General features: G+C 35.6%; 3 protein-coding genes across 7 annotated transcripts; 2 read left to right on the plus strand and 1 right to left on the minus strand.

The window, feature by feature from the left end:
- Positions 1-14,314: 14,314 nt before the first annotated feature.
- On the plus strand, positions 14,315-17,830 carry NMD3 (nonsense-mediated mRNA decay NMD3 family protein). Of its 4 annotated transcripts, none has more exons than XR_003632856.2 (3): positions 14,315-14,522; positions 15,818-17,410; positions 17,551-17,830. XR_003632856.2 is itself a non-coding variant. In XM_082887388.1 (3 exons), exon 2 carries the CDS (start codon positions 15,820-15,822, stop codon positions 17,353-17,355), a length of 1,536 nt encoding a protein of 511 aa, XP_082743514.1. In that variant the 5' UTR covers positions 14,321-14,567; positions 15,818-15,819; the 3' UTR covers positions 17,356-17,400; positions 17,551-17,830. The 4 variants fall into 4 exon arrangements, 2 of the variants coding, with proteins under 2 accessions (XP_082743514.1, XP_028070369.1); XR_003632857.2 differs by having other exon boundaries at positions 14,321-14,567; XM_082887388.1 differs by having other exon boundaries at positions 14,321-14,567; positions 15,818-17,400.
- Positions 17,831-21,157: 3,327 nt separating this feature from the next.
- RLF (reduced lateral root formation) lies at positions 21,158-32,736 on the minus strand. 2 transcript variants are annotated; one of them, XM_028214569.2, is made up of 7 exons: positions 32,530-32,736; positions 30,088-30,160; positions 29,768-29,938; positions 29,249-29,642; positions 22,432-22,566; positions 22,216-22,266; positions 21,158-21,507 (listed from the first exon to the last, which is right to left on the minus strand). In XM_028214569.2, the coding sequence occupies exons 2-7, from the start codon at positions 30,118-30,120 to the stop codon at positions 21,431-21,433; spliced, it is 861 nt and encodes a 286-aa protein (XP_028070370.2). In that variant the 5' UTR covers positions 30,121-30,160; positions 32,530-32,736; the 3' UTR covers positions 21,158-21,430. The 2 variants fall into 2 exon arrangements, with proteins under 2 accessions (XP_028070370.2, XP_028070371.2); XM_028214570.2 differs by having other exon boundaries at positions 29,249-29,603; positions 32,530-32,711.
- A 2,682-nt stretch (positions 32,737-35,418) lies between these two features.
- LOC145820372 (uncharacterized) lies at positions 35,419-37,165 on the plus strand. Its single transcript, XM_082915775.1, has 4 exons — positions 35,419-35,914; positions 36,132-36,460; positions 36,578-36,834; positions 36,934-37,165. Exons 1-4 carry the CDS (start codon positions 35,419-35,421, stop codon positions 37,163-37,165), a joined length of 1,314 nt encoding a protein of 437 aa, XP_082771901.1.
- The last annotated feature ends 34,924 nt before the right edge of the window (positions 37,166-72,089 follow it).

Here is a 72,089-nt window from a genome sequence, read left to right on the forward strand (position 1 = left end):
TTTTGAATGAAATTTGCATAAAACAAGACCTATATCAAAAGCCAGATCTGGTAACAATATGGTTAAAAAAGACTGAATATTTCATTGAAGCAAGTTTGACATTGTAACAACCAAGCATTGCAATATTCATTGAAGCAAAGTAAGGACCAAAATGATTATAATTTTTGTCCCAAATTATTCAAGCATTGTTGTCATTGTCTATTGTGTCCCAAAACTCCTTGTCATCAAGCACCTCTTCTATTGCCTCATTAATGATTTGTTGGGTGTCTGTCTGTTGGTTAGTCAACAAAGCATCTATGATATTTGCTCTGATTTGCTGGCACTGCTCCTTTGTTAAGTCGGGAAAGATGTCTTTGTTACAGACATATTTTCTCATGAGGTAACAAACTATGATGCCACAATCAAGTCTACGATGACGTTGGAAAAACAAAGTTAGTAGTCATCAATGATAATTTTGTCAATGTAATGTGTTTTGGATTTCAGAAACTTATGAAAGATTAACTTGTTAGGGACAATTCATTGCAATTTCTATTTCTTCATGAAACTTGTTACCTTCAATGAGTTTGGGATTGTGATGTTGAAGGTATTTTTCAATAACCTTTCTTTGCTAAATAAATTAATAATTAATTGGTATTTGACAAATAAATGCATAATAAAATTTGATATAGACAAGGGGAATGGATGATATCGTAATTAATTGGTGTTTTACCACTTTGTTTGCCTCATTTAAGTGGTTATCTGTTTCTGGGCTTGGTCTCATTGAATTGTAAAACTTCTATGAGCCATTTTCAGTATCAAGTACCAACAACGTCCAATGCTTTTCATTGAAAATTGGGAAAAGAAGATATCTTTCCTTGATAGCTTCTAACATCATTTTGTTCAACAATTGCTTTGTTTCTGCCTCATCCTTTGTGATGAACAAATACTGTGTTTTGCAAATATATTAGTTTTGATTACAATGTAATTCGTTAATGGTAATTTTATCACTATAACACTGGATGAATGAGAACTTATGCACTTGATATGGACAAGGGGAATGGATGATATCATAATGAAATATATATATGTATAATTTACTTACGTGGCATGATGTAGTAAATATATATGTTGTTCCTACTTGCGAGCTCAGGCTGAACTTTGGTTTCGGTTGCTCTTTTGTCATTAAGATTTCCTTGTAGGCATTTATTGCCTGTTTTAAAAACAAAAGCAAACAAGGTTAATGAGAGAATTATTATTTGGTATTACAATTGATATATGCACAAATAAGGATTTGATTTTACATTTCCAGAAAGTTCTTCGCATTTGACTATTTTGTCAATATCATCCAAGTACAAATAGCTGTCTACTTCCTTTCCTTGTAAGATTGGGTAACTACAAATGTGAAAACAAAATTTATCACTGTATACCAAAATTTATTGCTCAATTAATGAAAGAAAGGTTAGGGGCACAAATTGAGCATCAAATTTTACTTGATGTATCAAATCCCAACAATGAACTGAAATACAGAACATAAACTCAAATGTCTAAATAATTTGATACCATAGATGAGACAGCATGAAGATTAGCAAAATATATCACTCCACTAAACAAATTAAGTAAAATTTATCACTATATAGCAAATTTTATCACTATATATCAAAATTTATCAATGAATGAAGTAAACAAAGGTTATACATTGATAAATGCATGACTATATACTAAAATTTAGATTCCAAATTTGGAAATTTTAGGACCAAATCATGTTCTTACCTGCTGGTTTTTGTTGCCCAAAGACTAGTGAGTTTCATCCTTGATTTCTTTGGCAATTTGTGAAACGCTGGATAGGAAGTGTCAATTTCTTTTGTTCGATGTTGATGTTGTGTCTTCTCTTCTTTTCTGGTCTTTGCACTTTCTTCAACCATTGGTTCTACTTCATCAACTGTCTTGTTCTGCTTTGGTTGTCTTTTCATTATGTACCAAAAATCTAGATCTTTGTGCTCTTTTCTTGTTTCTCTATTTTTCACCCTTTTTATCATTGAGCTCACAACAGACGATTTTTTGGGAGTGGTGGCGTCAACTTCAACTGCGATTTGTTCTTCTTGACTGTCCAGGTAGACATTTGATTCAACCAACATTGCAATTCTCTCATTAAGTGACACTATTTCCACATCTTTCACTTCTATTTTTGTCTTTGCTTTCTTGCTCTGTTCTTCCATTTGTTTATTGAGCTTCATGAGTTGGTCCTTAAGCTCATCATTTTCTGCTTGGATTCTTACCTTCTCCATTTCTAGCCTTTGGATTATCAACACATTCTCTTCTAGTTTCTGAAAGGTATGTTCATTAATTTTGACATGGTAGAAATTTGTTTCATAGGCAAGTTTCCTTTTTGCTTTCCTCTTTTCAGCCGGTGTTTGATGCTTGAATCCCGGTGAAGTTGCTGGACCAACTTTCTGTTTGATCATTGTTTCTTCTTCATCATTTTGTAGCTTCTCAAAAGAAAGCTCATTTCTTTGCACATGAACCGGACCTCCTTCAGTTTCATGCTGAAAGTTGGATTTCCTTCTTGCATTCTTTTTTTATTGCAATGTTGTTGATTTTCTCTTTTTTCGACCACCTGCTTGATGCTTAGGATTCGGTGAATTTTTTCTTGGTCTGAGACTGAATATCTTTTTGATAATTGGTTCTTCTTCCTTTTCAGATAATTCAATCTGCTTTTGTTCCTCAAAGTTGCATTCTTCATCTTCATGCTCATCTTCTATTTGTGGTTGCAAATGTTTGTATATGTTCTGTTCTTCAATTGTGTCTTTCAAATTGCTCTCCTACATGAATGAATATTATTAAAAAGAATGATATGACACAAAGTTAAGTAATAATTTATCATTCGGTGATTCAAATTTATAATAAGACTAATGATTTGGTTCATGATAACAAGTTTTATCAGTGAATTAGCAAAATTAAGCAAAATTCATCACTCAATGAAGCTAACTAAGCAAATTTATAACTGTGAGCAAAAAGTTATTAGTCCATATCAAAATTTATCGCTGCATAGCAAAATTCATCACTCAATTAAAGAAATAAAGGCTATACACTGATAAAACTTGTTTCTTGAATAATTTGCTAGCACAGATGAAATGCCTAAATAATTCTCTACCAGAAATGTGACACCATGAAGATTAAGAAGAATTTATCATTTGAGCTAAAATTTATCACTACATAACAAAATCTAATATTCATTTAAACAAAACAAAGGATATCAATGGATACCTCAATATGTTTCAGATCATGCAAGAATGACTTTGCCAATTGTTCACCCAGATGTGTGATGTTCCATTTTGCAAATCTTGGGATTGTGTTCTTGTCATTTGGTTTGATGATCTTTGTATACTCACATATCCAATACTGTTGAGGACAAAAAAAATGTTATAAATTAGTATTTAGTAAATGTAAATATTATAGTTTATAAGTTGTAAGTGAGGTATTTACTTACCAATAAGATGATCACACATCCACACACTCTATCAATTTGGTTGATGTTGCGTGCTATTGATCTTGTAAGATGTTGTTTTGCTGTGCCACACCAATCACAAGACTTCATTTCATCAATATCCTCGATGTATTTCATGAACCCCCAACCGATTGTTGTCCCAGTACCTGGATACAACAAAAGCAAACAAACCAGAAGGCACACAAGCCTAACAATATCTTCTACATCTTCATTGTTGTTACTTCTCAAAAGTTTCGTTATCAACTTTTGGATTGAAGCACTTGTCATTCTGCTCTCGGTTATTTTCCTTCTTTGCACCATAGCTACCTCATTTTTTCTTCTGTATACAAGATTCATCTTCTTTTGTCCACATGCAATCCCAAAAATTAACTTAAAGTCATTTCTTTTCAACTTCAGCTTCTTCCCACCAATTTCAAATGTGGTTCCATCCATTTGGTAAGTTTGCAAATTTTTTTCAACCACATCATCATATTTTATTGAATCTCTTCGTTTAACCTTGTTTTCACTCAATGTATTAATTAGAAGTGAAAAAGGTGTCTTTCTCAATAGTGTCAAATGCTCCTCTCTAAGTTTTGTTGTCTTGAAAAATTTGATAAGAGATTGAATGTTAGAACGGTAGACATACTTTGCTTTATTATCATGTATCTGTTCAGTCCTAGCTTTTCTTCCATTAATCTTTTTCTTCCCTCTTGCTTTGTGGAGCTCTGTAGCTTGTTTCAGTTGTTGCCTGTTTGGGCTCCTCATTGTCAATGTTAGATTCAGGTTTAACTTCTAGTTGATTTTCACTTTCATGTGTTGTTGGCTCTATAACAAACTCAATTTTTTCAATCTTTTTCTTCATTGAGAAACTTGTTTCTCGACGACATAATCTTTTACGATGACTAGGAACATCTGTACAAAAACATTGAGCATGAACATTGAAAATTAAGAAGAATTTTATCACTGAACTAGGCAAACTAAGATGAGTTTATCACTCTATTATGCAAATTAAGCAAATATATAAGTGTATAGCAAAGTTTAGATTCCAAATTGCAAAAGAACATGAAGTATCATGATGAAGATGAAAACAACTGATAATTTATCACTCAATGAGGTAAAGTAAGTAAATTTTATCACTCGATTAGGCAAATTAAGCAAATCTATCATTGTTATAACAAATTTTATCACTGAATTAGACAAAATAAGGAAATTCATCATTGTATAGCAAATTTTATCACTCAATTAGGCAAAGTAAGCAAATCTGTCATTATATAGCAAATTTTATCACTGAATTAGCAAAAGTAAGCAAATGCATTATTGTATAGCAAATGAACATAAAGATATGATTATTATGAAGTTGAATATCACTCATAAATTAATACTGTATGGTACAGATTGAAACTAACTTCAAGTCAAATTTTATCACTCAATTATAGTTATGAAAGAAGAAGGGAAGCAAATCCATCGTTATAACAAATTTTATCATGCGATTAGGAAAATTAACCAAATCTATCATTCTTATAGCAAATTTTCTCACTGATTTGGGCAAAGTAAGCAAATCTGGCATTGTATAGAAAATTTTATCATTGGATTAACAAAAGTAAGCAAATCCATCATTGTATAGGAAATGAATATGAAGATGTGATTATTATGAAGTTGAATATCGCTCATAAATAAATACTGTATGGTACAGATTGAAAATAGTTTCAAGTTGAATTGTATCACTCAATTATAGTTATGAGAGAATGGTGGAAAATCTATCATTATAACAAATTTTATCACTCAATTAGGAAAATTAAGCAATCTATTATTCTTATAGCAAATTTTATCACTGAATTGGGCAAAGTAAGCAAATTTGTCATTGTATATCAAATTTTATCACTGAATTAGCAAAAGTAAACAAATCCATCATCGTATGGCAAATGAACATGAAGATGTGATTATTATGATGTTGAATATTACTCATAAATTAATACTGTATAATACACATTGAAAATAGCTTCAATTCGAATTTTATTACTCAATTATAGTTATGAAAGAAGAAGGGAAGCAAATCCATAGTTATGAAATAAGAAGAGAAGCAAATTCATCATTATAACAAATTTTATCACTCAATTAGGAAAATTAAGCAAACCTATCATTCTTATAGTAAATTTTCTCACTGAATTGGGCAAAGTAAGCAAATCCATCATTGTATAGCAAATGAATATGACGATGTGATTATTATGAAGTTGAATATCAATCATAAATTAATACTGTATGATACACATTGAAAATAGCTTCAAGTCGAATTTTATAACTTAATTATAGTTATGAAAGAAGAAGGGAAACAAATCTATCATTCTTATAGCAAATTTTCTCGCTGAATTGGGCAAAATAAGCAAATCTATTATTGTATAGTAAATGAACATGAAGATGTGATTATTATGAAGTTGAATATCACTTAATTATAGTTATAAAAGAAGAACGGGAGATGAATACGACTCACGTTTGATTCGCATGTTTGTTGAAGATGAACTAAACAGGGAATATAGATTGAAACGGTGGAAGATTTGCTGGGGATCTGTTCGGAATCAGAATTTAGATCGAAACAGAGGTGATTTCTTTGGAAATGATGGGAGATTCAGGGAAAATCTCTTCGTTTGTTTCGATTTCCAAATCGCAAATCACCTCAGAATGGTTTCCAAATCGCCTCAGAATAGTTTCCAAATCAGAACAATTGAGAAGGAGCGTGTGTGTCATGCGCACAGGGGAGAGCTCGTGATATCTTCTTTGCTTCACGCGTGTGGTGTGACATTGAGGGGTAAAATTGGAAACTGAAATAGGGCAGGACTTGGTGGGTATTAATTTGTTTCCATGGGACCGGCTGGTAAGTCACCCTATTATAATTTGTAGCCCCTAAATTTTTTGGACCCTTCTCTCTCATTTGTGCTGTGAACTCAAAGGAACATTGGGCTGGGCCTCTATTTTGGGCTATTATTATTACATGAACTACAAATATCTTGGGGATTTTATTTACACTCAAAAAATATTTTAAGTGTGTCTAATTTTTCAATACACTTTATTAAATTATTTAAAATTATAATTTATTCTTAGTACACATTTTTTTCCCCAAATTACATTTTTGAGGTACATCCAAATAAAACAAATTAAAAAATTTAAATTATTTTTTGAAAAACCTTTCTTTTGTTCATGTATATACATGGAACATGATTAGGAAATCCGGCATCGGCGAAGGAGGACAATGAATATTCTACCTATTTTTCATCATTATTGTTTGGACTTTCAAAATTGAACAAAGTGAATTTGTTTGGTTGTACACTACCGAACGATGTGAAATTATTCGGTTCTAAAAGTCCAAACAATAATAACGAAAAACAAGATGAATATTCGCTTTATGTATATAAAAAAAAAAACACAAATCAATAATTTTATTTTAATATTTAATATGTGTTGTCCTGATTAATAAATTCATATTAGGATATAATAGGAATTAAAATTTTAAAATTTGAGTTGAACTTATGGAGATAATTTTTGGGTTCAAATAGAATGACCCAAATATTTTGTGGCCCTTAAATTTAGTTGAATTTTGGGGGCCCAAGGCGGCAGCTTTGCTTGCCTTGGGTCAGGGCCGAGCCTGAACAAGATCTTTAAAATAATTACATTACAAGAGAATACTTTTTTTTAGCACAAGTCTAATATACAAGAAAATCTTACACCAAATTAAAATAAAAATAAAAGCTTAGAGCATATAAACAAATTTTTTTTTTTGCATTAATAAAAATAAAATTATTTTCTCACTGATTAATTAAAATGTAATTTTTCAAAAAATAAACAAAAAAAATATCTATCAGAAATAATGAGACTATGATAATCATGTTCATTTTGAAGAGTAGAATGATGGTCTTATTAAGTGTTAGATTTTGATTGGTCCAGGCTTTTTTTCAGTTTGAAATCGGATTGGAGCGTATTGTTAGGTTTTGTAGACTCACTACAGAGTCTACATTTATAATTTGAATCGTTCAATAGTTAGAACTCATTGGGCCCGTTTGTTTTGGGGTTAAATAGATGGGAGGGGATTATGATGGAGGTGGGGTTATTTAGTGTTGTGTTTGTTTGTGGAGTTGGGGAGGGGATTAGAATGGAGGAGGTGATATAGATGGAGGTTGGAATGGGGATTGAGATGGAGGAGGTGGAGATGGTATTAGAAAAATAGTGAGGGGATTAGAATTTTTTTTTATTTTTTATATATTGGGAATTTTTTTTTTAAATATTAATGTTTAATTTTTTATATTTTTTTATTTGTTTTATTATTTTCTATAAAAATAATTTAACAATTCCTACACTAACAACTATTATCAAAACAAACACAATTTTACTTAATCCCCTCACTATCAATCCCCTCACTAACAATCCCCTCACTATCGATCCCCTCCATTCTACCTCTGAAAACAAATGGGGCCATTAAGTACTTAATCACTGCAAAAACAATCACATTGATTAGATATCAATAGTTACCTTATCAATCAAATTTGTATCAATGATAATTATGATTTTAAAAATAAATTACTAAAACAAATATGATCTGATCAAGTGGTTATTGATATTCCGATCAATGTGATTTTGATAAGGATGAAGTATTTGACGAACCCTACACATTGAATGATTTGGATCATCGATGTAGCCTTCGTAGTAAGCCCACAAAGGCCTAACAAAACGCTCTAGTTGGAAAACCCAACTAGAGATAAGGTTGCAAGTGAGTCGAGTCGAGTCGAGCCGAGCCGAGCTTAGCTTTAGTATGTTTGGGTTTGTTTATTAAGATTTTAACAAACTCGAGCTTGCGCTCGAGCTTAATAAAAATTTAATGAACCGAGCTCGAGCCGAGTTAGCTTAGGCTTGACTCGAGCTCGAGCCTGTTTACGAGCCTTAACGAGCCAAAAAAATTATAAATTTATACTTGCGTATGAGACTAAAGTTACAATTAAAACTTTGATTATGTAATTATATATATAAATACTAAAAAAAAAAAGTCAATATTTTACGAAAATAATAATATCTACTACTACTATTATATAAATGCACTATCTATAATTAACTATTATTTACATTTATATTTTTTAAATATATAAATAACATATTTATCTTATCTTTTATACATATTTTTACATTATTTAATGTATAAATAATAAATATTAAACGAGTCAGCTTATGAGTTGAGCTTTAGAATGTTTGGGTTTGTTTATTAAAAATTTAATGAGCTCGAGCTCGAAGGCAAAAATAAATAAATAAATAACGAACCGAGTTCGAACGAGCTTTTACCGAACCAAGTTCAAGCTTGTTTACGAACGACTTTATTCATTAGCTTCCCTACTAGCTAAACCCATTTTGTTTATAATGGATAACAGGTGGGTGATATAACGGGTGGATGATATCACAGTACGGGTTAAATTGTTCATATTATAGGGTTCATCCAGTATATTATTCATATAAAAGAAAATGAGGTTAATCTAACTTGTGTAGCCTAAAAAATTGTCAAAATCATGCTAATCGTTTATTTTTTTAAAACATAAATGTGGTCTTATTATGAATTATAGATGTCTAATTAATTTGATTTTTTTCATAAATAATCTACTCGACACAATATGAATGATTTAAATTATCAAAATATAATTGGAACACACTTTTACGGGCTCACAGCACGGTGCACCTACCCCAAGTTCATTTATAACAATGTTATTGATTTTAAAAATAAAAAAGTCCTTTGTCATAGAAGTTGTTTTGAAATTGTTGTTAATTGACCAGCTAATTTATTTTAAACTTTTTTAGTTAACTAGCTGATCATTTAGCCATGGTTTTGTTTTGTTTTGTTTTGTTTTTGGGATTGGTTTCATCTGTTTATTTCACTGTTAATAAAATGTAATTTTTAATTGATTTAGAGTAATGAAATTTTTAATTTTGAAGATTTATTGTTTTGTTTGATTGAATTTCCAAATTTTATTTAAAAAAAAGTAAAATAGATTGACACAATTAAACATCAAAATAATTTTATTTATTTTCAAAAATTATTCTAGGTTTTAAAAAATCATTTGAACATAATGTGTGTGTTTTTAGAGAGGAAGAGATAAAATTGTGTGAATGTGTGGGTGAAGGAGCTTTGATAAAGTGGGGGACCTAATTGAGTAGGAGTAGAGGCTACATATTGTCCTTTTCGCCAAAGTCCTACCCTATGGTTGGATTGGAGAAGTTATTTGATGGCCCTTGACATAATTAGGAAGTAATTTTGTGATCAATGAAAGGGTGGCTCACAATTTTATTTTGAGATTAGTCATTAATAGAAGGATATGAAAATTGATGATAGGTTGAAAGTGGGGATAGATAATGTGATTGAAGAAAGTGGGGATAGATAATGTGATTGAAGCACTTAATACTTCTCTCTTTGACTGACTCTATTATTTGCTGCGTTTAAAGTATATGGAGTATACTATTAGAATTTACTACTATAATCATCCTTGAAATTTTGTTCCACAGCATCAAAATGCTTCCTCAAGTTGCCATGGCAAGCTCTAATTTGGCCAATCGAGTCTCCATGGCTGCAACAACCTCATACCCATCTCGTGACTTATCCTTCATTGCTTTGCTAGGATTGTCCCTTCCACGAATTTCCTCGGTCACTGTTGTCTCATCTACACCAGGAGACATGTTGCCTTTTATTCTCTTGTCACAAACCTGCTTTGATACCACGTGTCAAGGCCTTGGTTATGTCCAAGTACTCTGAGCAACACTTAGATACTCACAAGCCTTACTAGTGAGACTAAGTCAGCCTAACTCACAAGTTTGCAAGAAAGAAAAGTAAAAAAAATAGAGAGTTTGAGAGAATGCATTGTATTCACTTTAAGAGAATTTGTACAACTCTTGAATTATTGATTAGAGCGAATGAACCCCTCTCCTATTTATAGGTATATTAGGCCTTCTCTAGAATATTCCAAAACATACAAGAAAGGAACTATGAAGAAGCTTCTCATAAAAGCTTTCCTTATCTTACAAGAGGGTTGTAAAATCCTCCCTAAAAATATATATACAAACGTCTACCTTATTCCAATAGTATACACAAGGGTCATTTGCCACCCCCAATTTCTCTAGGAGGTTCTAGAAGCTTCTATTGCTTCAATTCCTCCAATCTTCATTTAGATACTCTAGAACCTATTGTAGATCCTTCCATATACGTTATAGAATTATGTACCATATTCCTTCATTCTCTCAAGTCTTCCAGCAGTTTTTGGAATATTCTATTAGTCTTCCTTCCTTGAGACTTTCTCTTAGTAGGTAATTCTGCCTAGGTAATCTAGCAGGACGTGATACATCATTAGCTTAGAGACGATGATCCAAGACTTAAGACTGGGTCCAAAGTCAGTTCAAATTTTACTTCTTGCGATCTACTCTAGGCTTCATACTACATGGGTATTTGCACCCAAATAGTAATTCAGTACGTCCAATTAAATTTTAAAAGTTTAATTCATATTATATGTTAATGTAAATTTACTAATAAGGACAATACACATTAAATCCTAAAATAAAATATTATTATTTTCTCATAGTTTACCCTAATCACTAATACCTATTTTTTATATTCAAGTCTCTTCATCTTTCTTTCCTAAGTTTTAATTATTTTCTCTTTATCTTCGTCTTCACTCCAAAACTCCAATCCACGCTACCAAAACTCACCATTATCATCAATAACATTATTTCTTATTGTGTTGCTATTTGCATATAGAAGAAAAATTTGAACAAAATAAAATAATGGATGAAAATAATAATCAAAAGTATTTTTTGAAGCAATCCGTCAAAGAAGAGGTAAGTATTCACATAAATATCAAAGTATAATTCTTGATTGCTGAGTGTTTTTAAGTAAAAACACATTTGTTTTACGTCAACATTGCTTGGCCTTTCAGTGTCGAGCAAAGGCAACATGTTCAACATGCCAGGGCCAAACAACTTCAATGAATATCAGAAATTGAAATGAACTATTGCAATTTTGAAAAGCCTACAACCACTATCCCAAACATGAGAAATTTACCTACTTATGGGGTTGAAACAATGCCCTTCTTCTTCTTCTTTTTCTTCTTTTTCATTATTTGCCAATGACGAGAGTGAGAGAGTGCAGTGACTAAGAAAAGAGGAAGAGAGAAAGAGAGCAAGAGAGGGAGGGAGTATTTTTCGAATTGATTTATATATTATTTGGGTGTACCACAAATTCTGATTTTATCTTCAAAGGTAATTTGTAAAAAAATGTAAGGTGTATTAAGAGTAAATTATAATGCTAAATAATTTAATAGAGAATACTAAGAAATTGGACATACTAAATAATTTTTTAGATGCAAATAGAATTCTAGTGATTCTATTTGCACCCAAATAGTAACTTAGTACACCCAATTAAAATTTTAAAATTTTAGATCCTATTATACCCTAATGTAAATTTATTAATGAGGACAATACACATTAAATCTTAAAGTAAAATATATATATATATATATATATATTTTATGGTACATCCTAATCACTTATATATGTTTTTCATATTCAAGTCTCTTCATTTTTTTCCCTATGTTTCAATTATTTTCTCTTTATTTTTTTTTTCTCACTCCAAAACTCCAATCCACCCCACCAAAACTCACCACTATCATATCATTATTTGTTATTGTATTATTATTTACAAATAGAAGAAAATTTGAACAGGCCAAATCATAAACATCGTACAAAAGATTAAAATTCATAACTTCCAATACTAAATCTATCACTTTAGCTTTGTTCAATAGGTATTTGAACATATATGCAATGTGCGAGTGTGTGCACACTCAAAGGTATTGTGGATTTGAACTAGAGATTGAAATAAATAAAGTAGATAAATAAATCGAACTTCTAGTAAAACAAATGAGTTTGAGAAGGTACCTATAGTGATGAATTAGGGTTGTTGTAAGTACTCGATTGATTGAAAGGCTGTTCGTGCAAAAAATATAAAAATTATATTTTTTGACTAAAATACAAGTTTTGGCTAAATCAAGAGGTTTTTGTGATTTACGGGTGTGCCAAGATAATAGTACTTAAATTGTGAAAATACTTTTCAAAAAAATTTGACTTCTAAAAAACAGGAGGTTGTATAAGGCTCAAAAAGAGATAAAAAAAAAAAACCTCCTTGTCCTTGTTTTGCCTCAATTAAGATGACTTAAAATCTCCATGGAGTTTTTAATGTCAAAAGGAGAGGTAAATAAAGGGAAATGAACACCAAAATATATATTTTTATAAATTCAACATATTGAAAATTACAAAAACATAAGAACAAATTTAAAAATATGAAATTGAGTTACAAAATGGATTTAAACACAACTTAAGTCTCAACACAATGCCTATGAAGGCCAAAAACAACTAATTTGACATGAATGTCATGATCTAAGGCTAAAATCTATGACAAAATTGCCTTTCAAGTGTACTCCTAAGTTGAACTAGGCTAAACTAAGGATAATAACACTGGGTTATGTACTAAGTGGTGTTCAATGGTTGATTGATTAGGGTTTGTTCCATCTTCCTTTGTTGTATTTATAGTTGTTGGAGCCTCTTGAAAATCTGTAACCACGTCGGTTAGTGGGGTGCTAAACCTCCTCCTGAAATAACACATGTCCTACTTTGTTTCTCCTCTTTAAGGTGTTGGTTGTGTACTTCTCAAGACTTCAGTTTGACTGTAATTGCCTCCTAATCTGAGCCGTTGGGTGGAAGGGTTAGGCCTTGGATGAATGACAAATGTCCCTCATTGGTTCAAATTATAGCCGTTGGATTCTTCGGATAATGGATATGGTGGCCATTAGATTTTGGCCAAGTGTCTCACCTGTTGAATTCATCAATATCCATTAATAGAGAGAAAAGGGCCAATGTGATCTTGTCCCTCGTTGATCTCATTACCATCAAAACCATGATTGCAGTCCCAAATCTACCACCAAACAATTTTCCTAAAGTCACCCATCTTTAATCACCACTTGCACACGGCACGCTCCTATTGGCTAGTCATTTTCAATACATACAAAGAGTTTTTTAAAGTGGTGTAATTTAGAATTTTTGATTTGTTTATTATTTATGTGTCTCATAAATTATGAGTTTATTTTAAAGGGTAATTTGTATAATATATATATATGGTATATTGAACGGAAATTATAACCCTAAAAAATTTAGTAGAAAGTACTAAGAAATTGGACATAGTGAATAATTTTTTGAGTGCAATTGAATCTCCCATACAATCTCCATATTTTATACATACAAAACAAAACGGCTATGTTTAATTTGTATTTGTGAAATAATTTTGAAAAATAATTTTTTAGAAAGAATTTACAAATTTTGAAAATTTGGTTGGTGGTATATTTCAAAATTGGTTTTGGACTTTGAGGTGATTTATTTATTTATTGCAATTAAATAGATGGGTGTAATAAAAAAAAGTGATTGATTAATGTGTAGGATTTAAGAGAATGGGAGATGAGAGAGACAAAATAATTAATTAGTATATAGCAGAGAGAAAAATAATTTTAAATTTTATTTTTAAAAAATTTCAACCAAACAAATTTTTAAAATTTTTTCTCAAAATTGTCCCCGAGACAAACCAAACATGTCCAACCCCTCTCTCTCTTCTGGGCTTATCATTTGCTTCATCTCGAGGCCCAGCTATGGGGGAAGTCATGAAAGGATTGTGAGTTGGGCCTCCAAATATTGGGTCAAAATAGGGCCCCAAATTTCTTAGTCCATTATAGAGATAGAGTGGGTCAAATTTGAAACAAAAAATAAAATAAAATAAATAATAATAATAATAATAATAATAACAATAATTATTATTATTATTATTGAATTCATCAACCCTAGAGAAGCGGAAGGGGGCAAAGAGACTCTCGCTCGCATCCTCCATATCCACTACGAGGGAAGGGGTTTCTTGGGCTCATCTCTCTCTCAAAAGGGTGTTGCTGGTTTTGGGCTGAATTCTCACTCTCTCTCCGCAGAATTCTGGTGAACGGAGGACACAAATCCGGTGAGTACTTCGGCCGACGACCTCTGCTGCTGCTCTGTTTTGTTGGTAACTATTCTCTTTCTCTCCCCCTTCTCTTTCTCTTCTGCTGCGGTGGCGAAGATGGTCTCTGTTTCTCTCCCCCTTCTCTGCCTCTTCGCTTTTTCTTCTTTTGTTTGGGTTTTTTTTTCTTCTATCGGAGAGAGTCCATTGATTTCTGGTGTGAGTAGAGCTTTCTCTTCTTCTTTGTTTGTTTATGATGAAATTTTATTTTCTGGGTAATTCTTAGTTTAGTTTTTTACTATTTGGGTTCGAGTTATCTTGGCTTTTCATTGTGAATATATATAAATTTATCTCTCTGTTTGCTGTAAATGCTCGTTTGATTTAAATCTTTCCTGAAGTTTATGGTTTCTGTTGAGCTAATCAGTTCTCATAGCAATGCTTAATGCTGGGCAGTGGTTGTTGATTTGTTCCTTGGGAATGATGAGGCCACCACCGTGGGCTCAATTGCAGCTGAAACAAACAAAAATTATGTTTGAATTCTTCAGCAGACTTGTCCCTGCAATGGGGCAAAACTAAATGTTAGAACAGAAATTCACAATTGAGTGCTATCTTGTTACAATCAATTGAATAATATTGGAAATGACTTCTGTAATTAGTTTATGTGATTCTTGGCTTAATTATTGTATTTCGAATATTATTCATCAGAGCTAGTGACCTTTATCACCCTAATTGTTACTCTGTTTGGATGATGAGAAATGGAAAGAATAATATTTTGTGATTGATGTTTGAAAATTCTATTATTTTGTTGAATTTATTTTTATTTTTTCATTTTTACATTTACATTTTTAATATATATATTAATATATTTATGATGTCACGGTTCGACCGCTTTGACCCGGCGGTTGAACCCGTGACCTGTCCATCCGGTCCATTTCCGGTTCGCTCACCGGTCCGGTTTTCAAAACATTGGTTTGAGTGGGTATTACAGAAGAATGAAACTGATTATTGGTTATTTTATGTCACCGAGCACTTTGAATAATGTTGTTTGCTTTTCAAATACAAGTGATATTTTTTCCGATTTTGTTTGTTTGGGTTTAGTTAAGAATCCTTGATATGTTATTTATGTATGCATATATTATGTATTTAGTCGTGTATGTTTTCAATCCCTCCCATTGTGGGTATGCAAGTAGAACAGCTTTTACTATAACTCATACTTTTTGAGATTATAAAAAGTCCAGGGTCCTGATTTTTTTCTTTTTTCATTAGGGTCTTCTTATTCTTGTTCTTATTTTTCTCTTGTATGCTTTGGTTAACAGCCATGGCCGAGGAAGCAGGTATGTTCATGGTCCATCAAACCGTTGGTAGTGTACTATGTTGCAAGTGTGGTATTCCAATGGCACCGAATGCTGCCAATATGTGCGTGAAGTGCTTGCGTTCTGAAGTTGACATCACAGAAGGTTTACAGAAGCATGTTATTATCATACATTGCCCCGAGTGTGATACCTACTTGCAGCCACCGAGAACATGGATTAAAGCCCAACTAGAATCAAAGGAGCTCTTGACATTCTGTGTGAAAAGATTGAAGAACTTGAATACAGTACGGTTGGTACATGCTGAATTTATTTGGACTGAACCTCACTCCAAGAGGATTAAAGTCAAGCTGAGAGTTCAGAAGGAGGTCCTCAATGGAGCGATACTGGAACAATCTTATACTGTTGAGTATGTTGTGCAAGAACAAATGTGTGAGTCTTGTTCTCGGGTTCAGGCTAACCCTGACCAGTGGGTGGCTGCTGTGCAACTGCGGCAGCATGTTTCACACAGGAGAACTTTCTTCTTTTTGGAGCAGCTCATTCTTAAGCATGATGCTGCTGTCCGAGCCATAAGAATTAAGCAGATGGATCAGGGAATTGATTTCTTTTTTGGAAATCGCAGTCATGCTGTGAAGTTTGTGGAGTTTGTGGGCAAAGTTGCTCCAATTAAGAGTCGTCACGATAAACAACTTGTGTCTCATGATTCGAAGAGCAATAATTACAATTATAAGTACACTTTCTCTGTTGAAATCTGCCCAATTTGCCGCGAGGATCTGATCTGTCTCCCATCGAAAGTTGCTGTTAGTTTGGGAAATCTTGGTCCGCTTGTGATTTGTACGAAAATCAGCAACAACATTGCTTTACTGGACCCTTTTACCCTGAGGCACTGTTTTTTGGATGCTGATCAGTATTGGCGATCATCCTTCAAGTCCCTACTTTCTAGTAGGCAGCTTGTGGAATATATTGTATTGGATGTGGAGACTATTTCTTCTGAAGTTAATGTTGGTGGATCAAAGTATGTTTTGGCTGATGCCCAAGTTGCTCGTGTATCAGATTTTGGGAAAAATGATACAATCTTCTCTGTGAGAACACATTTGGGCCATCTTTTAAACCCTGGGGATTATGCTCTTGGTTATGACTTGTATCGAGCTAATAGTAACGATATTGAATTGGACAAGTATAAAGGTCTTGTCATCCCAGATGTTATTTTGATGAAAAAGAGCTATGAAGAGAAGCGCCAGAAGAAGCGTGGGAAGCCTCGTGCGTGGAAGCTTAAATCTCTTAACATGGAAGTTGATGATACTACTAGAGGTAGAGTTGATGAGGAGAAGATGAATTCAGAGTATGAACAATTCTTGAGAGATTTGGAAGAGAATCCTGATATGAGGTTTAATATGTCTATATATCGTAATAAAGAGTACCAACCATCGGAAATGGCTTCAGTGACGGATGGGGAGGATCTGCCTTCTGTGCCTTTAGAAGAGTTGCTTGCTGATCTTGATTTGAGTGATGAAGAAGATGGGGAAGATAGCATGAGGGAATGAACTGAAGTTTGTGGTGGTTTGAGTTGTTTCTTAGCCTTATCACAGGTGTATGTCAGTAAGATATTTCTGAGCTCCATTTTTAGTGTGGCACTCATTTATTTTAAGGGTTACATGAAATTATAAGAATTTTCTTAAAATAGTTCAGAATTGGATGCATAGCTTATTGGCATTAATTTTTAATGGTCTTTTTCTCAGGTTACTTGTGACAGTAGACTGAAATGCTCATGGTACAAGGCTTCAGCACATCAATGTTTGGTAGATGTCGCATTGAAGTCATCTTGGAGATATGAAAGAAGTTGTTAAGAGTTTAAATGGTGGAATTCTCAGGGTTTTGGTTTGAAATCTTCATGGCTGGTCTTGAGTTTGATTTTGTTTTTGTTTTATTTTTTTTTCCAAGGACTGGTTTGATTGTTTTCATGTTTTCTTCCTAATCATTATATGGTTTTTTTAATACATGTTCCCAAATGGTCTCTCTGTCTCTCTACACACTATTGCTGGTAGTAGTCTTTTGGATTCATTCTATTCTAGTCCGCCCATTTGATTTGAGACAATTGTTTGGTTGAGGAATTCGGGGAGGGATTTGAAAAGGAAAAATGAAAAGGTGTATGAAATTAGATAAAGTGTAAGTATATTTTTTTCACATTTCATCTATTTTTTTCATTTTTCTTTCCAAATTCTTTCTCAAAGTCCTCAACCAAACAGAACATTAGTTTTATGTAAGTTTCAAGTAGGTAAAACTAATAAGATGATGAGAAGTTTTATGGAAGTTTCAAGTAGGTAAACTAATGAGATGAGGAGAAAATAGATTCCAACTTAGCAGGTGTTAACATCTGTGTAACTGTTGTTGACAGTTTGCTCTGTTGCTAAAATTGTTATACCTACAGACCATAACATATATGGATCGAGAAAGGGGGCATTTAAAAAAAAAAAAAAAAAAAAAAATTCTATTTTTAAGAAAATCATCTCATCTTTCAAGGCCAAAACCTTCCCTTTGATGACCTGAAAATTACCACAATTAAGCATACAAATGAGGGGAAAATCAGTAATTTAACACGCTTTTTTTTTAGATATTAGTAATTGAACACTTTAAAAACTAATTTGGAGTATCATGCACAGCTTTATTAGCCTCTTGTTAGATCATTTCTTATTATTGGCAAGTGAGTGGCTCAGCCAAACAGAGGCAAATCTGTCAGACAAAAAATAAACAGCAATATTAGCAACATGAAAATAAAAAACAAAATGGGACAATGCCTTACAAAGGATGAGTCTCATATTATATTATGTGGTCCATTTCTTATGAGACATCTGTATTTAGTATTCAGTGCACTTAAACTTGTTGAAAAATAAAAGAGAGTCTAAAACAAGGAAGGGTTAGACATATTTGACATGCATCATGCATCGCATAATGGTGACCAGCAGAATCAACAACTTGGTAGCTGATAAAAATGAGAACAATATTAAGGAAAAAGTGATGCAATTAAAACAGGCGTTTTCCAACCATATGCATCTTGTAATACATTTTTATGGTATATGTTACATATTTTTATGATAAATATTACATAAATGATGTCACATATTGTTTTGATAAATGTTATGCATTTTTTGTGGTAATATTACGCATTTTTTTATCTAAATATTTTCTAATTACAAAATGTGTAATATTACAATAAAAATTATAAAGATTTGTATGAGTTACAGTCACAGAAATACCTTCTCAAAAAATGGAGTAAAAACTCGATGAAAAGTTCTTTGAGCTTAGATGACGTTATAAAAGCAACACCATATTTTTTTTTGCAAATTGGATGTCCACAATAGTGACAACCAAGTAATTTCTGATATTCAAAGCCACAACTTGGTATGTTAACCTCTGCAATTAGATTTTATGACATGATTTAAAATTCAAATTCAAATAAACAACAAAGTGAATTATGGTCCAACACTTCTTGAGACCGTATCATGGTTTCTCTTAATTTCTACAATTTACAAAGTGAATTTTATATCTATTTGTGTGGGGATGAAGTTGGCACTGTGAGTGAATCGGGGCTCCATGATTGATATGGGCAATCCAAGAACTCGAACCTGCAAGACAAAGAACACTGCAAGTGCTACCTGGCCGAGATTGGCCAAAAGAAGCCCTGCAATGCTAAAGTCATGAATCCGAGAAGGAATGATGAGCTAAGAACGTAAAGAGAGTACAAGTGCAAAGAAAATGAATTGTCCTCCAAAGGAAGATGAAGATTAACTTGTATTGCCTTTCTCTCCAAGGGGCACATGGAATTGCTACCTCACATGACTCCATGCTCAGACCATCACACACCCGAGTAGGGGGACTGTAAATTTTGTTAGGCACAAAAACCATTTGAGCAATTCGTTTGCCTTCATGTGGTGCAATATTTTTCCTTTATGTTGAGTGTGGTTGAGAAATTTCAGTAGAGATTTGAAAAGAGAAATGAAAAAAGTAGGTGAAATGTAAATAAAACATACCTATATTTCACTTAGTTTCACACTTTTTCTTTTTTCTTTTCCAAATCCCCCAACCAAACACAACATTACTATTTTATCCAACACCTGGGGCTAGTGGTGATGTGCATCCTATGTAGTGAGGTAATTTTGTAAATGAGGTAAGCGGTGATGTAAATGGATATGTTTGTACACTATGCAGTATGCACTCAACTCTCTTAATCACTTTTCCTAATTTCCTAACTCTTGACTTTCTTTTTTCTCTCTCTTCTCTAACTCACTTAAATATTAGTTAACATTAGTAAAAGCTCATTTCCTATATGTTTAGTTGTAATTTGGTAAAACCCAAGGCAAAAGACTCTAAGGCACCTTGCCCGATTGGCCTTCCCTCTTGGGTGTATGACCTGGAGTTGCTTCAGCTCAGTCCCCTTGCTTACTAGCTAAGCCTAGTCGGAATAACAAACCGAAGCTGCTAGACCTAATAGTTGTTCGGCCTATTGAGTGTCTATTTAGCCCTTGCGTAGTCTGGCCCAAGTCCTGGTCCATCATCTAATGTCTCAGTCTCGTTAACAAAGTCTACCTTGGACCCATGATGTTCAACCCACAGCACTCCTCAACCCAAGTTCACAAAGTAATCCAGGGCGCTCGACCCATGACCTTGTTTGGCCCGAGTTAGAAGAGCTTTTTGGGCTAGGTCCATATAAGGAGATCAGCCCACTCCAAGCCTTGCCATGTCATATTGACCCTCTTCATTGGTCCCCTAACTTCCACTTATATACTTGGTAAAGGCGAAGCTAACTCCAAGGGTGAGCTCTTCAAAATTTCATCACTTGGTCAAATTGCTCTACAATAAAATGAATGACTAAAACCTGCTCAATTGAAGGGGGAGTGAGAAAATAACAGGGAAAAGATCAAGAAATGGAAAAATGCGAGGGGGAGAAGAGACTGAAGAAGAAGAGTGTGATGGTGAGCCGACACGAGAAGCAAAATAGAATGGTTTTGGTTTCAGTCACAAAAAATAAAAGAACATTCAACCACATTTCCATTCAGGCAGAGCCGTTTTGCCATCCGTTAGTGGTGTAACCAATCCATCAGTAGTCGTGTATGATTGAGATTTGGTTCTGTTTTGTGAATTTATAAAATACAGTCAAGTGGTAATAGACAGTTACAGCACCTCAAAGGTCGGATATACACTTTGAAACAAGGTGCTGTCTGTTGCACCAGTGGTGCTTTAAATTTTACACTGCTAAAATCTGTAACTTGCTCTGTAACATGAAATACGAAACTCAAGGGAACATTTTAAAGAGTAAAACATCCAATAGTAGGTACACAGATGCAAGCATCAAGTAAATCTATAGAGCATTTTACTTGTATTGGAAGAATAATCAAAGTTGAGATACACATCTTATCCCCATTATCAGTATCATACAAAACCAAGTATGTGAGATCAAACTTATTCGAAATGGTATGATCATCGAGTAAAGATTGTACAGCTTACACTTCAAACAAAAAAAACAAAAATGAAAACAATATAATTTGCACTTGTCAAGTCATATGTTTGGTATGATGAACCGATCAAAGAATATCTTCTGAGTTGTTTTAATATAGTGGGTTTTCACTTGCTATCATTTAAATTACCCACAAGGCACTTCTCCAACAAGGCTTCAGCATTCACCCAAGCATGGTATTTATCTAAATAACATATTAAGAATACAACTATGGGAATGTTGATCATTTACATTATTTAAATAGAAAACTGACAACTGGCATCTAACTTTGCAAATTGAAGCAACAGTTCCCACGTATTGAGAATATAATATAAATAATAAAGTTGCCTTTCTCTCTAACAGCTTGAGCTTTTAGACGAGTTGGTGATCAATAATTTAATACCAAGCGCCTCTAATAAAAACACAAGACTAATATGGATAGTAACCAACAAGGTTAGTTTAGCTGGCCAGAGAACCCTTGCACCTCACCATGAGGTCCAGAATTCGACTCTCACCCATTTGTGTGTGGGTCTTTCTCCCACTTCGGGAGTACCAATAATGATTTATACACCCATCAGGAAAGATTTCGAATTACGATTTGTGAAATTGCTTCTTAAACACACACAACCCATTTAACATAATGAGGAAGAATCTTTGAGGCCAAAAATTATTTAATGTTTACATTTTTCTCCATTCAAATAACCTACATGGAATTTTTTGGGTTCTTATATTGACACATAGAATAAGGTTTTATAGAGTTTTGATTGCAAAAAATTCTAACCTCCCCAAATGAAACTCAACAGAAGTAACAGATTATTAGAGTTTATTTAATAGGGCCAAAGATATGACAAAATACATGCCAATATTGAACCTATATGTATTTGGAATGTGTGCAACAAATGTCAAAGGATACTGAATAAAGATGTGCAATCTTTTCCAACTGCCTTCATCAGCATATCAACACCTGATTGTCAAGCAAATATTAATGCAGGCATATAATTTATACCCATTGTGGCAAACAAAAAGGATAAACATAAATAAACAATTTCCAGAATTTAAGCAATCCATAGAAGTACAGAATTTGCTTCACTAATTAATTGAAATTTGAGCAAACTAAAATTTTATGTACCTCCTGGATGAAATTTCATATATGGAGCTATATTGTACACACGACCTTTAAGAACAGTCCACATGGCGCCTTCTGTTTGGTGTTGTTTAACTTCATTCAAGGCAATAAGCCTCCTATTTGACTGTCCCTTCAAACCTTAAAAAAAAAAAATACAAAACCCTGAGAAATATCAGCAATTGTTTCTTCAACTCCAAAATAGAAATCTCACTTAATGAATGCATATTACATAATATGTATGCTCTAACCAGTTGACCTCTTTCTATTGACTTATCTCAAGCACAACTAATAGTTCATGCAGTAGTTTCTGGAGAGGTCCACTATATTGGCAAGCTAACATATAGGCAGCCCCAACTAAACACATTCCACCTAGTTCACACCATCACCTAAAGCCAGAACTAAGCCTATCCACACAACAAAGTGCAGAATGATGCAAAGTAGTTTGTTAATAGTGAGTAGCTTATAAGTGCCAACCTTGATACCAAGCTAACAAGCTCATAATTGTGCTCAGCAGGCAACAATAAGTCCCAAAAAAAACTATAGTAGCCCATAAGAATTACATCAAATATAAAGCACATTAAAATACCTCTATCCATTATGCTTACCAAAGATTTAGAGCCTTACATGGTCCTCTCAGAATTTAAGAGAGACATTCCAAAATAGAACACATATTAAGAGAAGGGGAGGTGAGGTGTGAAGTGCGGCATTAAGACCTGTGGATCAGCATGGAAAGCTGTGGATGAGATTAACAGAGGTTTTTTTTGATTGGTGGCGAATCACGTCAAAGGCACCAGAGAGTATGCGGTGTCTGGGTGTGAGATGAAGCAGTCCAACCTAAAAGAGAGGGAGAGGCAATGGAGAATCTAAAATTTAAAGTCTCTGAAAGTATAGAGCTCCAGAACTCAGAGTGGAAGTCTCATTCTCAGTGTAGTGTTTGTTACAATTTATGGGGAATATGACCCTTTATTTATATAAGGTAAGGACATGTACATATCTGCATGTCCGAGAAATCACCAATAATTAAGGTAAGTCAACGAGATTTTAGGTCATTAGAACCTGGCAGCGAAAAGCTATTCTAGAAGCATCCAGAGGGCATCTCTGATGCAGGACAACACTCTGTTAGAACTTTAAAGCAGAATTTCAGTAAGTTGTTATTGTGGTTTCAAGCTGAAAAGTAATGGAGAATTTAGCGCTTCTACAAGTGTATGAAACAAGTAGGGTTAGGGCTTAATGTAATAAAGGAAGATAATGAAACAATTAGGGTTACAGCTTAATGTAATAAAGGAAGATTGATTTTTGGGGTTGTTCTGGGTGCTTTGAACAGTACCTGCGAACAATGTTTTGGCTGTTAAAGTGCTGAAATTTAAGAAAGAAAGAAAACAGAAGAAGAGGAAGAAGAAGAAGAAGAAGAAGATAGTTCTAGAAAGCACTCCTAGAATCTTAGGCATCACACCTAGGGTTAGGGTTGCATCACACAAACACAAAGGGGCTTCAAAACTCCAAAAAATCTATAAATGTAATATCCCAAGCAATATGTAGAACTAAACGCCCCAAGTTGAACCCAATCTAGGATACCAAAACCAACCCCAAACATGATTATGGATGTAACCAAACACTACCCATTAGCTTCTAAGAGAGAGAAGAATGCAGAATTTTGTTTCATTTATCTTTCCTTCTCTCTAGCTAGCTTTCTCTCATTTTTCTTGGTAGCCAAACACCCCACCTTTGCTCCACTCTTACACCACCACCTCAACCTACCATCACCAGCCATCTCACGTCGCCGGAAAAAGACTATGGTTGGTCACCTTCCTCTCTCTACGAAAATAGCACAAATCAAGTTCAAACTTTAGATTTTCTTAATCTTTTCAAGAACCAAAGCTTGGGATTTCTTTTCATGATGGTTTAGAGACTGTTAATTAGTAAGAATCTTTCTAAAAAGTTTTAGTTTAATGTTTTACATATTTAGAGTTAGAGATGATGATTTCTAGATTTATCATGATTTCGTTTTATATTTGTATTTAGTTTCTATGGATGTTTTTGCATATAGAAAAATCATTAGTTTGATGATTGATTTGGAGATTGAAATTTGGGTTAATCTAGGGTTTGAATGTGATGTAAAAATTAGAGATTTTGATGCTAGGAAATTTATTGTTGACCCCAATTGAAAAGAACAAGTTTTATAATTTTCATGGGATTGGTATACTCATTGGGCTCTAGCTCATTCTTTTTTAGTTAACGTTTTTTAGATTCCTAGATTATAGCATGGCTTGGCTCAACTTGGAAGTTTAGATTTTTGGAGGATCAAAGTTGGGCGTTTTTGTAGTTGAGGTTTTGCATAGGGTCACTCTAGGATGTAGTTTCATCTTTTGTATCTTATGAAGGAAGTTGATTGTAAATATTTTTCATTATGAAGTTTGATGTAAAGATAGATTCATGTTATTGTATTTGGGAAAATGGTACATGGGAACAAACTCAGTGACATGATGATATTTTTGTACTTGAATGGATCAAATTAGTAAATAATGGTTGAATGAAAGGTTTTATGCATAATTAGTGATGTAAATATATGAATTGTACGGGAGATTATTATGTACAAGTGTTATAGTACTTGAGATTTGCCCTCTCAGTGGGGTTTGCCTTGCCGGGGTTGGGTTGTGACATTCTTGTTCTTTTCAATTGGGGTCAACAATATATTTCCTAGCATCAAAATCTCCAATTTTTACGTCACATTCAAACCCTAGATTAATCCAAATTTCAATCTCCAAATCAATCATCAAATTAATGATTTTTCTACATGCAAAAACATCCATAGAAACTAAGTACAAGTATAAAACTCAACAATTAAAACTAAATCATGATAAATCTAGAAATCACCATCTCTAACTCTAAATATGTAAAACATTAAACTAAAACTTTTTAGAAAGGTTCTTACTGATTAAAAGTCTCTAAACCATCATGAAAAGAAATCCCAAGCTTTAGCTCTTGAAAATAATAAGAAAATCTAGAGTTTGAACTTGATTTGTGCTATTTTCATAGAGGGAAAAAAGTGGCCTACCAGAGCCTTTTTCGGCAAGGTGAGATGGCCGGTGGTGGTGGTGAAGGTGGGTTGAGGTTGTGGTGTAAGGGTGGAGCAAAGGTGGAGTGTTTGGTCACCAAGAAAATAAAGAAAAATGAGAAAAAGCTAGAGAGAAGAAGGAAAGAGAAATGAAACAAAATTCTGCATTCTTCTTTCTTAGAAGCTGAAGGGTTCAAATTACTCAGTGAACTGAAGAACTGAACCAAACCGATCTCTTTGGGATGGGCTAGGTTGGTTTTTGAGCGCATTGGTTTGGTTTTAGGTTTTCAAATCATCAAACCGATATGATTGGGTTGGTATTTGGTCAATGCCAAAACTGAACCAACCCAAGAACCAGACTTATTTATGTATATATAATTTTTATTTAGATTAACATGTCTTCACCTAATTGGTCTATTACAATAAACTTAATTGCACATAATAATTTTTCACATACAAGAATTATTAGGTGAACTAAGGAAGTAGTAGAAGCTTGAATTTAATTTGCATTGGTTGTATTTTTGGATTTAATTTGTATTAGTTATGTTTAAGCTTGAGTTAGATTTAATTTGTATTAACTTGCATTAAACAATATTTTGCTTTTCATTTTTGTTATATTTAAATGTTAAAGACTTGTTTATTTTAATTATTTATTATTGATTGATTCACTTATTTTTCATATAAAGGAACCGTGGTTCCAACCCAAGCCAACCCGAGCTACATTGGGTTGGGTTGGTTCTAGTCCATGATTGATTTGGTTCTGGGTCCAAAAACTTCAAATGATTGAATTGATTCTAAATTTAGTTCCAAACCGACCCACGAACACTCCTAATGGGTAGTCTTTGGTTACATCCATAATCATGTTTAGGGTTGGTTTTGGGTATCCTAAGTTGGGTTTAATTTAGGGGGTGTTTGACTCTACATATTGCTTGGGATATTGCAATAAAATATCAATTTTATTAAATTATAAGCATTACATGATTTTATATAGACTTAGAGACTTCCTTTTTCTAACTAGAACTAAAAAAGAAACTACTAAGAATACTTTTGACTTCTAAAACTTATTTAAAACCAAATAAGACCTGTAAATAAAAGTAATTAAATAACTTGGCCCACAAGACAACTCATGGGTAACTCGCACAACTCATATCCAAAAATTCAGCTAATAACCAAAACACTCCTAACCTTAAAATTGACCAACAACTTTCTTAACCGAAAATAAACATAAATAACACTCTTCTAAGATAGAAACATAATTATAGATGGTTCCAATAGATCCCAATTGAGTTCGGCTTGAAACCAAGCAATTTCCAAACATGAATGCTTCCTTAATTTTGTTTTTCCTTGCTCCTATTGTGGACTGTCAATCTCAAAGGTCAAATCTCTCATAGTTGGAATGGTCTAAGGCAGCTTGACCCATTTGGAATATACAATATACATATCCTGTTTTTTGGGAATATTTTGTATCCTGTATTTGAAACTAGGGCTGAGCAAGCAATCCGTGAAATCCGTAATCCGATCCAGTCCAGTCCAATCCGATAGGTTTGGATTGGTTTTTTGAATCCGTGGTTCGGTTCCGGATTGAAGAATTAAAAATCCGTAGTCCACGGATTGGTTCCGGATTGAACCCCACGGTTCCGGATTGGAACCGATCCGGACCGTATACAAATAGCCTATATTTTTATTATACATCCTTACCCATAGTATCTTCGCTTATTCCATATAAAACCTAAACTCAAACCTAAACCCGTTTAGTATCTTCTTTTATTACTTTTGTTTGTTAGTTTTTAGTTTTAACTTGTAATGGTCTAAATACTTATGGTGAAACTAATTTTCTTATGGTTGTTTAAATTCTAGAACAGTATGTCGCTATTATAAAGACATATTGCTATTGTGGAACTAATATAGTGCTATATTTATGTTTTTATGAAATTAAAGTGTTATATATATTTTTTTATTATTTAATTATGTGAATCCGTGGTCCTAAACCGATCCAATCCGTATTTAAATGGATTGGTTCGGATTGGTTCCATGATTTAAACGGATTGGATTGGTTCTAATTTTTTAGGAACCGTAAATAACGGATTGGTCCTGGTTTTACACCAATCCGGTCCAATCCGGACCATGCTCACCCCTATTTGAAACCATGTTTCATAGAGTGTCCCACAGAATGTATCCTGGGGTTGCCAAGAAGGTACCTTCATCATGGCCAAATTGTGGGCAGAAGAACAAATGTGTTGTTGGCCCACTTGAGCTCATTTGGTATGACCAAACATGTCCTAACTGGCTGACACGAGGAACTCATGACGACATGTACAGCACACATCACTACCTATGTGTCCATGACACATAGCTGGACATAGACACACAAGTACTTACAAAGGACGAAACAAGCAATACATTTTTTATTTGCTGATAAGAACAACAAACAATGCTACCCTGAACACCAGTATTAAGAAACCCACAACAATGTGTTTCTGTTCCAAAATATCAAAATTAACAACCTAACAAATTTCTTTAGATTGCAACTGTTATATATTTTCCAAGTGAGGTAAAGTTGTTGAAGTATAGCATTAAAACCATTATAAGTGAGATTCTACAAGAAAAGGAAGAGGCTATAGCACATAATCCCAATGCAAATTGGATATGCTTCATTCAATAATGGTTAACAACTATCTAACAGATTTCCTAGTGTAATTATGAAACTTCTTAACTTTAGAAATACTACATGCTAGAATTAAGAAACCAAATTAACCAAATGGCATTATATTACATAACAAAGTAAACATCATACCACATCCCATTAAGAACGTCACAGGATGAGGAGCAATCATTGAGGCATGTGGCCAAATTTCAAATTCACTTTCTGAAATAGAAATTTCCAAGTGCTGGTGTTTCATAAAGCAAAGACATGGTGAATACCACATTCTGAACTGCTCATGAACTAACAATATTCTACAGAAAACTATGAGAAACACAGAAAAAAATTGACACACAATATTTCATATGGGTCATAAGAGACTTTCACACACAATGTGGGTGTTTGGGAAGTGGCTATTTTAGAGGTTTTTTGGCTATTTTAGTAGGCTATTTTAGTTTTTGTGTTAGGGAAGATAGGATGGATTTTTATTTGAGTTGTGTATTGAAAAAAGTGTTTGAAATGATGTTTGAAACTGAAATGACAAATTTGTCCCTAACTTCACTTTTTCCAAAATAGGTTTAAAGGGGCAAAATTGTCATTTAATTTCGGAAATGATGGGGCTATCCCTACACTGTCATGTTGACAGTGTAGGCTGATGCTATATTACAGCTATATATATATTTGAAAAAAAAATCAATGGGTTTGTGTGGCTTTTTGGCTTTTTTTGTATTTGAGGCTATTTTAACCTCAACTTTTGCTTCCCAAACACCCCCAATATTTCATGTGGTTCAGAAGAGATTTACAACTTGAGATTTAGAAAGAAAAACAGCAAATTATCTTCTTACATGTGTCGTATAATATTAATGAATTATATCTTCAAGGTGTGCAATGTGGGTATCATTTGTGAATCTTGAGCCATGACTTCATAAGCCTTATCTGAAATGAGCTTTTCAGGCTAAACCTAAAGGGTTGTAGTCACTAGTGTTAGGTTTCACGTTGGAAATAGAACCAAAAAAGCAAAAAAGTCAAACCTCTATACTATATCCAGCTCTCACGAACCACTGGAAGGTAACAGAAGAATAGTGAAGCATTTCAATAATGAGACATTCTTAGTAGTTCAGTACCTGCAAGGTCAGGATGCGTTTGGGTAAGCTTAAGCCAATGCATTTGGCTATAACCCTTCTCAAAAGGAACTTTGGCCCGAGGTGCAGGCTTCCTATCAGGAGTCTTCTGTTGCTGTGAACTGTTAACTGAGTTTCCAGTGTCTTCAGGTGCTGCTTGTTTTGGCAGTTCAGTCAACTTTTCTTGAGGAGACGTATCAATAACACTAAAAGACAAAGAACCAACCTTTGTCTCCCTCTTTGAAATGTCATTACTTGGCAACTTATCTTTCCACAGAATGCCACTACTCTGATTAAAACTAGCTTCGCTTGCAGACTCATCTTTTATGAGGACACCACTGACATCTGGCACAGCCTTCTGCACCTCAAGACCATCTCGGTCAGCAGGTAAACCAATCTGAATAAACACAATTCATCTTCATTGTACAAATATGTTAAAAAACATAAAGAATGCAGCCAAACACAGAACTTATCACAATACATTACAAAAATGAAAAAGGTCATAAAATTGTAAAAACCAACCTTTGTCTCCCTCTTTGAAATGCCATTACTTGGCAACTTATCTTTCCACAGAATGCCACTACTCTGATTAAAACTAGCGTCGCTTGCAGAGTCATCTTTTATGGTGACACCACTGACATCTGGCACAGCCTTAGACACCTCAAGACCATCTCGGTCAGCAGGTAAACCAATCTGAATAAACACAATTCATCATCATGTACAAATATGTTAAAGAAAATAAAGAATGCAACCAAACACAGAACTTATCACAATACATTACAAAAATGAAACAGGTCATAAGATTGTAAACAATCTGTAGCATGTGAATTCCAAAAACTTGCCTGACAGAATGTGAAATCATCATTGCTCGCCATATCACACTATTAGTCACTAGAACAACCTGAGAGATTTATCCTGTCCCATGGTTTGATCATTTCACCAATAAAATTAAAACGATCACATTATGCTTTTACATGTAATGATTATACCGTAAACAACCACAATCACAAAGCATAAAACTGACAAAATTCAAGGCATTACAACAATAAGTATTTCTGGTAAAAGGTGGTAAAAATAAATAATAATAAGCAAAGAAAACCAGATCCAGTCCAAGTTATTTCAAAACATTCTCTCATTTTCTGTTCAGGTATCCCCATTCTAGCGCTGATTTTTGTGCTGTCATCAGAGTTATTTATCATACAGGCAAAACTAAAATCTTGGAAAATTTATGGTATCCCCAACTATGCACACTGTACAATAAAGGAAACAGTTGGATTGGAACAAGTTGGTAAGCTACATTTTGATGAAATTTCTAACTTTTTAAGGTTTTGTCAATTGCAAATTTTTCTCATTTTCCATGTTCAGATGTCACATTTAAGGTTTGATGAAACTCTCTCTCTCTCTCTCTCTCTCTCTCTCTCTCTCTAATATGATAGAACATTGTAGGCAGCTACACAGACTTGCGTTGGACTAAGGTACTCTATCAGATTCATCTAGTTCGCATGTTCAAAAGCACAGGAATACATCAAAATATTCATATTTCTTTTTCTTTTGTTTTTTTTACAAATTTTCTAGGGCAAAATGGATTTACAAGGTGATATAAAGTATGCCATGCACAACATATGGGAGTTTTATGTGTCGTTATTAGGTAAACTCAGATTACTAACTAAACACATTTGCTAGGTGAATGTGCCACTGAATTTGTCGAACACATATATCATACCCTTATCTAACTATTGAGTGTTAGAAACAGATACTTAACACATTTAGAAGGATCTATCTAACAGAGGTAGGCCATAGGCGATATAATCCAGCATATCAAAAATTGTCCGACTTAAAAAAATTTTAAGTTGAAATTTTACCATACAATTTCCTCTTTTCTAAACACACAATAATACAGCATGGCACTATATTCCTAAGGGAAAATTTCACATTACAACCTTATAGTGTGGCTCATATGCTAATTACCCCACCATAACCCCCTTAAGTGCACCGTCATGCATTTGTCCAAGTCAACAAGTGTGAAACACGTGTCAGGATATAAGGGATTTATGTGCTCATTTCCAAACGTCAAGGGGTAAATCACACATGGAGTAAAGCATAGGAGGTTAAAGTGAATTTTGACTAACAAAAAAATAAAGAGGGTAATGGACCTACTGGTGCACTTTACTCCACAAACCACAAGAGGATTATGTGCTTATTTCCAAATGATAGCAGTTATGTGTACATGGGCCAAACTACAAGGGTGTAAATTTTCCCTATTCCTAATTTACTCAAGGTAATAAAATTTTATTTTCACTCCCCAAATTATGACAACATATGTGAAACAAATAGAAATAGGAAAGCAAAATCTTGTTTCCATTGCCCACTTAGATTAAAAAAGAACATGAATGCTGACTTGGAGTTTTCTCTTCATCGAATACTAACAAATCTGCATAACAGGGTTATATTTCAGCTTCACAAACAGAAAAGAATTTAGTAGAGCAAATCTAGGATCACCATGTTGATGGTTGGTTTGGGAATCGGCTATTTTAGTTGATTTTTTGGCATTTGTTTTTTACAAAAAGATGTGCAGAAAAGTAATGAGAGTGGTGTGAGTGACTCTTTGACTTTTTTTAGTTGGTTGCCAAACGTTGCATTAGGAAAACTTTAATGAGATTAAAAAAATATAAATAATAAATAAAAAAGCCTACACCAATATATAAATTGTGACTACAAATGAATTGAGGTTTTAGTCACAACAATATTTACTAGATTTTTTTTTTTTTTTTTTTTTTTTTGAAGAATTTTGGTAAGAATGCTATTTTGAGTTGGGAAACAATTGCAAGAAAAGAAAATATATGTAATTTTAAGCAACCAAGTAGCTCCATATAGTTAAGCAAAAATAAAAATTAAAAAAATCCTGCAAATTTCGTTAACCATATAATAATAATACCCTTGTACATGACTCATCATTCCAGATATGTATTTCAATGACCCCTAATAAATCGATTCTTGTGAATACACGTCTTAGAACATGTCTACTTAAAGTGATGTAATCTTATTAATTGAATCAATTCGAAGAAAAAAATCCAAGCTTTCTCGTGAGATTAAAAAAAAAATATAAAAAAAAAAAAATGTAATTGAATCACACAAAAAAAAAAAAATGATGAAAGAAAGTGGGTAAACATGAAGATGGAACTGAATCAGAAACCAAGGCACCTAAGGGATTGCCTAGAGAGAGAGGGGTAAAAGGGAGTTCGCAGAATAGGGTTTCGCACAGAGAGAGAGAGAGAGTTTGATACCTTGTTGCGAGAGAGTTGAGATGGGTTTTCGCGGGATGGTGTTCTTCTTCTTCTTCTTCACCGCAGTGATTGATTGTTGTTTGGAGAGCTCCGATCCAAGGCACATTGGAAGGAACCCTTCTTTTCTGTGACTACATGATGGCCAAAAGTCAAAATAACACTCCTCTTCGACAGTCAAAATTGGATTTAGAGATTGGATAAATTATGCTTAAAATATAGATTGTTGTTTGTAATTTTAAAAATTATTACTTCTTTTATTTTAAAATAATAGTTTTTTTTTTTTTTTTTTTTTTTTGCGGAGTATATAATTTTTTTTTGATAGTATAATTATTACACTTTTGAAATATTATTTTTTCAAAATTATTCTTTGATAGTTTTTTTTTTTTTTTTATAGAATATCAATTGTTATAATTGTATTTTTTTATATTTTTAATTAATTTAAAAGAATGGTAAAATAGGAAATTTTTATTATTTTAGTTCTTGATTTTTGAAAAGAGACTAATATTTTGAGATAATAAAAAAATGAAATAAATGACTAATATTTTGAAACGGAGAGAGTAATATTTCCCTATTAGAGTTTTTGTAAAATATTACATTGTTACGTTCAAAAAAAGTACACTAGGAGTTTTTTAGTGTATTATATTAGAGTGTTATGTTTGAAAAAAGTATGCCAAAGAGTTTTTGTGTATTACATTAATTAGAGTGTTACGTTTGGAAAAAAACACGTATATTGTTACGTTTAAAAAAAGTACACTAAGGAGATTTTTCAGTATATTACATTGATGTGTTACGTTTTTTGAGTGTTACATTGGAGTGTTATGTTTGAAAAAAATACACTAATGATTTTTTTTTGGAAGAGTTACGTTTAGTAATTTTAACATTATGAGAAAACTTATATTTGTCCCTTAACACATAACGTACGCGTTTATCCTTGATCTTTTTATGTAATTCACACTAGAATGGGACCTTTGGGTCTAAGAAAAAAGAGAGGATCAATAATTCATAAGATTACTATTTGGAATTTATTGGTGTTTCACCCTTGCTTAAATTATTAATTAAAACATATTTCTAACATCATTAAAAACTGTTGATTGATTTGATGATTTATTAATAAAATGGGTGATTTCTTATGAAATTAGAAACCTTAGGGGGGTGGAATGTAATTTCTAGAACCATAGGGGCAATTCGTATTTTAATCAAATCTCAGGAAGTGTATTTGTAATTTATCCTTAGAGATGTATAAAATTATACACATCAATTCGTAAATTGAACTAGTGTATTAAATGATAATGTGGTATAATTTTAAAAATTTGAGTCTTTACAATTTGTATAATGAGCGGGGTTCATAATTTTAAAGTAACAATTTCATAATATATGTTGGTACACAGCCCTTTTTTGAGAGGCATAAAAAAAATCAATTTATTGGCTTGTTTAAATCACATTACCTCTTTATTTATTTATTTATTTATTTTTATAATAAGCCAATAAGCACCCAAAAAAAAGAAAAAAAGAAAAAAAAAAAGAAGTCACTTCTCCAAATAAGCCTAATTAATATAAAAATTGATACATGTAGCACCAGTATTTATAAATTGGATTAATTACCTAAAGTCCTATCTACATTTTTGGTAGTAGCTTAGGTCCTGTCTAAAAGTGTTTGAACTAATAAGTCCTATTTACAGATAAAAAGAGGTTTTTTCCCTTCAACCCAAACAAGTGTATATATGACGTTATTTATTAGAAACAAAAACAAATTAGTTAGGGGAAGTAGATGAAGATTCGAATCTCGAAGGATCTTGAAGGATTTCTCGGTTTGGTTCACTATTATACATAAATTGATTTCGATGTTTGACAGATTCGTATTTGAGGCTTTTTGAGTTGAAATCTATTGGAGTTTGTTAGGTGTGATTTCGATTTATAAATTGAAGTATTGATTTGCTGGATGTTTGATTTTCGTAGGTATGTATTGTTTCGATTTTGTGTATTATGTGTTTTTAGAAAAAAATTTAGGTTTGATTGAATTTATTTATGAAAATATGTTGAATAATTTTGATTTTACGAATTGAAAGCGTGATTTGCTAGATGATTTCTTGGTTTGGTTCACTATTTTATGAATTGAAAACATGATTTGTGAAAACTGAGAAAGTTCTTAGTATTGTTATGAAGTATTTGTTCTGGTTTTGTAGTTTCAGCAAATTGAGAATTGTTCATGTTTTTATTGATGTGATCTCTTCTTTTCTTTTTTTCTTTTTTTTGGATTGAAAGATGAGTGAAGCTTTTACGAGTGTCCCCATTTTTTTGTTGTGCAATTATAATGGTTGCACATTTGCAATTAAGATTGATCAGAATGTTACATATGATCAGTTGGTTTATAAGCTGTGTTTGAAATGGGATAGTTTGCAATATGATAACATTTGCCTATCTTACTCATTGCCTGGACATCCTAGTTGTACGTTGGACAACAATGAAGAGTTAGAATTATTATTGGTATTAGTTGTGCATTTTGATTCACAATGTATTGATGTTGTTGTGAGAGGAAAAAATTCAACCATTGACTGTGGTGTTCTCAACAAAAGATTGGATTATGGAGAAAGAGAGACAATGTTGGAGCTTGAAGTTTGTGGTATTGCATTGTCTCATGACAACAGTAAGTCTGTGAACTTGTCAAACAAAGCATCTACATCCTCCAAGAGGGATTCGAGGTTGGAGGTTGAAGAAGAGATTGATATGTTATCATCATTTTGTTGACACAAGAAAAAAGTATTGTCATCTGCTGGTTGGGCAGATGTATTGTCGAAGTTTTCTATTGAGTGTGGATTTGAGTTCGTATTTGTTAAGAATGATAAAGTCCGTGTTACCACACAATGTTTGTTTAAAGAGACAAACGGTTGTATGTGGAATGTTCCTGGTTTGTTTATAAAGCTCAACAATGCCCACACATGTGGTGCTGAAGTATGTATAATGAATCATTCTCGTATGAGTTCTAATTTAGTTGCTGATTTGATTGTTGAAGGTGTTTGTGATAATCCATTGACACGCTCAGTTCATGTTGTTCAGGATTTTAAGTTGGGGTATAGGCTGAGAGTTAGTTATCGTCAAGCTTGGTTAGGGGTAAAGAAAACAAAGGGTGATATTTTTAGAGACTACTTAATGTCATTTGATCAATTAAGATGGTATATTGATGTTGCAAAGAGTTGCAATCCGGGGAGTTGCATTGAGTTTGAGTGTGACAATAATACTAAACGGTTTAAGAGATTATTTGCTCTTTTTCATGTTTGCATTAGGGGATTAGATTATTGTCGACCTCTCTTGTTCCTTGATGACACATTTTTGAATGGAAGATTTAGAGAAAATTTACTTGCTACTACAGGAAAATATGGAAATCAAGGTACACAAGAAATTTGTTTTCTCTGTTCTGAAATTGAGAAAGTTCTTAGTTTAGAAATATGATTGAATGTTCTAAATTTTATATAATATTATTACTGTATATGCATTTTTTTATTTTACAGTTATTCATTTTAGTATTTGATATTTTGAATGTTAAAGTGTTACCATTTTTTTAAGAATAATAGAATATTCTTATTTTTTCTGTTTTTTACATGCAGGATTTTTTCCAGTTTGTTTTGCAATTGTTGGCACGGAGAATCAAGACAACTGGCATTGGGTTTTGGAACATATGAGTATAGTTGTTTCACCAAGACGAAATATTACATTCGTGTCAGATCGTAACCTTGGATTAGTTAAAGTTTTGCCAATGGCTTTCCATGCTTATTCTTTATATCATTTGAAGATGAACTTGAGGCATTATTTGCGTGGTATGTTTCATGGATTGAAAAAAAAGTTGATCACTTTGTTTGGGAAATGTGCATATGCTCCAACTGAAGAAACATTTCATCAATGTTTGGGTGAGTTAAAGACTGAAGGTGGGTCAAGAGTAGAAAAGTTTTTAGATGATATACCATATGATCATTGGAGTAATACATATTTTCGAGGGCAACACTTCGGAGAGATGTGATTGAATGTAGCTAAATCTTTCAATTTGTGGATACAGAAGGAACGCCATTTTCCTATCACAAAGTTGATTGATAGTGTAAGAATTAAGTTGATGAGGGGAATTGCTAAGAGGAGGAAACTTGTTAATAAATGGAATGGTGTGATATGTCCCAAAATAGAGTCCAAGTTGCATGATGCTTTTAATACTTCGAGGCCATGGATTGTTAGTTCATCTAGGAATGATGTCTATGAGATGCATTCACATCCATCTGTTTCAGTTGACATTAGTAGACGAATATGTTCTTGTGGCGAGTGGTAGTTGAAAGGGTTTCCATGTGCACATACAGTTGGTGCTACACAAAAGAGTGGACATGATTTGAGTTTATTTGTTGATCAATACTTTTATGTTCAAAGTTATCGAGAGTCCTATTTTTTCCCCATATATCCTGTTCCTTCAATTTGGAAACCAGATTGTAATGTTGATGGTGATAGTGATGTTGTTCTTCCTCCTTTGTCTAGGAAGCAACCAGGAAGGCCAAATAAGAAGAGAATTCGTTCCAATGATAAAAAAGTAAGGCAAATTACTTGTAGTAGATGTGGAAAGGTTGGCAATCACAATAAGAAATCGTCTAAGGAGGCTTTGTGATTTTTTGTAACTGCTTTGTGATTGTAAAAATTTCATATTCATAAATTTCTTGAAGTAACAGTTTGTACTATTGAGAGCTGAGTAATAATTTTCTATGTTTTGAATAAAGTGACATAGAATCGAAAGTGAAAATATTCTTAGTTTTGAATTTTAGTTTTGAAATTGTTTGTGATAATATTGTTTGGTTGGCTTTATGTTTGTTTTTAATGTGAATTATTTGTTTGGTTGGCTTTGTAAATAAACTTGACTGTTGAATGTTTGTTTTGAAGATTATGTGAATATTGACTAAAAACTGAGCATATTCTCAGTTTAAGTTTTTAGTTCAAAATAGCTGATTTTTTGATAATAATGTGAGGCTCTTGTTATGAATCGGAACAAGTTATAAATGTGATCAATTGAATGAATGTGAATTTATATTGTAAATAGATGTGATCAATGCTATGTTTTAAATAAAGTAACAGTGGACTGAAAATGAAAATATTCTCTATTTTGAATTTTAGTTTTTCAAATTGTGATAATATTGTGAGGCAGCAAATAAATTCTTGTGATAATATTTGTTGTTTTGAAAATTGAGTGAACACTGTATAAAATTGGAAATATTCTTAGTTTTAAGTTTTTAATTTCAAAATAAGTGATTATGAAAATATTGTGAGGCAACAAAGCACTGCGTAGAAACTGAAAATATAAATAGAAACATCAACAAAGTACTGATTGTGATACAGAAAGTCTTGTGTACATGGTCTATTGAAACCATTATTTTCACATGTAACACTATTTTCACTTTTCACATATAATAGTGTGAGGAACAGGATAATAGAAACTAAAAATATGAACAAAAACATCAAGAAAGCGCTAGTGCATATATCTTTGAGAGTATGACAAAATATTCCATTACACATCATAAAAATTGTAATTTGTTTGTGAGGCAATATGCTTGCAACTATGAACAAAAATATTAGTCATTGTATTCGAGTGTGACAAAAAAGAGTTCATTGAGTTACACATCAAAAAAGATTTCATTGAATGTAGCAATCTTGACTCTGATTGATCTTTGTGGATCATTGAGGAACTCATGTACTATGTCTGCTCTCAATCTTGTGGATGTGCCTAGTGGTGATGTGTTTGGAATTGGTTGATACCTTATGTATTGTCTTATGATGTAGCAAACAATAATTCTACAGTCAACCTTACAAAAATAATTTTTGACACAGTTAGGGAAAAAACAATTTTTTTTGAAAAAGATATTAAAATTTGTTTGTGAGAATAAACATAACATACATCATTTCTTCTCTTTGAAGGCTGCCTTTGACTGATTCAATCTTTACATTAGGATTCCATACTTTTTCTGCTCGACGAGGTGTATCTTTCATGTATTCATTGATGATTTTTTGCTATAAAAAACATTAATATAAAGTATATAGTGATTTATATTTGATTATAGTAATGATAATATGAAATTGTTCTTGCCAGTTGATATGCAACGTTGTAGTGCCTGCCCTTCCCTTTTGTTGGTCTCAAAGAATTGAAGTGTTTCCAAGTTCCCAAGTCTTTGTCGATAACAAGTAATGTCCAATGATTCGAATTGTGGATGGGGATATGGATGTATCTACATATGAGGGATTCTTACAGTGTATTTTTCAAAATCTTTTTCCTTTTTTCTAAAGTTTCCTTCTTCAACATTAGTTAGTTTTTACAAAAAATATGAGAATATTCACAGTAATGGTACGAAACTCAATATTCAGATCTCGATCAAAAGCAAGAAAACATGACTAACTACGATTTGTCACTCAAATTGTTTCGAAATCTGAGTATATTCCCAGCAAAGATACCAAATTCAAAATTTGAGAACATTCACAGCAATGATAACAAACACAAAAATCAACTTTGAAACCAAAATCGAAAGGAAGATAACGTATAGAATTGACACATGCACATTTATTTCTTACCCAATATAGATTTGACAGTACGAAAGACTTGCCATTGTGCTTTGCTCCATCACCAGAATTCTGTGCTTATGGTTTTCTTTCAAGAATCTCAAAATATGCATCAATTGTCTATGAAATCGGAACACAAAAGTAATGTTAATAAATTAATGAAAAGTTTCTTAGTGTTAAAAAATTACAAATTTTATATGTACACAGCTGGGTATGTCGTTCCCTTTTACTAAGCTTTTGATATCATTAATAAACACATAATTGTCATATTTGTTGCCAAACCATGTACAAGCGCTACAAAATAATAAAAAATGTGTTAATAATTAATTCAAAATATTTTTAGAAAATAGAGTTATTTCTCAGTTTCATTTCATATTTTGTACTATAGAAAAAATTGCAAGATTTATGTAAGATTATATCTTGACCTTGTTTGCTTTTCTTTCCAAAGAATCTGCAGTTTATATTTATCTTCAGGAGGTAGCAATTGCGCTGCAGCATACTTGTTAGAAATTGTTTCATCTTTGTGTTCCTTCCCTTTCTTAACTTTAACTTTCTTGCCTCCATACTCATAATCTGATATCTCAGTAGTCTTCCTTGCTTTAGCTTTGATCTTTATGATCATGGAATTTTGCAGATTTGTTTGTCTTGATACTATTAGATCATAAACTTTTATTACACAAACTTGTTGGGTTAAGTCATGGACCTCTACCTCCACTAATTGATTTTACAACTGAGAATTTTGATCTTTTGGTGTATCACGTTCATCCTTTGCATTTGTCTTACAATCTTTTGTTGCAAAAGCTTGTTGTGTTATCTCATAGACCTTTTCCTAATGGAGCTCAACGGTTTATCCGACCCACAAAACCCATCCAAACCGCCCAATCCGCATACAAATGGACGGTTTCGTAGACACAATGTGGGTGGATGCGGTTTAGATTTGGCATGTTTGCCGGTTGCGGCACTTTTTTTCTCTCTCTTAATCTTAACCGTTGATTTCATTCCTATATCCTACCTAGATATTTTTCAGTTTGTTTTTGCGCAGGGTTCATTAACCAAATGCATGGAATTGGAATTTTTTAAAGTTGGATGTGATTCATGATGGAGTTTGAGATATTGCAAATGTTTTTATTTTATTTAATGGGTTTGAATTGAATAAAGTTTCACAATAATTTATTTATATTTTATTATTGCATTTTGGATGAATGTGAAAGTTAATGAAGAATTACTTTTAGGTAAGCTTAGGATTTTGAATGATTTTACTTTAATTGTATTGTTGAGTAGTAGATAGATAGTGAATGGAATTGATGATCTAGTTTAAGATTTTGAAATATATGCTTGTGCTACTTTATGATTTGATTTAGGATTTTGAATGATTTGTTTGTGTTAGGAATTGATTTTGTTGTGTTTTTAATTTTATAAGTTTTAATTCATTAAATATTAATGTTGGTGCATTTTAGAAAATGGAGGAAAAATGACCCAAAATAAATATTTATCAAATGGGAAAAAAAGGCTCAAAAATAATTTTTTTTAAAAAAAAGTCTAATCCGCAAACCACCCGCACATCCTCAAACCCTAACCGCACAAACTGCAAATCGCACTACGGGCGGTTACGGGTTGACTTTTCCTCAAATCACATATATGCGGGCAGGTCCAAATCGATTCGCAAACTATCCAAAACCAAACCGCAAACACCCTGTAGACACCCCATTTTTGACCAACCTTAAGACTCAGACGTCATCGATTGAGCGCTTGGTGATTGCGCGTGTTGTGCTCGTTTTGAGGTTTCAGAGTTCTTGGCTGAGAGCCTCGCCTCCGGACCTCGGGACCCTTTGTACTTTGACTTGATCCGTGGACCAAGTCTTGTTTTCTCTTCCCAGAGAGAGGGAGAGGTCATGTAGACCATCTCTCAGTGGTTGTAGGCTACTTTTCGTGGTCGTAGGCTATTGTTCCCATTTGGAGACTAATTTTCGATTTTCAGAGCCGTCGGTCGTGCGTCTCGGCTCAAGACCGCTTAACATTCTCCGTTTGGCACGGCTTTTAGGACACACCTCATTTCCTCTGTCTAGAGGGACATTGTGGTCCAAGAGACCACTTTTGTGGTCGTACGCCACTTTTGATGCTCGGCAGCTGGTTTTTGGGGCTCCCGACCGCGCGTCTTGCCTCCCGAACCCTCATCTTGCATCCATTTTGGTTTGTCTTGGGTACAAACCTTACTTTCCATGTTTGGGAAGTGGTACAAGGGTGGGAGACCAGCTTTTATCCTTGGAGACCACTCTTCTCCCCGCCAGCCAATTTTCTGGTCGAGAAACTGGTTTTCTTGGTCTTTGGGCCACATTTTCTAGTTTCCCACCCCACCATTGGCTTGCTTTTAGTGTGGAGACCACCATTTCCCCTGGCCGACCACTTTTTTCCTGGGAAACCACTTTGGGTGGTTGGCCGACCACTAAAAGTAGCAGGCCGACCACATTTTCTGGTCGGCAGCTTTCTTCTTGTTTTGTCAGACTGAATGGATGCCAGCTGTGCCAGTTGGAGGGCACAGACTGTATCCTCTATACACGTGTATGGAGGGATTGCACCCAAGTTTTAGCTTCTTGAGGAAGCTTTAACTTTTGCTCCTCTATAAGAGACGGCCTCCCTCTCCTTGGTTGAGTTTCAGAAAAATTTCCTAAGGTAAGCATATATCTCCCTCTATATTTCTATATTTTGGTGCCTTAAAGAGTGTTGTTCCTTCACTTTTGCACTACAACTCCTAGCCACACACCACCACATTTGAGCTGAGATCATTGGAGGTGGTTTTTGGGTCATAAGAGTTAGTTTTGGGCTGGAGGAATTGCTGTTGTTGCAATGCTTCAAGGGTAACCTTTTTTTTTTTCCATTTTTAGCTCTATTTTGATCACTCTCTTAGCCATATTTGCATGCTTCTCTTGGATTAAATTTAAACTACAAAAAGCTTTATTTTTGATTACTTAACATGTTTGTTTGAGGCTCCTTGGGTGTTGGGGGTGTTCTATCCCCTTTTGTGCCTTGTTTGGCCTTGTTTTGTGCCATGCCTTGGGGCCTTTGAGCTAATCCTTGATTGGCCTTTTAATCACTGAAATCCAGTGGATTTTCAGTGGTTGGCATGTGGTTTTGAGGTCCTAAATCAGAGAGGGGTGACCCTCTCTTTTTTTGTCTTGTTTACTTGCATTTTTGGCCTATCAAAGGAGCATATCTTTTCATACTCTCAAGGCTTGGTTTAGGTACTTTTTGGTGACTTTTAGAGCCCGCCTAGACTCTGTCCATGGTTGGTTCGGTCACCCTTGGCATGCTTCTCATATGTGTAGTGTATTCCCATTTATGGCTCATCAAATTAGCATGTCTTGCTAGCATGTATTGACTCCATTTCAGTGGGTTTTTGACCATCATTTAGCATGTCATAACTCTGTCTAAAGCTGTTTTGGTTGTCTCTTGAGTGGCTCATATACTTGTAGAACAAATCTTGTTGACTAGCTTTGTTTGCATGATATTTTGGCTCTTTATTCTAGCACATTTTGGCTTTGCTCCAACATGGTTTGGTTCATATTTTGGGCTGCCTTAGCTCTATTTTGAGGCCTCTTGGTCGAATGATGCTTGCCATGCATGATTGTTGTGCAATAGCCTTGACTAGCTTTGAGTTTTGAGGTCTCTTACATGCTTAACTTGAGATATTTGCATGTTTTGGCATCATTGGGAATGTTATTTCAGAGCATGTAGGGCTGCTATACTTCCATATTTTCCACTCTTTAAGTGCTCTTTAGAGTTATGCTTTCATGCCCTATTTGTGAGCCATTGCATGAGCCCCATTTTTGTGCCTTTCAAAGCCATGATCCCAACTCATTTTGCTACTGTTTTGGCCTACATAGGGTCTGTTTGGGGTTGGTTTGATCATTTGAGCATTGCCTTGCATGTCTCTAGTGTAATATGCTTCACTAGCTTTTGATGTTTGAGCCTTTCAACATGCATTACATGAGTTGTTTTGCATGATTCTAAGTCATCTTGCATGCCATTTTAGTGCTGAAACATATGCCATTGTACTCCATGTTGCATCCTTTCAATGCTTTTGGAAAGTTGTGTTTTGTGCCTTAGGCTTGGGCCCTTGCATTGTGCATGCTTGTATGTGTTTTGTTGCCTTGATTTCATCACCATTGGCCACTGATTTGGACACGGTTGTGGCCTATCCATCTTGGTTTAAGTCCATTGTATATTGAGTGTGCCATGTGGTTCATAGCATTGAGTATGCCATGTTGTTGCATGATTGATCATTACACTTGTGCATGCCATTTTCATCGCATTATGCATGTTAGTTATCATGTGCATTGTGTATGCAAGCGTCATGAGCATTGTGTGTGCCATGTAATTCATAGTATTGTGTATGCTAGTCGCATGTTTGCATGTCCCTCCCTTGCATGTTTGCATGTCTAAGTTGCATGTTGCATTAAGTTGCATGATTGAGTCACATTGAGCATGCCATGTTTGTTGCATTGTGTTTGGAATAGGCGTTAGTCCAAACACAGGAAACGAGACACGTTTCATACTCGAAGTGATGAAACGTACCTCGATTCCCGGTCGCCGACACTCTTGACTATACATGACGGAGTTCTAGGCTTTAGGTGTTTGTGTGTGCATTCATTCCATATCAAGTTGCGCAATTCGGCTCCTCGGCCATCATACATCGAGATGTGTGATTGGTGGCCCGAGGGTCGAGACCTACACTCCCTTGAGCTTATGTAATGATAGGGAGGGTGGTCGTGCATACATGTGTTGCAAATACTTTGCTACGCCCCTTTCTTGCCCTCTATTGCAGAAAATCATAAACCAGCAGCAAAAACTAGTCAGTCGACCAGATAAAGTGGCTGGCCAACCACTTTTTCTAGTTTTCACCACAAAAACTGGTCGGCCGGTGGTCTCCAAGGCCAATATCTAGTCGGCAGCATCCCTACAGATTCCCAAGGTGGAGTTTCATCTCTCTGGAGCTTGGTGCAAGTTTCTGAGATCAATTGCAAATAGAGGCAAATCGGGACGTCGCGAGGGATTTTTGAACAAAGCGACTCGAGCATGCATGCATCCTTTGTCATCCAAAGCAGAGCTAAGGCAGCCTACATCATATAATTTATATGCTTATTTAATTGCTAACTTAGTTAATTTGTTAATTAGTTAGAGTTGTGTAATAATTAGCTGTAGCTTGTTATTCATTCTGTTGTGTAATAACTAGTTTAATTAGATTAGCTTAGATTAACTAGTCGGTTCTGTATTATTCATTCGGACCCTCCGTTGAGAGGCACAACTGTTGTAAATAAGTGTGCGTGTGTGTGATGCATGTCTTCCAACCTCCATTTTTTTCTCCCTTTTATTTGCAAGCTTACGATGGTTAGTTTTAGGGCATGTTTCAATTAGCATCCTTATGCTTGCATGTTTGCATCCATTGATTTGTCTTGCATGCACCGGGCTCGGCACATCATACTAACTACATTGTATTTCAATTCCTGTTTGAATACATGTATCAAATTGCATTTCATATGACATTTTAGAAAAGCCGAGCCTATCTTAGTTGCATTTTGTATGTGTTGTATTAGGCAAGCATTCTTGACATAGCTAGGATCATGCATTGATTTCTAACATAGCTTTTGTTTTGGCTCGGAGTACTCGGTAAGTGTTTATGCTTTAGCATCCTTACATGTGTGTGAGTGACTGCCATGATAGCATGCTTGCCATGAGGCTAACTGCTTATATGATATAACTGTCTGAATGCCTGTGGGTGAAGGTTGGATTACTTGAATTGGAACAATTCATTGATTGCGAGTTTTAAGCCCACTTGAGAATGGCAAAATCATATTTTCCTAAGCCCACTTAAGGGTGGAAAAATCCGCATTTTAGCCTACTTGTGAGTAGCAAACCGCTTTCAAAAAACAAACATGAAATGTTTTGCTTCAATTTAGGCGATCCAGTCTATACTTGTATGTTGTGCGCATCACATAGTAATTTTAGGTTAATAAACCGGAATAAGAGCACATGTGTTTTCAAAAACAAGATATCGTGTTAGTAAAGGCCGATCTTTGATCGGGCGAGCGGGGGTGCTCATTGCATGACCTTCCCCTCTCGTACCCAAGTTCCTGAGCCGAGGCAACTTTAGTGATGACGGACACGTGGCCTTAGGCACGAATCAGGGTTTCCTAAATTGCCCAAAAATAAAACATTTAGGTGGTGACTCTGTATCTGGCAAAGCAATCCATGTTTGGCACTTCTTTCTAAAAATCAATTTTTCAAAATGATTTGCCGGATTTGGACTCTTTGGTGATTTATCAATCTCGCATTGCACTTTGCAAGATCAGATTAAGAACCGTGACATTTGAGTTCGAACTGTAGTGAGCCCAATGGACAAAACGGGATTTTCCTGGGACGTTCGGGCGCGTTTACACACCCCTAGAGCTCTTTATCCACTACTTGAGAATTTTCATGGGCCTCTTTTTGCACCACTTGAGAATTTTCATCTTTTATTGTATGACCTTCATTCTTTGCATCTATCCCAGAATTCTTTATTACACAAACTTCTTGGGTTATCTCATGGACCTCTTTTTCAACCAATCGGTTATGTAATCAAGTATTTTCATCTTTTAATTGTTGTATTTGTGCTATGATTAGCCTGTTGTCCTCTTTAAGTGTATTTATGTAGACGGTCTTCACTGTGTTGTCAAGTTGCAAATTGTTGTTCTCAGTTTCAAGTTTCTGAAGTCTTTGTTGACCAATGTGTTCTTCTCCCTCAGATGCATCATTGATTATAATGTTGCACAAGCCATCAAAGTCTTCATTGGTGTCTTGTCGATTGACATCCCATTCATCTCTCATGTAGTTGGCAGTTTCTTTTTCTTCTTCAGCATCTTCTTCTTCTTCTTCAGTCTTTTCAGCATCTTCCTTTTCTTTTTCTTCAATATTGTCAACATGTTCTTCTTCTTTTTGGTCAGCATCTTTTTCTTCTTCTTCTTCTTCTTCTTGTTTATTGTCATCATGTTCTTCATCACTTTCCTCACTCAATTGAGCGCCAGTTACTTGTAAGTCAACATACAATAGATATTAGTTTTTGAAAAAATTGAAGTTTAGGAAACTAGAAAGTTTCTCAGTAATAATTCAGTGTATAAAAGTAGGAAATTTTCCCAACTTGAATTGAAATTCAAATGGGATGAGGATGCGACCTGTCTTGTTGTCCGCTCATGTAGTGATGCGACTTTCATACATGTATGTAATTTGATAAGATTCCACTTGATCACCCTTGGGTATGTCTCGCTAACTTTAGGGTGGATGATCATTGTGTGCTCACACAACCAATACTACAAACCAAATGTAAAGAATTTTTGTCATTTGAATAAGAAATAATACTTTATGTTATTAATAACAAACTAATAAATTAGAGTAAAGATGTACTTACTAAGAGAGCCATAACACATCCTGTGACTTTTGTTGGATTTTTGTGGTATTTTTCAAGTGAAGACATCAGTGTGTTTCTTATTGCTTCTGCCCAATTGTATTTTCTCATTGAGTTTATGTCTTCCATGTAATTAATAAATACCCATCTAACTGTCGTTCCTGATGTAGAGAAAAAAAGCTTTAAACAAGTGTACATGCACAACATCCTAATTGCATCTTCGGTGTCTTCTTTCTTATTGCCTTTCAATGGTTTTTGCAACAAGTCCATGATGGTTGTGCTCGATAGCCTTTTAGTTTGTATGGATCTTCTTCTCAAAAATGATGATAACCTTTTATTTCCATAACCAAGATTCATTGGCTTATCTCTTCAAGATATACCGAAAATGGACTTAATGTCTTATGTTGTTAGCTTTACAGTTTCCGGTCCAAACTGGAACGAACCACAGCTGCCTGATTGGTATGCTTGAATTATTTTGAATGCAATATCATCATATTTTCTGCACTGTTTATAATTCAACTTGTTCTTCAATATTGCATCAAACAATAACCAGAACGGGGTTTTCTTCAACCCTTTAATATGTTTGTTTCTGAGTTTGATGTGCTGTAACAGCTTCACTATTGTCACCATGTTTGATCTGAAAGTTAATTATGCTTTCCCTTTAGCTTTTTGTCCCTTGAAGTCGATTCTTTATGGCTTCTTGTTGTTTTCCGTGCATTGCTCTTCAATCTTGGTGTTTTCATGAGTGGATTTCCTCTACGGAAAATCGACATAGAAGACATATTAACACTGAGAATGTTCCTAAAAGAATCACTCCAATGTCATTCTCATGAATTCTAAATTTGATAACATTCAACATTGAAACCGAAATTGAAAGCAAGAGAATATCATTAACTAGGATTTTTGACTTAAATTCATTCAGAATCTGAGAACATTCACAGCAATGATACCAAAATCAATCTATGAACATTAAAAGCAATGGTGTCAAAATCAACATTGAGTGCTAAATTGAAAGTAAGAGAATATGATTAAGTCGGGACTCAAATTGACTCAGAGTCTGAGAACATTAACAGTAATGGTACCAAACTCAACATTGAAACCTAAATTAAAAGCATGAGAATATAATTAACTATGGTCTTTAACTCAAATTGACTAAGAATCTGAGAACATTCACAGCAATGGTACCAAAATCAACATTGAAACCTAAATTAAAAGTAAGAGAATATGATTAATGAGGGTTTTTTCAATCAAATTGATTTAAAATATGAAAACATTCACAGCAATGATACCAAAATCAACATTGAAACTTAAATTGACAGTAATAGAATATGATTAACTAGGATTTTTCACTCAAATTGATTCAAAATCTGAGAACAATCACAGCAATGATAAAAAATCAACAATGAAACCTAAATCGAAAGTATGAGAACATAATTAACTAGGGTTTTTCACTCAAATTGATTCAAAGTCTGAGAACATTTATGGTAATGGTACCAAAATTAGTATTTAAACATAAATCAATTCAAAATTTGACAACATTCACATATCAATCTTATCAAACGCAACATTGAAACCTAAACGGAAAGTATGAGAACATGATTAACTAGAATTTTCACGCAAATTGATTCAGAATCTGAGAACATTCATAGCATTGGTACCAAAATCAATAATGAAACCAAAAATTGAAAGCATGAGAATAGGATTAATTGGGGTTTTTAACTCAAATTGATTCAGAATCTGAGAACATTCACAGGAATGGTACCAAAATCAACAATGAAACACAAATCGAAAGCATGAGAATATGATTTACTAGGATTTTTTACTCAAATTGATTCAAAATCTGAGAAGATTCACAGCAATGGTACCAAAATCAATAATGAGACCTAAATTCAAAGCATGAGAACATGATTTAGTAGAGTTTTTCACTCAAATTGATTCTGAATTTGAGAAGATTCACAGCAATGGTACCAAAATCAACAATGAAACCTAAATTGAAAGCATGAGAACATGATTAACTAGGATTTTTCAGTCAAATTTATTCAAAGTCTGATAACATTCACAGCAACGGTACCAAAATCAACAATGAAACCTAAATTGAAAGCATGAGAACATGATTAACTAGGGTTTTTGACTCAAATTCATTAAAAATCTGAGAATATTCACAGTAATGATACCAAACTCAACATTGAAACCTAAATTAGAAGTAAGAGAACATGATTAACTAGGTTTTTCACTCAAATTGACTTGAAATATGAAAACATTTACAACAATGGTGCCAAAATCAACAATGAAACCTAAATCGAAAGCATGAGAACATGATTAACTAGGGTTTTTCGATCAGATTTATTCAAAATTTGAGAACGTTCATAGTAACAATACCAAAATCAACAATGAAACCTAAATCAAAAGCATGAGAACATGATTACCTAGGGTTTTTAACTCAAATTGATTCAGAATGTGAGAAAATTCATAGTAATAGTACCAAAATCAACAATGAAACCTAAATCGAAAGAACAAGAACATGATTAACTAGGATTTTTCATTCAGATTGACTCAAAGTATGAGAACATTCACATCAATGGTGCCAAACTGAACAATGAAATCTAAATTGAAAGTATGAGAACATGATTAACTAAGGGTTTTCACCCAAATTGATTCAGAATCTGAGAACATTCACAGCAATGGTACCAAAATCAACAATGAAATGTAAATTGAAAGCATAAGAACATGATTGACTAGGGTTTTTTAGTTAAATTGATTCAAAATCTGAGAACATTCACAGTAATGGTACAAAAATCAACAATGAAACCTAAATTGAAAGCATGAGATCATGATTAACTAGGGTTTTTCACTTAAATTGATTCAGAATCTGAGAACATTCACAGTAGTGGTACCAAAATTAATAATGAAACCTAAATGGAAAGCATGAGAACTTGATTAACTAGGGTTTTTAGTTAAATTGATTCAAAATCTGAGAACATTCACAGCAATGGTACCAAAATCAACAATGAAACCTAAATTGGAAACATGAGAAACATGATTAATTAGGGGTTTTCACTGAAACTGATTCAAAATCTAAGAACATTGACAACAATGGTACCAAAATCAACAATGAAACCTAAATCGAAAGCATGAGAACATGGTTAACTAGGGGTTTTTCACTTCAATTGATTCAAAATGTGAGAACATTCACAACAATGGTACTAAAATCAACTTTCAAACTGAAATCAAAAGGAAGATAACATTATTAACTATGATTTTTGACTCAAATCAACTCGAAATCTGAGAACATTTATAGAAACAGTAACGGACTCAACATTCAAATTGAAATAGAAATCAAAAACAAAAGTTTTGAAAATGGAAGATTTTCGCAAAAACTAGGGTTTAAGGTATTTGAATCTTACTTGTTTTCACCATTTTGGTTATTCGAATATGAGAATGTTTGATGATCTAGTTTGTTGTTCTGGAATCTGAGCTGAGATTGATGAAGTAAGACGAAATATGAGGCAAAATCGATAAAGGAGAGAATGAAATCCGTGAGGGATGTGAAATGACGCGAATGATCTGTGAAGAATGAAAAGCTGTGCTTGTATTTTTTGTTTTTGATTTGGTAAGGGTAGTTTCGTCATTTAAACTTATTATGGGACTTACAGGTAAAAAGTGTTTTTGTAAGTAGGACTTAATTTACCATTATTTACTAAACCAGGACCCAGCTGTAAATCTCCCTTATAAATTAGGGTGGTGTTTCCTAAAAGGAAAATTGAAAGGAGCTTTTTGCAGGGTGGTCACGTGCCCTCGTTCAACTCTTGAAAAATTATTATTTTACTTCTAATAAAAATATATATTTTAATTTAATCATTTTAAGTAATATTTTAAAAAATTTATATCACTATTTTTTAAATTTTTTTATAAAAAAATATTTAATTTGTCATTTTAAATATTTAGTGATGTTAAGTTTTTTTTTATAAATTTTATATTAGATAAATGTTATATATCTCTGATTTTTTTGTCACTGTTTTATATCATCTCTTATGCGACATATAATTATTGCACAATTAATGATAACTAATAATATATTGTCATGTAATTCAGTCATTCGAGATGGAGAAAAAAAATGATAAATAATAACCTATGTATATTATTTATTCACATTTCTCTCATTTCTTTCTCTATCCCTCTTTATATCTCTTTTTGTGTGTGCATGTTAATATGATTTTGTTCTCATTTTTATAAGGGCATTAATTATTTTTTAAATCGTGATAATTATCATACATAAAATAAATTAATAACAACAAAAATAATGATCAGTTAACTTGACTTTATATTTGGATATAACTTTGCATCGCACTAATTTTTAGCCTACCATCAAATAAAAATCAAGTTGAATTATGGTTTTTTGTTAAGGTTCAATTCGATGGTGCCCCTTCTAAACCAAAATCCTTGCTCTACCACTGGCTTTTTAGCAACTTGTCTAATTATAGAGGAAAATGCTATGTTGTGCACCCCATTAGGGATGCAAACCATATGTATCTTACTATAAAAATATGTAATTTTATTATAAAATTTTGTAATATCAATTACAAAATGCGTAACCTTGCAACAAATAGCGTAACAAAATGTCTAAAATTTTGTGATTAATGTTACAAATGTTTGTAATAAAAGTATACATTTTGTGGTAAGGGTGCATATACACACCATAGGAGAATCCACTTGTGATTTGATACCTGCTTATATAATTGGATAATTTTATTTACACATGATTGTGTTAATTATGTTGTTTAAGTTTGATGATGTCTAAAATATTATTTGATAAATTGTGATTTTTTAATAATTTGACACAAATTATAAAAATGTATTATATATTTTTGATACATGTTGCACCGAATTCAAATTTACTTTACAATTATTTGACACAAAATATATTCTATGCACCAATTAAAAACATAATTGATTTATATGGAGCATCTTTTGAATATATTATATGTATATATATAAATAATATAATATAATATAATATATTAATTATAGGCGTAGAGGTGCAGTATTGTGCATTATACTCTATATACATATAATTATAATAATTTGAATTAGCCTGCATCATTTTACATCACCTTATATATATATATATATATATTAATTAATATAATATAAAAGGAAAAACTTGCAAAGTTGTAGCACAATTTTCTTGCTGAAGTCTGACTTCAAGGAGTACCATAATGATGGAACGTTGCGTTGTCTCCTCGTGAGTCGAAGGAGCATCTATCTCTCAAACAGGTATATTTTTGTGTATAAATAGAAGTGTTTTGTATAGAGAAAAATCAAGAACTTGAAGAGAAAAAATTATGTGTGCTTCAAAATTGATTATAATTTTCACTCCACTCTTTCGCTTTCAAATCTAAATATTGTCTTTGTTCTTACACTTTCAAATCTACTCTTTATAAGAGAATTATTGTAAAAGAGGGTTGAAGTACCTATTATCCTTATTAATTATTTTGTGAGGAAATTTAGTAAGTGTGAGGCATTTATTGTTGAGTGAGACTCAATAGATAAGAGTAAGACCTGTGTAGAATCCACAAGTTTGGTGAACCTTTGGTGTTGTATTGATTCGTTTTGATAGGGAAGAAATTTGAAAGGAGGATCCTTGAGGAGTGGACGTAGGCCCGGCGTGCTGAACCACTGCAAATCTCTGTGTTTGATTTTCTCTCCCTATCTCCTTTAATTTTATATTGATTATTATTGCTTTGTTCTTATTTGTTAAAATTTGAACAGTTCGATTATTATATTTAATATTGTGTAATTATTTTTAATAACCCAATTCACCCCCCTCTTGGGTTGCTTACTTGGTATAACAATCGGTATCAGAGCTAGGACTCTAGTTTTTGTGACTTAACCAGCTTAGAGTAGTATATACACCCCAATTTTGACCACTCGTAAGACTTAGGTGCTTGATTTCGAGCACTCGAAGATGAAGGTTACATTGTGTAAATGGTTTGAATTCTTAACAAAGAAATCCGATTTCGAGCTCTAAATAATCCTAACCTGTCATACCCATTGTATTTCTACCCCAGAAACTCAGTTTTGAATATTGTACCAACCTGCATTGAACTTGAAAGTGAGGACCAGTGAAAATACACTGAGGCTCGGCTGTGCCTCAGTGATGGCCGGCCGTGGATATCGATGCCCGGCTAGGCCTCTTGACTTTTCAAAGCAGATTGTGTAAATATCTGCCAGCTGTCTATTTTTGTAGATATTTTGATCTGCAGCTCAGTCTTTATAAATATGGGGCTACTGGACTGAATTGAAGAGGTTAGAGAGGTTGAGAAGTTAAAAGGTGATATATATCAAGGCTTAGAGATATCAAATTATATAAGCATAATCCTTCTTTTGTAAGTCATCTTCCTACTTTCATAATCTTTATATCATCCATCCATACCATATCAACATAGAGCTTGGACTTGGAACTTGATTGAGATTTGAAAACCATAACTCAAGCTTGAGGGTGTTGGAATCAAGTTTGTTAACTAAGAGCTTACCTCTTTTTCAAAGGTATAATTTTGCACTTTCTTCTTTCATCTTCTTATGCTTTTTTCCTTTATTTATCTTGCCTTTATATACTAATTTTCAGAGTTGAATTGAGGCCCAAAAACATGATTTGAGATCTTGAAATTGAAGGGGTTGGCCATCCCTCCTTGTTCTTTTGTTTACATAGCCTTAATGTCTTTGTTTTTTTACTTAACTTTTAAGTTCTTTTCTTACAATTTTAGCCACTATTTTAGGTTCATTTTAGATCGTTTTAGGGCTGTCTTATTCCATTTAATTACTTCAATTTTTGTTTGGTTCATTTGTTATCTCATAAGTTTTCTTGTATAGCTTGTTACATGTTGTTCTAACTTTTCTTCAACTCATTTAATAATCTCAATTTAATAATCAAATTCTCACTCCTTTATTTTATTCGAGAGTTGTTTCAAATGGTTGATGGTTATTCAACACATGAACAAGAATTTTGCACTTAATGGCTTAATCTCTATGGAGATTCATCGTCAACGGCGTAATCTCTCTTTCATGTTGAGAATTACTTCCCATTTGATGTTTCTCTCATTTTAGTGGACATAATCATCACCTTGGACTTAATGGACTAAAGAATGGAAATGACTAAAAGAATTGGTTTAAAAGCAATCAACACACTTAAAGAAATGGCTTAAATTGCTTAGGCTTGGCCGGACGTTATGCCAAGTTAATCGAGTCAAGAATGATCATACGCTAATTCATGGCGTTTTGATGATTTTTGAAGCGTCTCTATTGCCCTCTTTGAGTTCAACCCATGACAAGAGGGAGGGGTGGTCATATTCATTACATTTCATTAATTTCTGTCCAAAATTGTATCCATGATCATCAAGCAATCAATTTGCTCATTGATGGTTTTAGAATCAATTTCAACCTTTTCTCGGGGCTTTCCCATGACAGAGAAGTATGAGAGGGACAAACAGAGTCCAGATCACTCTGTTTGCACTGTTTTCACTTCAGCACACAAAATGGAGTTGCATGAAATTGAGCCACGTCCAGCTTTCCTTAGGCCTGGCCAGGTGTCATTGAGGGCCAGCCAAGCATTAATGAATGGTAAAGTAGTGTGTTGTGCAGAAATAGAGGGCAGTAGTTGAAGGTGAAACATAATATTCTAGGCAGACAGAGCAGCTTTTGGACGCTACGCATGCGAGCATTGTGCATCTTTGGATTTGCAGCTTATTATTTAGTTACTTGGTTTTGTAATAATTAGTTTAATTTGGACTATCAAACATTGATTCAGACCCTTCTGCGTGAGGATAAATATGTAATAATTTGTGTATATCTTCCAACCCCACGTCTTTCTCCATTTTATTTTCTAGCTTATGATGGTTAGTTTAGCGCATCACATTTTGTTTAGCATATTTCATGTTTGCATCCACTCGTATTACATACATTGAGGCTCGGTCGGTTCATCATTTTAACTCACATTGTTATTGTTTATACTTCTTTGAATACGTGTTTAAACTGTATGCTATCAACTTGATCCATATGCCAAATTAGTAGCCGAGCCTAGTAATTGCATATCGCATGTGTTGCATTAGACATGTCGCATGGGAATCATGCATTTTTCTAACTAGTTTCTCTTTTTGGCTTGGAGTACGAGGTAAGCTTTTATTTGCTTTAGGATGTTGCATGAGTGTGATTATTGCCATGTCTAGCATGCTTGCCATGATGGTAAATGCTTAATTGATAAACTGCTTGAATGCCTGTGGATGAAGGCTATTTGCTTGAATTGGAATAATTTGAATAATTTTCATATGCGATCACTTTTTCAAGTGGTATATATTCAAAACACTCTTTTTTTTTAAAACAAACATGAATCAAGTGTTCCAATGATTGCAAAATTAGTCTATTGTATGCATCACATAGTAAAGTTAGTTTAATAATCGGAACAAGAGCATATAATGTAAATAAGAATCATATCATGATTAGTAGAGGCCGATCTTTGATCGGGTGAGTGGGGTGTTCAATTCATGACCTTTCCCTCTTATACCTAAGTTCCCGAATTGAGACACTTTGGTGATGACGGACTAATGGCCTTTGACATGAGTTACGAGTTTTCTAAATTTCCCAAAACAAAATATATAGGTGGCGGCTCTGTAAAATTTGGCAAAGCAATCCATTTTTGGCATTTGATTCAAAACATCGATTTTCGAAAAGAATTGCCGGATATGGACTCTTTTGCGTTTCCATTGTTTCAAATTGCACTTGTGAAATCAAATTTAGAGCCACGAGAGTCCGACACTGTAGGGCTTATTCGCCTTCCAAAAGGGGCACGGAAAAGTTGAGCTATAGTTTCTGGCGACTCTGCTGGGGATTTAGAAAACTTGACTCGAACTTCATGATGTGAAATTTTATCTACATATATTTGTTCTTTGCATTGCATTTGCATTGGTGTGCTTAAGTCACTGTGTTTGCCATCTTCTATCCTGGACGGTTTGCTGGAGGCTCGCTCAAAAGGCTTGCCGAAAGGCTGACCGATCGTGGGCTCTGCCATATTGGAAACACAACCCTTGGATCTGGATTACCGTTGTACCGTTTGATCCTCCTTTCACTTCTCGGTGTTAGGTGTGAGAGGTATATTAGGTAATCTTACTGAGGTACCTTGTTTTGACCATTCGACCTAGTTGCATATAGTAAAGCTATAGTGACTGTTCCAAACTAGGACATGATGCTCACCCAAATACAGGATTATGTGAAACTCATTGTTTAAAATAGTGCAGCCTAGATCATGCCAAAAATCTAGGACAAGATAATCCTACCTCCTCGAAGGGGTGCTTTGGTTTTTTTACTTGATATGTGCTTTTACAGTGAGACTGGACAGAATGGTTCATATCAGTATGAGTTTGAGAACAGAGTTCAGTGGGGATTACAATTCAGCTATGATTGTTGAAAATTAGGGTCGAAGCGCTATTCGGTTTTTGATTGTTATTTTTCTTTTCTTTCTTTTTGCTAGGTAGTTTACCATCATAGCTTCAGAAAGACCCAATATTCCCCAAGTTGTGTGGACTCATTCCGGTAGGCTTTGCAAAATTCAAGACCTTGTTGGTGGTCAGCCAGTGTTAGTCTCTCTCCTACCGGTCACTCGACGAAGAAGGAACAAATAGGCATCAGTACCAGTACAAAGCGCTCCACAAACACCTGTTTGTACCCACAATTCACCAGTATGTCACCCACCTAGACTAAGAATGGTGCAGAACATAGAAGAAATTGCTACCATGATGGTAACTTTGAGAACCATGGATCAAAGGATAGCCGCACAGGATGAACTCATCGCCGATCTGCGACGCCCATCTGGGGCATCCGCATCTACAGTGCATCCAATCTCGATTACTCAGCCAAATCTCGATCCAACTCCACTAGTGGAAAATCCTCAGGTCCTAGATCCCCAAGAGGTGTTTCCACAAGCTCCAGCTTATAGGTCCTTAGCACAACCCCAAGGGCAACTCCTTCCCTTTGACATTAACGATGATCTAGCTATGATAAAAATTGTTAGGCTAGAGAAAACACTGAAAAAGTCCCAAGGCTTCAATTCCATTCTAGATATTGAAGATGGGTACATTGAGGCTTCAGTCGGATTACCGAAAAAGTTTAAGATGCCCCACATCGACAGATTTGATGGAAGTGGGGATCCGATTGTACACGTCCACCTGTTTTCGGATGTTTTAAGGCCTATGGGTTTTTCTCGTGTTCAGAAATTGTCATTGTTCGAGAGAACTCTGTCTGATGTAGCAGCCATTTGGTATGTTAAACTGGAAGAATCTACTAAACGGAATTGGGAAGAGCTATCTGAAGGGTTTGTGAATCAATACTCTTATAACACTCAGATAGAGGTAACCATCAATGAGTTGGAGGCCAGTACCCAAAACCCCAAAGAATATTTCATCGATTTTGTCGCCAGGTGGAGAGCCAAGGCATTCCGGATGACAAGTAGGCCTTCTGAAAGAGAGCAAGTTTAGTTGGTAGTCTTGAATCTCGAGCCCGATCTACAGCAAAGAATGATACTGGCACCGTTGTCTACATTTGCTTCACTACACGAGTTAGGAGTCCAAATTGAAAGTGCATTAAAAAAGGGGATCATCCACAGAACTAGTGAGCCTGCAAGAGGGCCATTCACCAGGAGTACCAATGCTAGTAATAGCATTATTCCACGGCCTGTAGATGTCAGTACCGTTGTTACATCGGCCAAGATGGACGATCCCTTTACTGTTGCCACAACCTCATAACTTTCACAAAATACTGGTCCCCTGAAATCGAAGAAGTTTTACCCTTCTTCATATGACCCCAACCCATGCCTTTAAGTTGCTAATGAAAAAGGGACATCTTAAGCCTTTTGATCCTCATCCACTTCCAGACCCATTACCACCCAAACATGACCCTACCCAGTATTGTATCTTCCACCAACAACATGGTTATCCCACAGATATGTGTTACCGTCTGCATCATGAGATCCAAGATCTCATCGACAATAAAATCATCGCCCCACCTTCCAAACCAAACGTAACAACCAATCCACTTCCTGCACATAACCAAGTACCCCCGCCTAAAAATATTAACCATATCCATACACTACCACCCATCTTCAACCCTATTATCGTATCCCACTTACCAAAATCGAAGGTGGTTATTCTAGAAAGCACAGACATGTGCATGATGGATTTGACACCACAAATCCAATCCAAGCCTGTGGCAGTAGAACTGAAGAGAGAGGAGAATGCACTAGAGACAGGATTGTTTGATACTCGTGTCAGAAGGGGACTTCACTTGCAGAGGAATATGACCCCAGCTTATACATTGTAGCCGTTGATCAACCAAAGCCAGTAGTCATACTACCAGATTTCCTGTGCATCAATGCTATCGGAGAGATTAAGCTAGGGTGACGTCAAAATGATTGGCCTAGACAGGGTTTGAATGACATAGCAAACCTAGAAGAGGACCTGACAAAATTAGGAGAGGATCTGGAGGACCTCTACTTCTTCGAGGGAGAAGATACAAGCTGTGTGCAGATCGGATAGTGGGATCTAAGCCCGCTAGAAACAAACAATGGATGGTCCAATGATGAGGAGACAGATAAGGTAGAACAAACAAGAGAGACCAAGAAAGAAAAGGCTGAGGAAACACCTTTAACTAGAAAAGAATAAGTGTTTAAACAATTCTAGCAGGAAATGATAGAAGAGATCCAAGGGCAGATGGCCTTGAAATAAGAAAAAGATAAAGGGAAAGAAGAAGCTGAGTCAACCATAATCACCAAAAAGACTGAATGAGAGCCTAGAAAGCTAAGAATGCTTAAACAACATTGGGATGCAGAAGCCAAAACCGTCGTGGAAAAGGAATGGTGTGTTGAGAGGTGTGAATGCTCTAGGTGAAGCCTGATAATAGCTTGGTCATGACTGTAGGGGAGTGGTAGGAAGATAATGGTTTGAGTTACGCATACACAGACGAAGGGTAGGACTCTACCCTCGACGATACGTGGTATACGGACGAGATTAATCACATGACCCCGAGTGGTCGATACTTCAAACCCACAGCGTTAGATCAGCCAGAATCCTCCAATAAAGAGGTTGATATATCAAAAGAGAAGGATGGTGAAGAAAACCTGGTCTTGAAATAGCTCAAGAAGAAGATTCAAGCTGACATATCAATTTAGGGGCTGATAATGGCATCTCAGGAGCATAGGCAGGCACTCTTAGAAGCAATGAACTGGACTAAACTACCTATTGATACCACTGCAGACCAATTGGTATCGTTGGTTACATCAGGGGATGTTATGCTAGTGATATCTTTTACAGATAAAGAGTTACCACCTGAAGGCACCAACGACAACTGTCTTTTATATGTAACCTTGGAAAGTCAAAAGAAATGGATCTCGGTGGTGTTAGTGGATACCAAATCGGCAATCAATGTGTCTCCAGTAAGGACTGCCTACGCCATCGGTTTGAAGCCGATTGACTTTATACCCACAACCCAAGCCGTCTGAGCTTATGACAATACAAGTCGGGATGTTATGGGAACGTTCAAGAGCAATATCTTCATCGGCCCATCTGAACATGAGGTGGAATTCCATGTAATGGATGCACCGGCAACCTTCAATCTACTGCTGGAAAGGCCTTGGCTGCATCAGATAAAGGCTGTGACATCAACAGTCCATCAGTTGGTGAAATACCCCTTCAAAGGCGGGATTGCTATTGTATACGGTAATTTTGCAATCCATCCTCCCCAGGGAATTGCTACGCCAGTACTAGAAATCATACATGGGGAAGATGATGTATTCCTCTTTGGCTTCTCACTGACAGAGGCCCGGGTGGTCCAATCCATCACGCCAAAAGACGATGGAACTTATGTGAGTGCTTAATCCATCTACATGATGAACAAACAAGGGCATATGCCTAGATTAGGTTTAGGCCAAAGTGGCAGATAGGGAGACACTGCTGTTAAAGAGGTGAGCCATAACCCCCACTCTTTCGGGCTGGGATACAAACCTACAGCCGCAGATTGGCAGAGAAAATGGTAGGAATTGAGAGAAAGACTAAAAGCAAAGAGGACTAGAAAACAACATGAGTTAGTCCATAAACCAATACGGGGAACTCTGAACGGACGCTTTGTCCACTAAGGGGAAGATTTCTTTTTCTGTGGATTTCTAGAGCCTTGGTTTAACCAGGAGACGAATATAAGGTATCTAGGATTCGCGATCTTCTTCAAGCACTAGTTACGAGAAGAGGAAGATGAGAAGACAGACCTAAGCATTAATATAGATCAAGGGAGGACTACAAGCTTGGACATTGAAGAGGAAGAACTGTTGGGAAAAGCACTGGCTGACCTACTAATAGGCTTTATTGTTGGAATTGAGACCACCAACTTGGGTGATAGTTTTACTATCTCAATGATCGGGGATAACCCAGCAACGGGTTTCTTTAATCTTATTGTGGATGCGTCTGAGGCTCTACGCCTGGTTTGGAAGTTAAAGAAAGGCACCATCAGCAGTTCTGAATCGGATAACGAGTCCGAATCTGATTCCACTGAGTCTGTGGAGTCAGAGTCAGATTCGAGTTCCTCTGAGTCTGGTACTTTTGAGAGTGGTAACCCAGATACCAAAGTCCCGTCTAGATCATCTTTTAGCTTTTCTTTTGAGTCCACTATAACTGAAGATCCAGACTTTTTGAATGGGAATGCTGTAAATGTTGCTTACTTCTCTGTGTCTTTGGTTTGTTGTACTAATCTTAATTTTCAAAATTTTGACATAAACAAAGAGGAAGAAATTCCTCGGGTTTTGAAAAATTTGGTTGATCGTGAGGAGGAAAGGTGTGTTAAGCCCTATACAAATGAAATTGTATCAATTAATGTGGGTATTGAGGAAGATCCTCGCTTGGTCCAGATCAAGTCCACGTTGTCTTTAGAGGAACACGAGTGTTTAATCGCTTTACTAAAATACTTTAAAGATGTTTTCGCGTGGTCCTACGACGACATGCCTGGAATCGATCCTGAGATTGTACAGAACCAGATCCCTCTTGACCTTGAGGTCCGGCCAGTTAAGCAAAAGTTGTGCATAGTTCGCCCAGATTGGGCTTTGAAGATTAAAGAAGAAGTTACCAAACAGATTGAGGCAGGGTTCTTACTTATATCTGAGTATCCAACGTGGTTGGCCAATATTGTTCTAGTTCCAAAGAAGGATGACAAAATCAGAGTCTGTGTCAACTTTAGGGATCTAAATAAAGCTAGTCCGAAGGATGATTTTTCCCTGTTGGATATTGATGAGTTGGTGGACTTCACCGCGGGCCATGCATTACTCTCGTTCATGGACAGATTTTCCGGGTGTAAGCAAATTCTGATGGCACCTGAAGATAGGGAGAAGATAGCTTTCACTACTCCATGGGGCACCTATTGCTACCGGGTCATGCCGTTTGGGCTGAAGAATGCCGGGGCAGCTTATCAAAGGGCTACAATTACCATTCTACATGACATGATCCACAAGGAAGTTGAGGTATATGTGGATGATATGATTATCAAGTCTAAAGAGTGAGAAGGCCACTACACCACACTGGAGAAATTCTTTGAACGAATTAGAGAGTATAGATTGAGGTTAAACCCGTAAAAATGTACCTTCAGCGTAACGACAGGAAAAATGCTGGGATTCTTGATCACACAAAGAATAATTGAAGTAGATCCCTCCAAAATCAAGGCCATCTTAGAAATGCCACCATCGAGGACTGAAAAGGAGGTTCGGGATTTTTGGGCAAGGTGCACTTCATCAGACGATTTATCTCAAAATTAACCTTGACTTGTAAACCACTGTTTGGTCTGTTGAAGAAAGGAAATAAGTTCCAATGGGATGATCGATATCAGCTTGCCTTTGAACAGGTTAAACAGTATCTTCAGAATCCACTTGTATTGTCGCCACCAGAACCAGGGAAACCATTGATCTTGTATTTATCGGTAATAGATTTCACCATGGGGTGTATGCTAGCGCAAGAATTAGAAGCTAAATTGGAGAAAGCCATCTACTATCTAAGCAAGAAGATGCTGGATTATGAGACCTGCTACACTTCCCTCGAGAAAGCTTGTTTGTATTTGGTTTGGGCAACAAGGAAGTTGAGACACTACTTGTTAGCTCATTCTGTAATTTTGGTTTCGACATTAGATCCCATCAAATATCTCTTTGAGAAACCAGCGCTTACGGGTAAGCTAGCTCATTGGTTGCTTCTTCTCTCCGAGTTTGATCTCAAGTATGTCACTTGTAATTCAGTCAAAGGGAGAGCTGTAGCAGACTTTCTAGCAGACCACCCAGTACAAGGAGATGAAGCAGTGGAGTATCGTTTCTAGATGAAGACATCCTACAGATAGAAGAGGAAACATGAACAATGTATTTTGACGGAGCATCAAATCAATATGGTTATGGGATAGGTTTATTGCTCATAGCATTTGATGATTCCCATATACCTCTAGCCTTTAAACTCCGATTCAAAGTATCCAACAACGAAGTAGAATACGAGGCGTGTATTTTGGCTTGGAAGCTGTCCTAAAACTAGGGGCAATAAGGTTAGATGTCATCGGAGATTCGAACTTGGTTGTTTCTCAAGCCAATGGAGACTAGAAAGTTAAAGAAGAGAAGATGAAGGTTTATCATCAGGCGCTGGATATGCTAATTCCGAGGTTTGAAAAATTGATGTTCAGACATCTACTAAGAGAGAACAACCGGTTTGCTGATGAGCTGGCAACTCTATTCTCCATAGTGGACATCCCGCTTAGAGTGAAGATGCGTCTGATCATTATTGAACAAAGGTATACGCTTGCTTATGAGACCATTGCCACGATAGATGAGGTTCAAGACACGAACCCCTAGTATTACGACATTTGAAACTTTCTGGAAAAGGAAATGTATCCACCAGGGGAAAATGCCAAGGATAAACGAGGAATACGGCGTATGGTCGTCCAATTCATCATCTATGAGGCCAAGTTGTACAAGAGAGGCCATCTGGGAATGCTCAAGTTGTGTGACGAAGAAGAGGAAACAAAGCGCCTGATGGAGGCCATGCATAGAGGAGAATGTAGAGCGCACATGAACTGAGTGATGTTAGCCCGAAAGATTCTCAGGCAAGGATATTACTGGTCTACTATGGAGGAAGACTGTATTGGTTTTGTTTGGCGATACCACAAATGCCAAATTTATGCTAATCGCATGAACATTCCGCCGTCGAAGCTCTACAATATGACTTCGCCATGGCCTTTCTCAGTTTGGGGAATCGACGTTATTGGTGCAGTCACACCAAAAGGGTTAAACGGGCATGAGTTCATTCTGGTAGCAATTGACTACTTCACTAAGTGGGTGGAGGCCTAGTCCTATTCCACGCTAAAGGCGTCACACGTGGCTAAGTTTATTAAGAACAACATCATCTGTAGATATGGGGTGCCCAACGAGATCATCTCAGACAATGGCTCGCATTTCAAGAAAGAGGTGATAAACCTGCTTGAAAAGTATAATGTAGCTTTCCATAAGTCATCAACATATAGGGCACAGACCAATGGAGCCGTTTGGGCTGCGAACAAGAACATCAAGAAAATTTTGCAGAAGATGGTGAAAACCTATAGGGATTGCCTGAAGAAACTCCCATTTGCACTTTGGGGCTATAGAATGTCGATTCAGACATCTACAGGGGCAAGTCCTTATTCTCTTGTCTATGGCATGGAAGCTGTTCTGCCAATTGAAATTGAAAAACCATCATTGCGGGTTATGGTTGAGTGTCAGATAGCTGAGGCCGACTGGCAACAAAATAGATTTAAGGAATTGATGTTATTTGATGAGAGCAGGTTGAAAGCATTGTATCATATTCAAGGCTACCAACGCAGGATTGCTAAAGCTTTTAACAAAAAAGTTAGGTCCAGGAATCTCAAGGAAGGAAATCTGGTGCTTAAAGACAACCGAGCTCCCATCCATGACCCTAGGGGCAAGTTCAGACCCAATTGGACTGGTCCTTACATCATCAAGTCTATCTGGTCAGGAGGAGCAGTCACTCTTATGGATTTAGATGGCTTAGAATTTTCACAACCGATCAACATGGACAAGTTGAAGAAATATTATCCCTAAGAGGCTCGCAAGGCTAAAAACCCGAAAGGGCGACCCAGGCAAAAATTAGAGCATGAAAAATTAGAAATAAAGAAAAACTTAGCTCGTAAGGTTGAAAACCCGAAAGGGCGACTTTGGCAAAAGTTAGAGCGTAAAAGGAGAGAGTCAATACTCAAGTGAACCCGAACCTAAACTACTTATGACCTGATTTCCATCTTCGGGATACGTAGGCAACTTCATCCTGAAGTTCGGTCGTAATTATGTCCAGCTCAACTGTCCCGTTTGATCAGGTCATCTTAGTTCATTATTTGTTAGTTTGGTTGTGATCTTCGTTATGGTATGATCTTTTGATTTGGAGCTGTGCATCTTAAGGATTGATTCTGTGCGTGTCAGACAGCGAGTGGTTTTGAAAAGTTTTAATCAAAGTTGATTTTTCTCAAAAATTCACCTTTTACAACTAAGACCATTTTTTTGGACCAAAAGGAAAAGTTTTAATGCTCACAACTGTAGACCGCCCGGAACTTCGCTCCTCGCACGAGGGCGCAGATCGTGGTTCTTAGCTACTATAGTTCGGACTCGTGTCACGGTTCTGAATCTAATCTCACAAAGTGCAATGTGAGACCGATAAATCACCAAAGAGTCCAAATCTGGCAAATTGTTTTAGAAAATCGATTTTTGATAAAGAAGTGCCAAACATGGACTGCTTTGCCAGATACAGAGTCGCCACCTAAATGTTTTATTTTGGAAAATTTAGGAAACCCTGACTCGTGCCTAAGGCCACGTGTCCGTCATCACCAAAGTTACCTCGGCTTGGGAACTTGGGTACGAGAGGGGAATGCCATGCAATGAGCACCCCCGCTCGCCCGATCAAAGATCGGCCTTTACTAACATGATATGTTGTTTTCGAAAACACATGCGTTCTTATTCCGGTTTATTAAGCTAGAATTACTATGTGATGTGCAAAGCATACAAGTATAGACTGAATCACTCAAATTGGAACAAAACATCTCATATTTGTTTGTTTGAAAATGGTTTGAAATTGCTACTCGCAAGTAGGCTAAGATGCGGATTTGCCACCCTCAAGTGGGCTTAGAAAAACATGATTTTGCCACTTCAAGTGGGTTTAAAACTCACAATCATCGATTTGTTCCAATTCAAGCAATGAAGCCTTCATCTACAAGCATTCATGCAGTTAAACACTTAAGCAGGTAGCCTCATGGTAAACATGCTATCATGGCAACATACACATCTCATGCAGGGATGCTAAAGCATAAACACTCATAGTGTACTCCGAGCCAAAGAAAGAAGCTAATTAGAAATCAATGCATGAATCCTAATTATGTCAACAATACCTAATGTAACACATGCAAAATGCAACTAAGATAGGCTCGGCTATTCTAAGATGGCATGTGAATGTAACTAGATAATATGTATTCAAATTTTTATTGAAATACAATGCAGTTTGTATGATGTGCCGAGCCTGGTGCATGCAAGACAAATGAATGATGGCAAGCATGCGAAGCATAAGTATGTTAATTGAAACATGCCTTAAAACTAACCACTGAAAGCGGGTAAGTAAAAGGGAGAAAGAAATGGGGGTTGGAAGACATGAATCACACACACGCAAGCTTATTACAACAGTGTGCCCTCTCGACGGAGGGTCCGAATTAATTTAGCTAATTAGTTACGCTAATTAAACTAATTAACTAACTTAGCTAATTAATTATTACAAAACTTTAACTAATTAATCAAATTAATTAAATTACAAAACCAACTAAGTAAGAAACTAAATAGGTTGCCTCAGCTCTGCCTTGGAATGATGAATGATGCATGCTCGGTCGCGTCTTCCCGAAAATCCACCACCGTGCCTCATGATGCCTCTGTTTGCACTGTTTTAGGCTTCTGAAAATTGTTCCAACTTCAAAGAAGCTTCTGATCCACCTTAGGAACATACTGAGGGGTGGTCGGCCAAGAGGAATGGCCATCGGCCAAATTCAATAGCCGATCGGCAAACTTTATAGCCGATCGGCCACTTCTTCCTGCAAACTTCTCCTTTTGCTGCAACAGAGCACAAACAGAGGCATGACAGTGTATTTACAAGAAAATGTGTGTGCAACCACACTCCTTATCATGTCTAATGCTCAAAGGAGTATAGTGCTTGGCCCTCGAGCCATCAATCACGCATCTCAATGCATGATGGCTAAAGAAGCCAAGTTTGCACAATTCAATGTTAATGAATGCACAAATAACACATAAGGGCCTTAAACTCTATCATGCACGATCAAGAGCGTCGGCGACCAAGAAATGAGGCACGTTTCATCACTTCAAGTATGAAACGTCCCTCGTTTCTCGTGTTTGGATTAACACCCTATCCAAACATAATGCAATGCAATATGATCAACCTATCAATGCTAATGGCATGCAAACACAATGCAATGCAACAATATGCAAAGAACATGCAATGCAACAACATGCAAACACAATGCGATGTAACAACATGCAAACAACATGCTCTTCTATGAATGCTAGAATGGCATGCACAAGGTTCCAACATATGAATAAGGCATGCATGGCAAGTTTAGAAGTCTAAGGTATCAAAGCTAGGAAAGAACATCTCACAAGAAACATGCAATATAATGCTCAATGGACTTAAACTGAATATGGATGGACCTAAATCATACCAAAATAGTGGCCAAAATGCTATGAAAGGATGGTATGAAAGGCAAGATGGTGATGCTCATGCAATGGCTCATTAACTAAGCATAAGAGCACAACTCTCAAACATGATGAAGAGGTGACAAACATGGAAGTGTGACAACACTATATGCACTGAAATATCATGTGAAATGGTGTTATGGCAAGCAAACATCTCAAGTATGTCATACTATGGTGCTCAAAACTCAAGGCTAGCAAGGCCAATTGCATTACAGCTATGCAATACATGAACCACATGGCCAAGACAACTCAAAACAGTTCTAGAGCATGTCAAATCAAGGCTAAAACATGCACGGAGTATAGCCAAAACAAGATAGCATGAAGGGCATGAAGTATGGAGTATGCAAGGCTAATAAGGAGGATTGCATTACACCTACCAAAACCAAGCATGAGATGATTTCGCCAACAAAAATTAGAGTTGTATCATGGCAAAATAGGACCAAATACACACTGAAATGGTGGCCCAAAAAGCTAGGCAAGATGGCATACATATTGGCTCATACTAAAGGCATAAAGCACCAACCCTCCAAAGCATTGAAAGAGTGAAAGATGTGAGTATATGACTATGATACATGCACTGAAATCACATATCAAATGATGCTAAATCATGCAAATAGCTCAAGCGATGCATGCTAGTGACTTGAATACTCAAAGCTAGTGAGCTAGAATGCACTATGACTATACAAAGCAAGGCATGCATGACCAAAACAACATAAAATAAAGCTTAAGCATGGTAAAACATGAGTAAAATCTTGCTGGAGTTGAGCCAAAAACATGCTAGAATGATGGTCCAAAGCATGATGCATGTTAGGCTAGTGAGTGGAATTGCACTACAAGTGCAAGAACCAAGTAGGGGGTGAACTCACCAACCAAAATCAGAGTTAAAGCATGCCAAAACAGCACCAAAAATAGGCTGAGACTAAGCCAACACATGCTAGAATAATAAGCTAACTCATTCGGCATGCAAGGCCAGCAAAGAGGATTTACACTAAAAGTGCATGAAGCATGCAACCAATGATCAAACAAGCCAAAAAAAAAGTTATGGCATGTCTAAGAAGTCACAAAAATGAGCCTAAACAAAGCCATAAAGAAGTAAAAACACATGCTCATTTGGTTGGCCATCAAAACAAGCAAGCAAGACAAGAGGAGAGGGGACCACCCTCTTCTATTTGGGCCCTCAAAATAGGGTTTTTACCACTAAAAATCCTCTGGAATTCAGTGGTTCTAAGGCCAAAAAGAAGTTGTTTGAAAAGTTTGAAAGTTAGCTCACAAGGCCTTACAAGCCAAGGAGCAAAAGGGGGGACAATCCCTTAGCCAACCAAGGCACAAACCAAAAAATTTAGGACTGAAAAATAGAGGAAAAACAAAGGTTTTTGTAGTTCAACACCACCCCAAAAACAACCCCAAAGTAGTGTGAAAAGATAGCCAAGCAAGCATGCAAAATAAGCTAAAAGGGAGAGAGTGCTTACCCTTGATGCACAGCTGCAAAACTAGCCCAAAATCTGAGCCAAAACCACCTTTTGGAGCTCAAACAAAGTTCCAAAGAATCTCAGCTCAATGATGGTCAAGTTTGGTTAAGGGTGCTTAGGCAAAGGAGAGGTGTATCTAAGCTTTCGTGCACAAACGGCAAGAGAGAGTGAACTCTAGAGAGAGAGGCAGAGATTAAGCTCTGAAAATTGTAGAGAGAGAGAGAGGGATTTTAGTGTGAGAAGCTCTCAAAACTTTCTAACTCTTTAAGATATTCTAACCCCTTGAATATGAGATGTAAGGCTCTCATATATAGCAAAATATCAAGCTTTGGTTAAAATATCTGATTTGGGATAGTTGGCATAAGCTGGAAACAGCTGGAGGAGAAATATCTTCAAAAAAAATGAATTTGGGTCACTCTTGGCTGATCAGCCATCTTTGGTGCCGATCTGCTACTTGTGATGGCCGATCTGTTACTTTTTTGGCCAATCGGCCACAAAGTCTACTTTTCAGGCCCAATTTCAAATGGGCAAAACTCCTTCATCGGGACTCCTTTGTAGATCATTATTGTGTCCAAATTGAAGCCCTGGAAGTAAGATTTCCAATGGTGTTAGCCTTGCATAAAAATTCCAACTGTGAAAAAAGTTATGCCTGTTTTGGTGAAGCCGCTCAGTTTCGGTCCAACCAGAATGATGCCCAGCTTCAACCAATCATATCTCCCCCGTCCGGACTCGGCTTTAGGAGATTCTTGAGTGTAAAATGAATCCCTAGAAGTCTTATTTCCAATGGTGGTGGCCTCATATCTTAAATCCAAGTGTGTAGACAGATAGGCCTGATTTAGCGAGGACCGCTCGACTCTCCCTTAGCGATTCATACCCACCTTCTTCTTCAACTTGGTTTCTTCCCTTTCCTCCAATTTTCTTCAACTCCAAACCCCTAAACAAGGTGTTTTGAAAGATTTTCCAAAGAGTTCATCTCTCTTTCATTCATTTCCACTTTGTCCTTGCTCGGTTTATTGAAAAGCGCAACATTTAACGAAATGTGAGCCTCAGATCATTGTAGAAACCTTTTTAAAAATATTTTGAAAGAGAGGGTTTTAAGATCTAAAATCCTTTTGGTCCAACAACGGGGCGTGAGGTTTGGATTTGACGCTCTCCTTGCCAAAGAAACTGACCCTTTGCATAGCATAGCCTGCATTACTTTCATCAACAAGGAAGCCATCAGTAGCGCCCAAGTCTTATGGTCAGCCAAAAATGGGGTGTCTACAACAACTTTAATTTTTATTGATGTCAACATTAAGTACATTCTCCAACTCTCTGATACAAATTAAAGTTGCTTTTACATAAACTTGAAAAGAAAGATCAAAGCAATAAAACTAGGGGCATAAATGAGTCAGATGTCAGTTCTCTTCCTTTTCCTCGCACCCACACTCGTGGTCTCTATAGTCAAAGTCGACCCAATCTGTTCCTTATCCTTGAGCCAAGCTAAGCACTCATTAGAAAGGATGTAACTAAAATTTAGGGTAGGGACCAGAAGCTTTCTTGTTCTCCAAGCAGTAAGGTACCGAGCCGAGTTTGAAGCACGAACAGGGAATAAAGATGGGTATTTTACCCCCTCATCTGCACAAATCTGATTGTGTCCAAACTAACGTCTGAATCGGAAGTAAAAGTAGAACACACAATGCATTAGACCAATTAACTGTATGCCAGGCTGACGTGTCATGCTGTAACTCATTTCGGCCAAATCAAGCCAGGGGTAACGCCGAGCTATGTCAGCTGCGGATCGGTTACGCATCCATTCATTTCACAACCTTTCCAAAGGGAAATTGACTAACCGTTGGTGAAAGAAGTAAGCTTGAGCTGAGTATTCAGCGCAAGGGTCTACTACTTTCAATTTGTTCATCAACCATACCTGGGGAGAGATACAAAATCGGAGAGATTAAAGAATAGAGAGGTGTATGTTGAGAGAAAAGAAAAGTAAAAAGAGGTTTTGAGAGAAAAACAAAGCTTGAGCATTGAGTGACATTAGAATCATAAATCAGAAGGGTGGAAAATTATACCTGGAGAAGTAGCGGACTTCCTACAAGCCTGGTGGTCTCCCATCGATGAACAGCATCTAGGCCCATCCAGGTTTCGGCCAGTGCCAAACCAATACAACTCTTACCTTCTTTCAAGCATTGGGCCACTTCGATCAACCAGATACTAACTCCACCCAAACTAGGGGCAATTAGGAATTACGTAAGTAGGCATAAACAGAGAGCATGTTGTCGATGGCTGCGCCAAAAAAGGTCGTTCTTATCTCCAATAGCAGAAAACTGATGAACTAAACCGGGGATGTCCAGCTCCCCATCATCTGCAAAAGACCGAGCCTCGTGCACTAATAATCCGCACATTTGCCCCAAAGCTTGGGCATGGCCAAAACGGGATTGTGGCATGATTTCTTCGCGCGTCGAGATTCCATTAGTGCTTGAAATTCTTCGAGTGTTGGACATACTTCTTGAGATCCAAATTGAAATACATGTGTGACTGGGTTTCAACATCGAACTGTAGCATGAAGGAATGGAAAACAAAGAGGAGTGTAACTCAAAGGAAAAAGGGCATTTAGGTTGAAACCACGAAAATTCGCCTTTTTTGAGCCATCCAAAGTGGTTATCCAGTCTCGAAGCCTATTGTGAAGTAACATCTCCATCTTGAGAGAAAAATATTAAGAATTTGTGATTTTGCTAGAAAAACAACATGAGAGCACCATTTATAGAGTTTTGAGATGAAATTGTGCATGACAGCTGGACAGCACTGACCGACAGTCGGCTGTGCATCAATGATGGTTGGCTAGCCCTTGGTGCTGATCCAGATCAGTACAGTTGCAGCAAAAATGGCCTTTGTTCGGGTGAACCATGACTGTACTTTTGAGTCTTGTCTTGTTTATACCAAGTGTATTTTAGCTTTTTCGAGTTATTTTCATTTCGTTTTTCTATTATCAACTTGTTTTTGTATTTTGACCGGTTGTAAGTCATTATCCGATTCATGACTCAATTCAAGAACAAAACATTCACAGATCCAAGGGTTGTAATGCAAGGGTTATATCGTTCTTCGTATGCAAGTGCCAATCATCATATTATGCAAAGAAATCATTCAACAAAAAACTTGTTTTTATAAACTAACAGGACCAACCCCGGTCATTATTTTACAAAACAAAATACACAAAAAAAAAAGAAAAAAAGAAAAGTCTTCAAAAAAAAAGGTCTTTTTGAAGCTAGTGTTTAAACTACAAAGAAAAAATAAGAAATAAAAAGTAAGCAAAACAGCATCAGCATCAGTAGCCTATCCTCGCCCTCTTTATCCTTGGCTGTGGAGGAGGCACATCGCAGTCATTACTAGGGCTGCTCGACCGCAAATCGACCTCCTCTCCCTCACCCTCGGAGGTCGTATACTCTTCTATGGACTCCTCGGAAGGCGAGCGCTGCCTCACTCGACCTCTCCCCTGATCAGCTCTTCTACGACCCGTCCCTCGGCCCCGTCTCTGCCTACTAGCTGTGGAAGGTCCTACAGGCACTGCTGGCTCAAGCTGAAAAGAGAGCAAATATCAGTATGCATTAGCAGAAGTTTACAGTATGATAACACAAAACTACAAACAAAATGTACCTCAATCCCATGGGTGACCAGGGCGGTCTCTCTCCTCCGTACCATGAGGAGTAGCCAATTAATCGTCTGAGCAAGCTCATCACCAACTGCTTGGGGTATCTGCAAAAGGGATAAGATGAGAAGCAACATAGAATAATGCATGAAAATTGATAGAAAAGTACAGTGAGTAGAAGCATAGAAGAGTGTATACCTGCTCGATGCCAGAAGCAAATACTATATTGTGGTCCTCCTCCTCAATATGATCAAAGGGAATCTGCCAAATCACTCCATCTGGACGCATGAAAGTAATTGTAGTAGGAATCACCAGGAACCCAGGGAAAAGAGCAACGGCAGGCGTACCTCCAGTAGGGACATCACTACCAACAGCAGTGGCAGTAGCAATCTCCGGAACAGCACGGGCCACGCCCGGGGTAAGAGGTACCATCACCCAAGAATGTAAAAAGGTAGTGAAGTCGCCGGGCATATGATATCGGTCACCTTCCTCGCCCGACATCAAGAGGTCGATTTGAGGACCATCCTACAACTCATCAACTATCCTCATAATCAGTGGAGAAGGAAATGAAACGTCTGGATCAGTAACACCCCATGTCTGGCGGATGAACCTCTCCCC

Source organism: Camellia sinensis, chromosome 1, assembly GCF_055761805.1.
Source record: "Camellia sinensis isolate YWXY chromosome 1, ASM5576180v1, whole genome shotgun sequence".
In the NCBI taxonomy this organism is placed as follows: Eukaryota; Viridiplantae; Streptophyta; class Magnoliopsida; order Ericales; family Theaceae; genus Camellia; species Camellia sinensis.

What these genes read in the sequence shown, in the direction of transcription:
- NMD3 (XM_082887388.1), top strand. Translation starts at nt 15,820, where the DNA reads ATGGCCGAGGAAGCAGGTATGTTCATGGTCCATCAAACCGTTGGTAGT.
- RLF (XM_028214569.2), bottom strand. Translation starts at nt 30,120, where the DNA reads ATGGCGAGCAATGATGATTTCACATTCTGTCAG. An exon ending in TTTCAAAGAGGGAGACAAAG is followed by an intron (nt 29,643 to 29,767) that starts GTTGGTTTTTAC and finishes GTGTTTATTCAG; the next exon opens with ATTGGTTTACCTGCTGACCG. An exon ending in TATGAAATTTCATCCAGGAG is followed by an intron (nt 22,267 to 22,431) that starts GTACATAAAATT and finishes CTTGACAATCAG; the next exon opens with GTGTTGATATGCTGATGAAG.
- LOC145820372 (XM_082915775.1), top strand. Translation starts at nt 35,419, where the DNA reads ATGTGGAATGTTCCTGGTTTGTTTATAAAGCTCAACAATGCCCACACA. An exon ending in AGACTGAAGGTGGGTCAAGA is followed by an intron (nt 36,461 to 36,577) that starts GTAGAAAAGTTT and finishes TTGTGGATACAG; the next exon opens with AAGGAACGCCATTTTCCTAT. An exon ending in ATATGTTCTTGTGGCGAGTG is followed by an intron (nt 36,835 to 36,933) that starts GTAGTTGAAAGG and finishes TTATGTTCAAAG; the next exon opens with TTATCGAGAGTCCTATTTTT.